The sequence below is a fragment of the Coregonus clupeaformis genome, chromosome 10, assembly GCF_020615455.1.
Source record: "Coregonus clupeaformis isolate EN_2021a chromosome 10, ASM2061545v1, whole genome shotgun sequence".
Classification (NCBI taxonomy): Eukaryota; Metazoa; Chordata; class Actinopteri; order Salmoniformes; family Salmonidae; genus Coregonus; species Coregonus clupeaformis.
Genome location: NC_059201.1, coordinates 4987444 through 5052518, shown reverse-complemented (window position 1 = coordinate 5052518; position 65075 = coordinate 4987444). Strand labels below are relative to the sequence as shown.

General features: G+C 46.4%; 1 protein-coding gene across 1 annotated transcript; it reads left to right on the top strand.

Annotated features, from left to right (window-relative positions):
• The first annotated feature begins 4734 nt into the window (after positions 1 to 4734).
• LOC121575768 (LIM and cysteine-rich domains protein 1-like) lies at positions 4735 to 48093 on the top strand. Its single transcript, XM_041889063.1, has 8 exons — positions 4735 to 4870; positions 22272 to 22366; positions 26077 to 26197; positions 29727 to 29852; positions 35562 to 35711; positions 36263 to 36496; positions 44134 to 44349; positions 47418 to 48093. The coding sequence occupies exons 1-8, from the start codon at positions 4844 to 4846 to the stop codon at positions 47529 to 47531; spliced, it is 1083 nt and encodes a 360-aa protein (XP_041744997.1). The 5' UTR covers positions 4735 to 4843; the 3' UTR covers positions 47532 to 48093.
• The last annotated feature ends 16982 nt before the right edge of the window (positions 48094 to 65075 follow it).

The window sequence follows — 65075 nt, the reverse complement described above, 5'->3', positions numbered from 1 at the left end:
ATAAATTCTATGAAAACATGTATTGAATGTATGTATTTGACCTATCTACAGTAGGTGACCCAGATGTATCTCTTCTCTCTCAGGTGCGTATGGAGAACGTGACGGTCCTGGGGGAGGATGTTATTGTGAACGATGAGCTCTACCTTAATGGTGCCAATGTACTTCCTCACAAGTGAATCACCAACTCAGTGCCTGAACCACGCATCATCATGTAGTTCTAGAACAACCAACCCTATTCCTGGAGAGCTACCCTCCTGTAGGTTTTATCTCCAACCCTGTTCCTGGAGAGCTACCCTCCTGTAGGTTTTATCTCCAACCCTATTCCTGGAGAGCTACCCTCCTGTAGGTTTTATCTCCAACCCTATTCCTGGAGAGCTACCCTCCTGTAGGTTTTATCTCCAACCCTGTTCCTGGAGAGATACCCTCCTGTAGGTTTTATCTCCAACCCTGTTCATGGAGAGATACCCTCCTGTAGGTTTTATCTCCAACCCTGTTCATGGAGAGATACCCTCTCGCTAAGTGGGGTTTTGAAGTAGGTAGTGGAGGTTTGAAGTTTAAACCAAGGGGAACTAGTGAGCTAGCCCGGTCCAGAAACAATTCATAAGCCCAAGGCACTTGAGTAGATCTGAAACAATTGGAAGGTACAAGAAATATGGCAGTAGCTCCACCCCAGTCAAAATGGTAGTAGCTCCACCCCAGTCAATATGGCAGTAGCTCCACCCTAGTCAATATGGCAGTAGCTCCACCCCAGTCAATATGGCAGTAGCTCCACCCCAGTCAATATGGTAGTAGCTCCACCCCAGTCAATATGGCAGTAGCTCCACCCTAGTCAATATGGCAGTAGCTCCACCCCAGTCAATATGGCAGTAGCTCCACCCCAGTCAATATGGCAGTAGCTCCACCCCAGTCAATATGGCAGTAGCTCCACCCCAGTCAATATGGTAGTAGCTCCACCCCAGTCAATATGGCAGTAGCTCCACCCCAGTCAATATGGCAGTAGCTCCACCCCAGTCAATATGGCAGTAGCTCCACCCCAGTCAATATGGCAGTAGCTCCACTCCAGTCAATATGGCAGTAGCTCCACTCCAGTCAATATGGCAGTAGCTCCACCCCAGTCAATATGGCAGTAGCTCCACCCCAGTCAATATGGCAGTAGCTCCACCCCAGTCAATATGGCAGTAGCTACACCCCAGTCAATATGGCAGTAGCTCCACCCCAGTCAATATGGCAGTAGCTCCACCCCAGTCAATATGGTAGTAGCTCCACCCCAGTCAATATGGCAGTAGCTCCACCCCAGTCAATATGGCAGTAGCTCCACCCCAGTCAATATGGCAGTAGCTCCACCCCAGTCAATATGGCAGTAGCTCCACCCCAGTCAATATGGCAGTAGCTCCACCCCAGTCAATATGGCAGTAGCTCCACCCCAGTCAATATGGCAGTAGCTCCACCCCAGTCAATATGGCAGTAGCTCCACCCCAGTCAATATGGTAGTAGCTCCACCCCAGTCAATATGGCAGTAGCTCCACCCCAGTCAATATGGCAGTAGCTCTACCCCAGTCAATATGGCAGTAGCTCCACCCTAGTCAATATGGTAGTAGCTCCACCCCAGTCAATATGGTAGTAGCTCCACCCTAGTCAATATGGCAGTAGCTCCACCCCAGTCAATATGGCAGTAGCTCCACCCCAGTCAATATGGCAGTAGCTCCACCCCAGTCAATATGGCAGTAGCTCCACCCTAGTCAATATGGTAGTAGCTCCACCCCAGTCAATATGGCAGTGTTTCCACCCCAGTCAATATGGCAGTAGCTCCACCCTAGTCAATATGGCAGTAGCTCCACCCCAGTCAATATGGTAGTAGCTCCAGTGGTATATTCCCTAAAAAGTACACTACTTTTGAACAGGGCCCTTAGTGGTATATTCCCTAAATAGTGCACTACTTTTGAACAGGGCCCTTAGTAGTATATTCCCTACATAGTGCACTACTTTTGAACAGGGCCCTTAGTGGTATATTCCCTAAATAGTGCACTACTTTTGAACAGGGCCCTTAGTGGTATATTCCCTAAATAGTGCACTACTTTTGAACAGGGCCCTTAGTGGTATATTCCCTAAATAGTGCACTACTTTTGAACAGGGCCCTTAGTGGTATATTCCCAAACTAAATAGTGCACTACTCAATTCCATACAACACTCCTTCAGTAGCCTCCAACTGCTCTTAAACACTAGTAAAACTAAATGCATGCTCTTCAACCGAACGCTGCTTGCACCCGCCCACCCGACTAGAATCACTACTCTAGACGGGTCTGACCTAGAGTATGTGGACAACTACAAATATCTAGGTGTCTGGTTAGACTGTAAACTCTCCTTCCAGACTCACATTAAGAATCTCCAATCCAAAGTTAAATCTAGAATCGGTTTCCTATTTCGCAACAAAGCCTCCTTCACTCATGCTGCCAAACATGCCCTCGTAAAACTGACTATCCTACCGATCCTTGACTTCGGCGATGTCATTTACAAAATAGCCTCCAACACTCTACTCAGCAAATTGGATGTTGTCTATCACAGTGCCATCCGTTTTGTCTCCAAAGCCCCATATAATACCCACCACTGTGACCTGTACGCTCTTGTTGGCTGGTCCTCACTACATATTCGTCGCCAAACCCACTGGCTCCAGGCCATCTATAAATCACTGCTAGGCAAATCCCGCCTTATCTTAGCTCATTGGTCACCATAGCAACACCCACCCGTAGTCTGCGCTCCAGCGGGTATATCTCACTGGTCATCCCCAAAGCCAACACCTCCTTTGGCCGCCATTCCTTCCAGTTCTCTGCTGCCAATGACTGGAACAAATTGCAAAAATCTCTGAAGCTGGAGACACTTATCTCCCTCACTAACTTTAAGCATCAGTTGTCAGAGCACCTTACCGATCACTGCACCTGTACACAGCCCATCTGAAATTAGCCCGCCCAACTACCTCATCCCTATATTATTATTTATTTTGCTCATTTGTACCCCAGTATCTCTATTTTGCACATCATCTCTTGCACATCATTCCAGTGTTAATACTAAATTGTAATTATTTTGCACTATAGCCTATTTTATTGCCTTACCACCATAACTTGCTACATTTGCACACACTGTATATATATTTTCTGTTGTATTTTTTGACTTTATGTTTTGTTTTACCCCATATGTAACTCTGTGTTGTTGTTTTTATCGCACTGCTTTGCTTTATCTTGGCCAGGTCGCAGTTGTAAATGAGAACTTGTTCTCAACTGGTTTACCTGGTTAAATAAAGGTGAAATAAATAAAATAAAATAAAATACTCTTTATTGATTAGGAACATCATTGGTTAATACTATAGAAGCCTGTTTATTGATTAGGAACATCATTGGTTAATACTATAGAAGCCTGTTTATTGATTAGGAACATCATTGGTTAATACTATAGAAGCCTGTTTATTGATTAGGAACATCATTGGTTAATACAATAGAAGACTGTTTATTGATTAGGAACATCATTGGTTAATACAATAGAAGACTGTTTATTGATTAGGAGCATCATTGGTTAATACAATAGAAGACTGTTTATTGATTAGGAGCATCATTGGTTAATACAATAGAAGACTGTTTATTGATTAGGAGCATCATTGGTTAATACAATAGAAGCCTGTTTATTGATTAGGAGCATCATTGGTTAATACAATAGAAGACTGTTTTGATCTTATGGATTCTGTTGAGCTGATGTTTTAGTCCAACAGTGTCTCTGAAACCATCACTTGCCATTCATTCTTGTGAGCCATTCCATTTAATTTCCTGATCAAAAGGATACATCTTAAAAGTCCTTCCTCGATTCCGTTTTCATGACTTTGTTGTGATATTGTTTGAGATTATTCACATACATTACATCATAAGCATTGGTCTCAAAGTATCAAATCAAACATTAATAAAAAATATATCTGCCGTACCTGCCTTTATGCCTGTCATATCTCTGGATAGTTTTCTGAATGAATGGGGTCATCCTGCATGAAAATATACTATAGTAGAACCGTTGTATGGCTTTGTATGGAAAGTGGGCTCAGTCACAGATGTTTAAAAACAGAACATTGGAATGCGGTTATAATAATGAATCACTTCTAGAGTTTGTATGGATGACTGACCGTCTCAGCCGGACCCCCGCAATCTAACTTCAAAGTCTGTGTGCGGGGGGGTGGGCGGGCCCCTACAATCTTAACTGCAGAGCATGTGTTTGGGTCTGTCCTCCTGTCCTCCTTCCTGTTCACCCACTTCCATAAAAAGGCAAAATAAAACTGTTGGTTTAAAAGCACAGGAAACCTAACAGTAAAGAGATCACAACTATGAATGTGTCCCAAATAGCAACCTATTCCCTACATAGTACCCTATGGGCCTTGGTCAAAAGTAGTGCACTATGTAGGGAATAGGGTGCTATTTGGGATGGGTCCTATGTGACTAGTGCATTCCTGGGGCCTGATATTGCATCCTCACTCAGCAGTGAGGTCATGTCTCTATCTGCTCCAGACAATGGGTGTTCCCAATTTGTAGGAAAGAGAGAGAGAAAAAAGTGGGAGGAGGAGGGACAATACCACTGGAATTCTATTGGTTTGTGGGGTGTTTTACTTTGCTGTGATTGGTTGGCGTAAGCGTTCAAGGGAATCCCACCGGCCAGCAGTCATTTAAGCCTTCTTTGTCAGACTCCTGTGCAGCAGAAAAACCAAAATAGTGCAGTACACCAAAGTTCTCTGAAGAGAAGAGGGCTTTCCAACACACCTTCAGATAGCCTGCCTTTCACTTTGGAACTATATCTCAGGCCCTTCAGCTTGAGGACTATGGATCTGACCTCTGGAATAGAGAAGGTGAGTGAAACACACTTGTAAAAAAACTTTAATTGCATGTCCCAGTTGTAAAAAAAAAAAAAAAACGTTTTCATAAAAAAAAAAGGTGTACAAAAATTTTTAGCAGCAACCACAAAATGTAATCTTCCATATTTCCTGTAGTGTTGTAGTGCCACTGCTGTCTGTACTAGTCTGTTGGTGCAACATGTTCACGTCCTGACCCTGTCAGTGTTTTGGTGTGATACGGTGGTTTTCTTATAGGAACGCAAACGTTGATATTCTGACCAGTAACCCTCCAAAACCCATTTTTAAATATCAGTCTGTCTCCTTACATAAAGTGCATTCGGGGGAAAGAATTCAGATCCCTTCCCTTTGTCCACATTTTGTTACGTTACAGCCTTCTTATAAAATTGATTAAATTATTTTTCCCCCTCATCAATCTACACACCATACCCCATAATGACAAAGCGAAAACCTTATTTACATCAGTACTCAGACCCTTTGCTATGAGACTCTAAATTAAGCTCAGGTGCATCCTGTTTCCATTGATCATCCTTGAGATGTTTCTACAATTTGATTGGATGAGATGTTTCTACAACTTGATTGGAGTCCACCTGTGGTAAATTATATTGATTGGACATGATTTGGCAAGGCACACATCAGTCTATATAAGGTCCCACAGTTGACAGTGCATGTCAGAACAAAGACCAAGCCATGAGGAATTCGAAGGAATTGTCCGTAGAGCTCCGAGACAGGATTGTGTCGAGTCACAGATCTGGGGAAGGGTACCAAAAAATGTCTGCAGCATTGAAGGTCCCCAAGAACACAGTGGCTTCTTTTTTTTAGGGGGTAGATCAGCTTAATATTGCAGATAGATTGTAACTTCCATGAATGTAATTGTCTGCATCACTTCCAATCCATGTTTTTTTATATATATATATATATATAAAAATATATACACTGCTTAAAAAAATTAAGGGAACACTTAAACAACACAATGTAACTCCAAGTCAATCACACTTCTGTGAAATCAAACTGTCCACTTAGGAAGCAACACTGATTGACAATACATTTCACATGCTGTTGTGCAAATGGAATAGACAACAGGTGGAAATTATAGGCAATTAGCAAGACACCCCAAATAAAGAAATGGTTCTGCAGGTGGTGACCACAGACCACTTCTCAGTTCCTATGCTTCCTGGGTGATGTTTTGGTCACTTTTGAATGCTGGCGGTGCTTTCACTCTAGTGGTAGCATGAGACGGAGTCTACAACCCACACAAGTGGCTCAGGTAGTGCAGCTCATCCAAGATGGCACATCAATGCGAGCTGTGGCAAGAAGGTTTGCTGTGTCTGTCAGCGTAGTGTCCAGAGCATGGAGGTGCTACCAGGAGACAGGCCAGTACATCAGGAGACGTGGAGGAGGCCGTAGGAGGGCAACAACCCAGCATCAGGACTGCCACCTCCGCCTTTGTGCAAGGAGGAGCAGGAGGAGCACTGCCAGAGCCCTGCAAAATGACCTCCAGCAGGCCACAAATGTGCATGTGTCTGCTCAAACGGTCAGAAACAGACTCCATGAGGGTGGTATGAGGGCCCGACGTCCACAGGTGGGGGTTGTGCTTACAGCCCAACACCGTGCAGGACGTTTGGCATTTGCCAGAGAACACCAAGATTGGCAAATTCGCCACTGGCGCCCTGTGCTCTTCACAGATGAAAGCAGCTTCACACTGAGCACGTGACAGACGTGACAGAGTCTGGAGATGCCGTGGAGAACGTTCTGCTGCCTGTAACATCCTCCAGCATGACCGGTTTGGCGGTGGGTCAGTCATGGTGTGGGGTGGCATTTCATTGGGGGGCCGCACAGCCCTCCATGTGCTCGCCAGAGGTAGCCTGACTGCCATTAGGTACCGAGATGAGATCCTCAGTCCCCTTGTGAGACCATATGCTGGTGCGGTTGGCCCTGGGTTCCTCCTAATGCAAGACAATGCTAGACCTCATGTGGCTGGAGTGTGTCAGCAGTTCCTACAAGAGGAAGGCATTAATGCTATGGACTGGCCCGCCCGTTCCCCAGACCTGAATCCAATTGAGCTCATCTGGGACATCATGTCTCGCTCCATCCTCCAACGCCACGTTGCACCACAGACTGTCCAGGAGTTGGCGGATGCTTTAGTCCAGATCTGGGAGGAGATCCCTCAGGAGACCATCCTCCACCTCATCAGGAGCATGCCCAGGCGTTGTAGGGAGGTCATACAGGCACGTGGAGGCCACACACACTACTGAGCCTAATTTTGACTTGTTTTAAGGACATTACATCAAAGTTGGATCAGCCTGTAGTGTGGTTTTCCACTTTAATTTTGAGGGTGACTCCAAATCCAGACCTCCATGGGTTGATAAATTAGATTTCTATTGATAATTTTTGTGTGATTTTGTTGTCAGCACATTCAACTATGTAAAGAAAAAAGTATTTAATAAGATTATTTCATTCATTCAGATCTAGGATGTGTTATTTTAGTGTTCCCTTTATTCTTTTGAGCAGTGTATATTTCCCTTTATTACATTCCAACCCCACCATCCCTTCCCTAATTGGAGTAAACTAGTGAACAACAACGCTTAGGCCTCTACTTCCATCTTATACATACTATATACATTTTATGGACACAGTCAATTTTACAATATTATATATATATTTTTTTTTCTCCTGAACTTCTACTCTCAACCTCTCTGATCATTTTCATGATGTCCATCCGGTTTGCTTCTATATGCCATATCTTTCTAACTGTGCTCTTTCACAAAAGCTCCCAACCAACAACCTATATACGTATTATGGACACAGTATGCTTTACATTATTAGTTATCTTGTTATTAGTTGTTGTTATTAGTCCCATCCTTCAACTCCATTCAACACCACCCATCTATCTCTTAACACTATCCATATAGGATTTCTATTTGCCATATATTTTTCAACTGTACTGTGATGTTTTACAAAAGTTCTGAACCTTTCTATTCTCACTGTTTCTACATATTGTAAATGGAAAATACATTTTTTTTCTAAAAGTATTATTATATTATTGATTAATTGACTATGACTTTTCAGATCACCCAGTAATGCTATCTGCAGGGTTAGCTCCAGGTAAATATTGCAATCCTTCAGCCATTCCTGGACCTGTGTCCAAAAACAAGCTACAAATGGACAGTACCAAAACAAATGATCTAATGATTATGTCTCTTCACAGCAAAATCCGCAGAGCTGGGAAGATTGTATCCCCCATATAAATAACATTCTATTGGTAGCAAGAATTTTATATAATAATTTAAATTGAAAAATTATAAGTTTTGAATCCGGCGCCGTTTTGCGTATCAATTCATAAACACTATGCCATGGAATCGGTACGTCAAAAATCTCTTCCCAACTATTTTGCAATCTATATGGGACGGCTGTCAATCCTTTGGTCCTTAAATGAAACTGGTATACTTTTTTATTTATCACAATTTTCTTTAACCAATTATATTCTTTAATGCAAGGCCGACAGACAAGTTCCTTACTTTTTCCCCCTTCCACTTTCCTTTTCCATTTTTGCGGTAATGCTGCAATTATTTGGTTGTAATTTTGGGTAGAGCAGACATTTCCATATATTTTTGTTAGCTGCATGTGCAACATAACTCCACCAGTCCTACCGATAATATCATTTACGAAGATTATACCTTTTTTAAACATTTTGTCAAAAAAAATAGGCTTTTTGTCAATTAGTATATTTGAGTTTAACCACAATATTTGTTTCATTATTTGTTCTGTCGTTTTTGGAGGGTTAAATTGAAATTGCAACCCCTTTCTATGGCTTGTTTTAGAATTAGTGATATTTGGGAGATTATTTCCTTTTCAAATAACTTAAAGTGAGAGGTTGTAATCTGAATAAAGGGAAAAAGGCCATTCTTGAACATTGGGTGAGACAATCTTACTAATTTGCTAGAGAACCAGTTCGGATTCAAGTATAACTTTTGTATGACTGAAGCTTTTAGTGATAGGTCTAATGCTTTAATATTTAATAATTTCATTAATATTCATTATATATAGTGGGGGGAAAAGTATTTAGTCAGCCACCAATTGTGCAAGTTCTCCCACTTAAAAAGATGAGAGAGGCCTGTAATTTTCATCATAGGTACACGTCAACTATGACAGACAAATTGAGAGAAAAAAATCCAGAAAATCACATTGTAGGATTTTTTATGAATTTATTTGCAAATTATGGTGGAAAATAAGTATTTGGTCACCTACAAACAAGCAATATTTCTGGCTCTCACAGACCTGTAACTTCTTCTTTAAGAGGCTCCGCTGTCCTCCACTCGTTACCTGTATTAATGGCACCTGTTTGAACTTGTTATCAGTATAAAAGACACCTGTCCACAACCTCAAACAGTCACACTCCAAACTCCACTATGTCCAAGACCAAAGAGCTGTCAAAGGACACCAGAAACAAAATTGTAGACCTGCACCAGGCTGGGAAGACTGTATCTGCAATAGGTAAGCAGCTTGGTTTGAAGAAATCAACTGTGGGAGCAATTATTAGGAAATGGAAGACATACAAGACCACTGATAATCTCCCTCGATCTGGGGCTCCACGCAAGATCTCACCCTGTGGGGTCAAAATGATCACAAGAACGGTGAGCAAAAATCCCAGAACCACATGGGGGGACCTAGTGAATGACCTGCAGAGAGCTGGGACCAAAGTAACAAAGACTACCATCAGTAACACACTACGCCGCCAGGGACTCAAATCCTGCAGTGCCAGACGTGTCCCCCTGCTTAAGCCAGTACATGTCCAGGCCCGTCTGAAGTTTGCTAGAGTGCATTTGGATGATCCAGAAGAGGATTGGGAGAATGTCATATGGTCAGATGAAACCAAAATATAACTTTTTGGTAAAAACTCAACTCGTCGTGTTTGGAGGACAAAGAATGCTGAGTTGCATCCAAAGAACACCATACCTACTGTGAAGCATGGGGGTGGAAACATCATGCTTTGGGGCTGTTTTTCTGCAAAGGGACCAGGACGACTGATCCGTGTAAAGGAAAGAATGAATGGGGCCATGTATCGTGAGATTTTGAGTGAAAACCTCCTTCCATCAGCAAGGGCATTGAAGATGAAACGTGGCTGGGTCTTTCAGCATGACAATGATCCCAAACACACCGCCCGGGCAACGAAGGAGTGGCTTCGTAAGAAGTATTTCAAGGTCCTGGAGTGGCCTAGCCAGTCTCCAGATCTCAACCCCATAAATCTTTGGAGGGAGTTGAAAGTCTGTGTTGTCCAGCGACAGCCCCAAAACATCACTGCTCTAGAGGAGATCTGCATGGAGGAATGGGCCAAAATACCAGCAACAGTGTGTGAAAACCTTGTGAAGACTTACAGAAAACGTTTGACGTGTGTCATTGCCAACAAAGGGTATATAACAAAGTATTGAGAAACTTTTGTTATTGACCAAATACTTATTTTCCACCATAATTTGCAAATAAATTCATTAAAAATCCTACAATGTGATTTTCTGGAATTTTTTTCTCATTTTGTAGTTGACGTGTACCTATGATGAAAGTTACAGGCCTCTCTCATCTTTTTAAGTGGGAGAACTTGCACAATTGGTGGCTGACTAAATACTTTTTTTCCCCACTGTAAATAGGCCGTTTAATTTTGTCTGGCTTGCCGTTCCAAATAAAATGGAATATTTTTTTCTCATATAATTTTAAAGAACTGTTCGCTAGGCGTAGGCAAGACCATGAGCAAATAGATCAACTGGGATAATACTAAAGAGTTAATCAGGGTGATATTTCCACAAATTGACAGGTACCTTTCCATGGTAGCAAGATCTTATCTATTTTTGCAAACTTTCTATTAAAATGTATCATTTCTTTCTTTTGGGATATGTATTCTGAGTATATCCACATCACCATCAGACCATTTTATTGGTAAACTACATGGTAATGTAAAAATTGTATTTTTTTGTGATCCAATACGTAATATAGTACATTTGTCATAATTTGGTTGTAATCCAGAGAGGTTAGAAAATGTATCTAGATCCTCTATGGGGCTGTGGAGGGATTCAAGTTGTGGATTTAAAAGAAAACATGAATCATCAGCGTACAATGACACCTTTTGTTTTTAAGCCCTGGATTTCTAATCCCTTGATATTATTGTTGGATCTGATTTGAATAGCTAACATCTCGATGGCCATAATAAATAGATAGGCCGATAGTGGACAACCTTGTTTTACTCCTCTTGACAGTTTAAAACTTTCTGAGAAATAGCCATTATTTACTATTTTACACCTAGGGTTACTATACATGATTTTGACCCATTTTATAAGAGATTCTCCAACATTGAAATGCTCCAGGCATTTATATATAAACCCCAGTCATACTTTATCAAATGCCTTTTCGAAGTGGAGATGGGAGAACCTTCCAGAAGGACAACCATCTCTGCAGCACTCCACCAATCAGGCTTTTATGGTAGAGTGGCCAGACGGAAGCCACTCCTCAGTAAAAGGCACATGACCGCCCGCTTGGAGTTTGCCAAAGGATACCTAAAGGACTCTCAGACCATGAGAAACAAGATCCTCTGGTCTGATGAAACCAAGATTGAACTCTTTGGCCTGAATATCACGTCTGGAGGAAACCTGGCACCATCCCTACGGTGAAGCATGGTGGTGGCAGCATCATGCTGTGGGGATGTTTTTCAGGGACTGGGAGACTAGTCAGGATCGAGGGAAAGATGAATGGAGCAAAGTACAGAGAGATCATTGATGAAAACCTGCTCCAGAGTGCTCAGGACCTCAGACTGGGGTGAAGGTTCACCTTCCAACAGGACAACGACCCTAAGCACCCAGCCAAGACAATTCATGAGTGGCTTCGGGACAAGTCTCTGAATGTCCTTGAGTGGCCCAGCCAGAGCCCGGACTTGAACCCGATCTAACATCTCTGGAGAGACCTGAAAATAGCTGTGCAGCTACGCTCCCCATCAAACCTGACAGAGCTTGAGGGGTTCTGCAGAGAAGAATGGGAGAAACTCCCCAAATGGTGTGCCAAGCTTGTAGCGTCATACCCAAGAAGACTCAAGGCTGTAATCGCTGCCAAAAGTGCTTCAACAAAGTACTGAGTAAAAGGTCTGAATACTTATGTAAATGTGATATCTTCGTTTTTTAAAAATTTTATTACCAAGAAATTCTAAACTTGTTATTGCTTTTACATTATGGGGAATTATGTGTAGATTGATGAGGGGGAAAAAAACTATTGAATCCATTTTAGAATAAGGCTGTAACGTAACAAAATGTGGAAAAAGTCATGGGGTCTGAATACCTTCCGAATGCACTGTAGTGCACTACTTTTGACCAAAGCTCTATGGGTGATTTCAGACGCAGCCTATCTCTTACTGGAAGGCCTACTAAAAGACTTTAAACTGGCCACGATATGCATGTGTTGAAAGGTGACATCTTGGTCTGATGTCCTCTAGCTATCACCTGTCTATGGTGAGCTGTTTCAGACCATTGAAATACCAAAACTAAGCCACAACCTTTCTAAACCATCTCTGAAATAGCTTGACCGTCTCTCTCTCTTAAGCTTACTTGACCGTCCCTGAGGATCTATCCTGAATTCACACATTGTTGTGCAGCGGAGGATCCCATCCAATAATACTCTCCCTCCCCTGTGTGTTCTAGCCTGTGTCCCAAATGGCACACGATTCCCTACTGTTGACTAGAGCCCTATGGGCCCCGGTTAAAGAAAGTAGTGCACTAGATAGGGAATAGGGTGCCATTCTCTGGTCTAAAGTAGTGCACTATATAGGGAATAGGGTACCATTCTCTGGTCTAAAGTAGTGCACTAGATAGGGAATAGGGTGCCATTCTCTGGTCTAAAGTAGTGCACTAGATAGGGAATAGGGTACCATTTGGGATGCAGTCCTGGTCTATCTCTGTGCCACAGTTATTCTTCCTGTCACACTAGAGGCCAAGACGGATCACATCAATCCAACAGGACAGGCCCATTTTAAAATACTTTCCTACATTTCAACAACATCCCCCAACCTTGTTCTTGTACTCCCACAATGTTGTCACATTTGAGGAGTGACACATTAATAAACTCTAAAAAAAAAAAAAAACGGTTCTGAACTCTACGCTAAACTCCTGAACTCTACAATAGGGAAGGAAGGGTTAATGAAAGACCTCTGTCTTGGTGTTACAGAAACAAAGTATTCAACAGATAATGTCCAATCAATAAACTTAGTTTGTTGAACAGTAAGCTATAATAAATATTGTGTTATTACAAAAGGACAGTGTGCTATTTTAGGACGGTGTCTATTTTATTGTTGATTGGATGTGTCAACGATGAAGAGTAGAGCGGCTCTTGACCCACTTCAGTTTAGATCCGTCCAAGTGTTTTCTAGAGGGAGTGGGCGCCGCTCACACACACACTTTAGTTTCTTCAGACTGAAGTGTTTTCTAGAGCTATTAGATCCTTCCGTTTCCCACCCGGCTCTGGCTGAGTTCCTAACTTCATACTTAACGTGTTTTAGAATGACAGAGCTGTTTATAACAATAAACCTCACGGCCTTTACAACGAAAAATAGATCCTCCACACTTCCTTTCCTTTGCTCATTTCATCAGCCTTACCGTCCGACTAAAGCAACATTGGTATTAAGGCAGCACACCATTTTTCTTCTTTTTACACCCTAATGTGGTTGCAATGAAAGGCTGTTAACTTTTTTTTATTTTTCATGGCAACGCTATTTACAGAGAAATATGTAGCTAACATATCTCACTATTTATGGAGAAATATGTAACTAGCATATCTCACTATTTACGGAGAAATATGTAACTAGCATATCTCACTATTTACGGAGAAATATGTAGCTAGCATATCTCACTATTTACGGAGAAATATGTAGCTAGCATATCTCACTATTTACGGAGAAATATGTAGCTAGCATATCTCACTCGTTATTTATTTATACTCCAAGCATAACGACTGGCTGGGTTATTGTGGCTCTACAAGACACACTTCATGAACACGTCTTCATTTTTTTCTGGTTAGAGATAACCTGCAGCTTGTCGTGTGCTATCGTCTGTAAATCGCGCGCGTGTGCGTGTGTGCGTGTGTGTGTGCGCGTGTGTCTCCTCTGAGTGAACAAACATTCTCATTCAGATAGTTGTTTACTTTGGCGGTCTCATTAGTGCATAACAGACAGTCTGCCAATCAGAAGTGGCTGCCTCACCCGGCCTGTGTTGACACATATTTGTATTTACCCTGACCGGAGGCCATCAGAGCTGTGGATTATGAAGGGATTTGATACCATGGTTGCACTCTAGTTTGTTTTGTTGCCTAACCTTTTCAACAGACACCTTCAGAACAGAAGGGCTGCTTAGGGTTGGCACCTCTTCTTACAGTCTGCTGTCTCTCTGTCTGTGCCCCTATGAGCTCTGGTCAAAAGTAGTGCTCTATATAGGGATTAGGGTGCCATTCTGGACAGGCCCTCTGTCCTATGTGTCCGTTTGAATCCCGTGTCTCTGTCCTATGTCTCTTCTCTGTATTCCTGTGAAGGACAGAGTGATCGATGATGGTGCTTTATACATAAAGCAGAGCTGGCTTCGGCTTCGGCGGTCTACTCTGCAGCATCATGGATTATAAATAGACCGGGACCAGAGAAAAGAGGGGTCAGACTCACGATGCTCTGCTCATTGGTCCGTATTCAGAAAAGCGTCTCAGAGTAGGAGTGCTGATCTTGGATGAGTTTTGCCTTTTTAGATCTCAATTAATAAGATTATATGGACAGGGGGGGGGGGGGGACCTGATTCTAAATCAGCACGCTTTGTGAATAAGGGCCATTGCTTGCTCCCTCAGACCAGGACCCCCCTCCCCCCTCCTCATCAGACTTTGTCCAATAGAGGGAGAGGGAAAACCTGGCTCAGGTCCCAAGTTAAAATAAACATCTTCAAGTATTTTCTGAGCCCTTCATTCATGAGCTTGCTGTTTTAGACTGAGTTGAAGCATTAAGGAAGAGTTGGCTCCGAGTCAGACCACAGTCAGACCATACACTACAGCATGTTATTGGAGGATCACACACACACACACACAGTCAGACAGCACGCTGCTGCAGGATACACAGGACAGGGCTGCATCAACACAGGGATCATCCCTGTACAAAGTGCACACACACACACACACGCACACACACACACACACACACACACACACAGTTTTCTGGATTTTTTTTATCTTTCTCCAAATGGTTATAGGTTACTGTTGGATATAATTGTCTCAACAGTGATGTCATTAATAGTTTTTTTTTTTTTTTCAGTCGCAATGACATCATTCTAGTCGTGGGAGAGTTTCAGTGTATCTGTAATCAGTGACATCATCACTCTGCTCAGCCTGTCTAATGTTTAGGAGTCTGAAATTATGTGTCACTGTCTCATGTCTGTCATGAAATTGTGTAGAAGTCTAGAATTAAGTGGGTCTGAAATTGTGTGTGTGTGTGTGTGTGTGTGTGTGTGAGTCAGTGCATCTGTGTGAGATAAGACAGATCAAGTTTTAAGGTCACATCCACAAGTACAGTGAAATGCCTTCACTGCAAACTCAAAACCCAACAATGCAATAATCAATAACAATGTAATACTAGAAAAAACACAGGATAAATAAGAAAAAATATTTAGAACACAATAAGCAAGCAAGCAAGCATATTATATACAGGGTCAGTTCCAATACCATACTATATACAGGGTCAGTTCAATACCGTACTATATACAGGGTCAGTTCCAATACCATACTATATACAGGGTCAGTTCAATACCATACTATATACAGGGTCAGTTCCATACCATACTATATACAGGGTCAGTTCAATACCATACTATATACAGGGTCAGTTCCAATACCATACTATATACAGGGTCAGTTCCAATACCATACTATATACAGGGTCAGTTCCAATACCATACTATATACAGGGTCAGTTCCAATACCATACTATATACAGGGTCAGTTCCAATACCATACTATATACAGGGTCAGTTCCAATACCATACTATATACAGGGTCAGTTCAATACCATACTATATACAGGGTCAGTTCAATACCATACTATATACAGGGTCAGTTCCAGGGTCAGTTCCAATACCATACTATATACAGGGTCAGTTCCATACCATACTATATACAGGGTCAGTTCAATACCATACTATATACAGGGTCAGTTCCAATACCATACTATATACAGGGTCAGTTCCAATACCATACTATATACAGGGTCAGTTCCAATACCATACTATATACAGGGTCAGTTCCAATACCATACTATATACAGGGTCAGTTCCAATACCATACTATATACAGGGTCAGTTCCAATACCATATTAACAATGTGCAGGGATACTGGAGTGATGGAGGTAGATATGTATAGGGGTCAGGTGACTATATACAGGGTCAGTTCTATACCATATTAACAATGTGCAGGGATACTGGAGTGATGGAGGTAGATATGTATAGGGGTAAGGTGACTATATACAGGGTCAGTTCTATACCATATTAACCATGTGCAGGGATACTGGAGTGATGGAGGTAGATATGTATAGGGGTCAGGTGACTAGTCAACAGGATATAAGATAAACAGAGTAGCAGCAGCTTGTATGTGAGTGGGTGTGTGGAGTCACTATAAATGTATGTGCATATTATGTGTGAGTGATCAGATGATGGAGTGTGTGTGTGTGTGTGTGCGAGTGTGTACGGCCCTGTGAGTGTGCATTCGATCAGAGTCTTCAGTGTGTTTCTATATGATGTGATTCAATGACCTGCCACTGGCATTAAAGAAAGCATGTGTGTCCATGTATGCTGATGATTCAACCATATACACATCAGCAACCACAGCTAATGAAGTCACTGAAACCCTTAACAAGGAGTTGCTGTCAGTTTTGGAATGGGTGGCCAGTAATAAACTGGTCCTGAACATCTCTAAAGAGCATTGTATTTGGTACAAATCATTCCCTAAGTTCTAGACCTCAGCTGAATCTGGTAATGAATGGTGTGGCTGTTGAACAAGTTGAGGAGACTAAATTACTTGGTGTTACCTTAGATTGTAAACTGTCATGGTCAAAACATATAGATTCAATGGTTGTAAAGATGGGGAGAGACTCTGCTTTTTTGACACCACACTCCACAAAGCAAGTTCTGCAGTTTCTAGTTTTATTTTATCTTGATTATTGTCCAGTCATATGGTCAAATGCTGCAAAGAAAGACCTAGTTAAGCTGCAGCTGGCTCCAGAACAAATTCAAGAAAACGTAGAGTATTATACAGAGCCATGAGTGCATGGAACTCCCTTCCATCTTATATAGCGCAAGTGAACAGCAAACCTGGTTTCAAAAGACAGGTTTAAATAAATAAATAAAGCAACACCTCACGGCAGAACGCCTCTCCCCCATGTGACCTACTTGTTGTGTGTATGTACTGACATGTATGTGGAACTGATTGTCACGAACAGAAGAGGACCCAAGAGCGCAAGTTCAAATTCAGAGTTCTTTATTCAAGGTTACAGGCGGGAAGAGGAGTCCCAGGGGTGTCAGGGGTCTTTCAGGGTCCTCCTGTGGGTACCTGTGCTCCGGGGGTCACCAAATGTCCGGGGGTGTCCAGTCCAAGTGCTTAGTGTGTGTGTTCCCCAGTGATGGAGCGGCGTATCGGGCTGAGGGTGGTGAAACGTCTGGGCACGCTCATCTGGTGGTCGGAGACCTGGGGGAACACACACACACAACAGCAATATGAATGGCAGGCAGAAGTACAGATCAGGGCTGGGCAAATATCGTGGTGAGAGACAGAAGGCAGAAACGAGTTACCGGAGGGGCTGAAGATCGGAGAGTAGTCGAGGTCCAGAAGGCAGGTTGGGATAGACGGGGCAGTAGAACAAGGAGGCAGTCAAGAAAGGATCGGTATCACAAACAGGAGTCAGAGCGCAGACAGGCAGGTTACTGGTCCGGGTTTGAAGACGATCTGACAGGGCTTGGCTGAAAAACAGGGCTTGATATACTGGGAGAGGTAGTGGGAAATGCAGTTCAGCTGGCAGAGTAATTAGAACAGAGTGAGGCAAGGTGAGGATGGTGAGTGGGAAATGCAGTGCAGCTGGCCAGGTAACAAGAGCAGAGCAGGGCAGGTGGAGCTAGTTAGGCTGAGTAGAGAGAGGGAGGTGAGCAGAGTGGAAGATAATTGAATGCAATTAATGTTGCTACCAGGGAGAGAGAGTGCTCATGACAGGACCCCCCTCCAAGGGACGGCCCCAGAAGTCCCAAGAACAACATCATGCCGGGAGGGTGGAGGGGAGCAGGCGGCGGGTCAGAACTCCTCCGAGCGGTCCGAGTGAATCTCCTCATCCTCAGAAGGAGCTGGAGGGTCACGGTCGGGGAGACAGGACAGGCACTGAGACAGGAGCAGGGCGGGCCGGACGGCTAGGAACCCCTCTTGGACGGCCCCTACGGATTGCAGGCTGATCAGGATGTAGTCGGTGGAAGTCAGTGATAAGGGTCCGGTCCACTATCCTCCTGGCCGGGATCCAGGTCCTCTCCTCTGGACCATATCCCTCCCAATCAACGAGGTACTGAGACCCCTACCCCTTCGCCTAGAGCGGAGCAGCCGCCGGACGGTGAAGACAGGACCGCCATCTACGAGGCGCGGAGGAGGTGGCGCCGGAGCTGCAGGGACCAGGGGACTTTCATGGACCGGCTTGACCTTGGAGACGTGGAAGGTGGGGTGGACCCGCATGGAAGCGGGCAACTGAAGTCGGACCGCCGTTGGACTGATGACTTTCTGCACAGGAAAAGGACCAATGAAGCGAGGGGCCAGCTTTCGTGATACAACCCGCAGCGGCAGATCCCGGGCAGACAGCCAGACCTTCTGACCAACCCGGTAAGTAGGTGCTGGGGTCCTCCGTCGGTTGGCACCGACGGCGTAGCTGGTTCCAGACTTCAGGGAGCACAGTGCGAGCCTGGGCCCAAGTGCAGCGGCAGCGGCGGGCATACGCAAGAGCAGACGGACAGGTGGCATCCGCCTCCTGGCTGGCAAACAGTGGAGGTTGATACCCGTGAGACACACTGAAAGGGGGAGAGCCCGGTGGAGGAACTGGTGAGTGAATTATGGGCATATTCCACCCAGAGCAGGTGTTGAGCCCAGGCCCGGGGGATTTTGGGAAGCCACACACCTCAGTGCCTTCTCCAGCTCCTGGTTCATGCGTTCAGTCTGGCCGTTTGACTGCGGGTGGAATCCAGACGATAGGCTGGCGGTGGCTCAAGGAGATGACAGAACTCCTTCCAAAAGGTTGCTGAGAATTGCGGGCCCCGGTCCGACACTATATCCTGGGGTAGGCCATGGATACGAAACACATGTTCCAGGACCACCTGGGAGGTCTCTTTAGCAGAGGGTAGTTTGGGAAGGGGCACGAAGTGGGTCATCTTACTAAAGCGGTCAACAATGGTAAGGAGACCTCCCAGGTGGTCCTGGAACATGTGTTTCGTATCCATGGCCTACCCCAGGATATAGTGTCAGACCGGGGCCCGCAATTCTCAGCAACCTTTTGGAAGGAGTTCTGTCATCTCCTTGGGGCCACCGCCAGCCTATCGTCTGGATTCCACCCGCAGTCAAACGGCCAGACTGAACGCATGAACCAGAGCTGGAGAAGGCACTGAGGTGTGTGGCTTCCCAAAATCCCCGGGCCTGGGCTCAACACCTGCTCTGGGTGGAATATGCCCATAATTCACTCACCAGTTCCTCCACCGGGCTCTCCCCCTTTCAGTGTGTCTACGGGTATCAACCTCCACTGTTTGCCAGCCAGGAGGCGGATGCCACCTGTCCGTCTGCTCTTGCGTATGCCCGCCGCTGCCGCCGCACTTGGGCCCAGGCTCGCACTGTGCTCCTGAAGTCTGGAACCAGCTACGCCGTCGGTGCCAACCGACGGAGGACCCCAGCACCTACTTACCGGGTTGGTCAGAAGGTCTGGCTGTCTGCCCGGGATCTGCCGCTGCGGGTTGTATCACGAAAGCTGGCCCTCGCTCATTGGTCCCTTTTCCTGTGCAGAAAGTCATCAGTCCAACGGCGGTCCGACTTCAGTTGCCCGGCTCCATGCGGGTCCACCCCACCTTCCACGTCTCCAAGGTCAAGCCGGTCCCATGAAAGTCCCCTGGTCCCTGCAGCCCGGCGCCACCTCCTCCGCGCCTCGTAGATGGCGGTCCTGTCTTCACCGTTCGGCGGCTGCTCCGCTCAGGCGAAGGGGTAGGTCTCCAGTACCTCGTTGATTGGGAGGATATGGTCCAGAGGAGAGGACCTGGATCCCGGCCAGGAGGATAGTGGACCGGACCCTTATCACTGACTTCCACCGACTACATCCTGATCAGCCTGCAATCCGTAGGGGGCGCCCAAGAGGGGTTCCTAGCCGTCCGGCCCGCCCTGCTCCTGTCTCAGTGCCTGTCCTGTCTCCCGACCGTGACCCTCCAGCTCCTTCTGAGGATGAGGAGATTCACTCGGACCGCCGGAGGAGTTCTGACCCGCCGCCTGCTCCCTCCACCTCCCGGCATGATGTTGTTCTTGGGACTTCTGGGGCCGCCCCGAGGGGGTCCTGTCATGAGCACTCTCTCTCTGGTAGCAACATTACTGCATTCATATCTTCCACTCTGCTTCTCCTCTCTACTCAGCTAACAGCTCCACCTGCCTGCTCTGCTTTGTTACCTGGCCAGCTGCACCGCATTCTCACTCACCATCTCCCCTGCTCACTCGTTCTAATACTCTGCCAGCTGAACTGCATTTCACTACCTCTCCCGGCATATCAAGCCCTGTTTTCAGCCAGAGCCCTGTCAGATCGTCTTCAAACTGATCATAACCTGCCTGTCTGCGCTCGACTCCTGTTTGTGATACCGATCTTTCTGACTGCCCTTGCACTGCCCTCGTCTATCCCAACCTGCTCGACCTCGACTCTCGATCTTCGCCTCGGTAACTCGTTCTGCCTTCTGTCACCACGAATTTGCCCAGCCCTGATCTGCACTCTGCCTGCCATTCATACCTGCTGTGTGTGTGTTCTCCCGGACCTCCAGATGAGCGTGCAGACGTTTCACCACCCTCAGCCCGATACGCCGCTCCATCGCTGGGAACACACACACTTGCTGGACTGGACATTTGTGACCGAGCACGGTACCACAGGAGGCCTGAAGACGACACCCCTGGGACTCCTCTTTCCGCCTGTAACCTTGAATAAAGAACTCTGAATTTGAACTTGCGCTCTTGGGTCCTCTTGGATATGGTCCAGAGAAGAGGACCCAAGAGCGCAAGTTCAAATTCAGAGTTCTTTATTCAAGGTTACAGGCGGGAAGAGGAGTCCCAGGGGTGTCAGGGGTCTTTCAGGGTCCTCCTGTGGGTACCTGTGCTCCGGGGGTCACCAAATGTCCGGGGGTGTCCAGTCCAAGTGCTTAGTGTGTGTGTTCCCCAGTGATGGAGCGGCGTATCGGGCTGAGGGTGGTGAAACGTCTGGGCACGCTCATCTGGTGGTCGGAGACCTGGGGGAACACACACACACACAACAGCAATATGAATGGCAGGCAGAAGTACAGATCAGGGCTGGGCAAATATCGTGGTGAGAGACAGAAGGCAGAAACGAGTTACCGGAGGGGCTGAAGATCGGAGAGTAGTCGAGGTCCAGAAGGCAGGTTGGGATAGACGGGGCAGTAGAACAAGGAGGCAGTCAAGAAAGGATCGGTATCACAAACAGGAGTCAGAGCGCAGACAGGCAGGTTACTGGTCCGGGTTTGAAGACGATCTGACAGGGCTTGGCTGAAAAACAGGGCTTGATATACTGGGAGAGGTAGTGGGGAAATGCAGTTCAGCTGGCAGAGTAATTAGAACAGAGTGAGGCAAGGTGAGGATGGTGAGTGGGAAATGCAGTGCAGCTGGCCAGGTAACAAGAGCAGAGCAGGGCAGGTGGAGCTAGTTAGGCTGAGTAGAGAGAGGGAGGTGAGCAGAGTGGAAGATAATTGAATGCAATTAATGTTGCTACCAGGGAGAGAGAGTGCTCATGACACTGATAGATGCACACACACTACATGTTAATGTTTTGAAATGTATGTAAATTGTAAAGTATTTTGTCTGTAATGTCTTTTTCATTATGTGTCAGTAAGTGACCCCAGTAAGACTAGCTGTCTCCATTGGCGTTGGCTAATGGGGATCCTAATAAATCAAATGTGTTTCTATAGGATGCGTTTCTATATATTTCTATATGATGCATTTCTATATGATGCGTTTCTAATATGATGTGTTTCTATATGCTTATTAGTTCAGGATACAGGCTCTGAGGCTCAGGTCTGTGTCCATTGAGTGTTTCCCTCCTTGTATTCCTTGTCTAATCATTGTCCTCCTTCTCTCTCTCCAGATGGAACAGCAGTGGTCTGCAGCTCTAGTGGTGAAGGGTGCAGCGTGTCTGTCATGTAAAGGGATCTGCTCTGGATTCCTCCCACATTCCTGGAGGTAATTTATCCCCAACGTTAAACACACAATGCATGCACATACATGCGCGCGCGCACACACACACACACACACACACAAAAACACACACAACGGTGGCGTAAAGCAGGATGGTTTCCTTAGTTTTCCTAGTTCCCCTTCTTCCTTAGTTTTCCTAGTTCCCCTTCTTCCTTAGTTTTCCTAGTTCCCCTTCTTCCTTAGTTTTCCTAGTTCCCCTTCTTCCTTAGTTTTCCTAGTTCCCCTTCTTCCTTAGTTTTCCTAGTTCCCCTTCTTCCTTAGTTTTCCTAGTTCCCCTTCTTCCTTAGTTTTCCTAGTTCCCCTTCTTCCTTAGTTTTCCTAGTTCCCCTTCTTCCTTAGTTTTCCTAGTTCCCCTTCTTCCTTAGTTTTCCTAGTTCCCCTTCTTCCTTCGTTTTCCTAGTTCCCCTTCTTCCTTCTTTTTCCTAGTTCCCCTTCTTCCTTCGTTTTCCTAGTTCCCCTTAGTTTTCCCCTGACGATTCTGGAATGTTTTGCTCCTTTTGCATGAATCAGTTTATTTTCCAAAGCTTGTGAATATGACTTGTCCTAACCTATGTCTTCAACCTAGGCCAGGGGTATTGAAATCCTACCCTACGAGGTCCGGAGCACTGCTGGTTTTCTGTTGTACCTGATAATTAATTGCAGCCACCTGGTGTCCCAGGTCTAAATCAGTCCCTGATTTAGAGAGGAACAATGAACAGAAACAGATTTTAAATTGGAGGGATCAAGTATATCCTTAAGTTGCTGGTTCTGATCAAATGACCAATCAGGACCAACACAGAACAGAGCACACACACCCATCACAAAGAGTGGAAGTGTTTTGTACAAGAATATAGAAGAATATATGTCAGCTGTTCTGCCCTGCCCTGATCTGATCTGTTCTGTTCTGCCCTGCTCTGTCCTGCTCTGCCCTGCTCTGCCCTATTCTGTCCTGTTCTGTTCTGCTCTGTCCTGCCCTGCCCTGCTCTGTCCTGTCCTGCCCTGTCCTGTCCTGTTCTGCCCTGTTCTGTTCTGTTCTGCCCTGTCCTGTCCTGCCCTGTTCTGTCCTGTCCTGCCCTGTCCTGTTCTGCCCTGTCCTGTCCTGTTCTGCCCTGTTCTGCCCTGCCCTGCTCTGCCCTGTTCTGTCCTGTTCTGTTCTGCCCTGCCCTGCCCAGTCCTGTCCTGCCCTGTCCTGCTCTGTCCTGTTCTGTCCTGCCCTGCCCTGCTCTGTCCTGCTCTGCTCTGTTCTGTCCTGCTCTGTCCTGCCCTGCCCTGCTCTGTCCTGCTCTGCCCTGTCCTGCTCTGTCCTGTTCTGCCCTGCTCTGTCCTGTTCTGCCCTGTTCTGCCCTGTTCTGCCCTGCTCTGCTCTGTTCTGCCCTGCCCTGCTCTGTCCTGTTCTGCCCTGTCCTGCTCTGTCCTGTTCTGTCCTGCCCTGCCCTGCTCTGTCCTGCTCTGCCCTGCTCTGCCCTATTCTGCCCTGCTCTGTCCTGTTCTGTTCTGCTCTGTCCTGCCCTGCCCTGCTCTGTCCTGTCCTGCCCTGCCCTGCCCTGCCCTGTCCTGTTCTGCCCTGTCCTGTCCTGTTCTGCCCTGTTCTGTTCTGCCCTGTTCTGACCTGCTCTGTCCTGTCCTGCTCTGTCCTGCCCTGTCCTGCCCTGTCCTGTCCTGTTCTGTTCTGCCCTGTTCTGACCTGCTCTGTCCTGTCCTGCCCTGTTCTGTCCTGTCCTGCCCTGTCCTGTCCTGTTCTGCCCTGTCCTGTCCTGTTCTGCCCTGTTCTGTTCTGTTCTGCCCTGCCCTGCTCTGCCCTGTTCTGTTCTGTTCTGCCCTGCCCTGCCCTGTCCTGCCCTGTCCTGCTCTGTCCTGTTCTGTCCTGCCCTGCCCTGCTCTGTCCTGTTCTGCCCTGTCCTGTTCTGTCCTGCCCTGCCCTGCCCTGCTCTGTCCTGTTCTGCCCTGTTCTGCCCTGTTCTGCCCTGCTCTGCTCTGTTCTGTCCTGCTCTGTCCTGCCCTGCCCTGCTCTGTCCTGTTCTGCCCTGTCCTGCTCTGTCCTGTTCTGTCCTGCCCTGCCCTGCCCTGCCCTGCCCTGCCCTGCTCTGTCCTGTTCTGCCCTGTTCTGCCCTGCTCTGCTCTGTTCTGTCCTGCTCTGTCCTGCCCTGCCCTGTTCTGCCCTGTCCTGCTCTGTCCTGTTCTGTCCTTCCCTGCCCTGCTCTGTCCTGCTCTGTCCTGCTCTGCCCTGCTCTGCCCTGCTCTGCCCTATTCTGCCCTGCTCTGTCCTGTTCTGTTCTGCTCTGTCCTGCCCTGCCCTGCTCTGTCCTGTCCTGCCCTGTCCTGTCCTGTTCTGCCCTGTCCTGTCCTGTTCTGCCCTGTTCTGTTCTGTTCTGCCCTGTTCTGACCTGCTCTGTCCTGTCCTGCCCTGTTCTGTCCTGTCCTGCCCTGTTCTGCCCTGTTCTGTTCTGCCCTGCCCTGCTCTGCCCTGTTCTGTTCTGCCCTGCCCTGCCCTGCCCTGCCCTGCCCTGTCCTGCCCTGTCCTGCTCTGTCCTGTTCTGTCCTGCCCTGTCCTGCTCTGTCCTGTTCTGCCCTGTTCTGCCCTGCTCTGCTCTGTTCTGTCCTGCTCTGTCCTGCCCTGCCCTGCTCTGTCCTGTTCTGCCCTGTCCTGCTCTGTCCTGTTCTGTCCTGCCCTGCCCTGTTCTGCCCTGTTCTGCCCTGTTCTGCCCTGTTCTGCCCTGCTCTGCTCTGTTCTGTCCTACCCTGCCCTGCTCTGTCCTGTTCTGCCCTGTCCTGCTCTGTCCTGTTCTGTCCTGCCCTGCCCTGCTCTGTCCTGTTCTGCCCTGCTCTGTCCTGTTCTGCCCTGTTCTGCCCTGTTCTGCCCTGCTCTGCTCTGTTCTGTCCTGCTCTGTCCTGCCCTGCCCTGCTCTGTCCTGTTCTGTCCTGTTCTGTCCTGCCCTGTCCTGTTCTGTTCTGCCCTGTTCTGCCCTGTTCTGCCCTGCTCTGTCCTGTCCTGTTCTGCCCTGTTCTGCCCTGCTCTGCCCTGTTCTGTCCTGTTCTGCCCTGCTCTGCCCTGTTCTGCCCTGCTCTGCCCTGTTCTGCCCTGTTCTGCCCTGTTCTGTCCTGTTCTGCCCTGCTCTGTCCTGTTCTGCCCTGCCCTGATCTGCTCTGTCCTGTTCTGCCCTGCCCTGATCTGTTCTGCCCTGCTCTGCTCTGTTCTGCCCTGCTCTGTCCTGTTCTGCCCTGCTCTGTCCTGTTCTGCCCTGCCCTGATCTGTTCTGCCCTTCTCTGCTCTGTTCTGCCCTTCTCTGCTCTGTTCTGTCCTGCCCTGGTCTGTTCTGTCCTGTTCTGCCCTTCTTTGCTCTGTTCTGCCCTGATCTGTTCTGCCCTGCTCTGTCCTGTTCTGCCCTGCCCTGATCTCTTCTGTCCTGTTCTGCCCTTCTCTGCTCTGTTCTGCCCTGATCTGTTCTGCCTTGCCCTGCTCTGCCCTCTTCTGCCCTGCTCTGTTCTGCTCTGCTCTCTGCCTTGCTCTGTTCTGCCTTGCCCTACTCTGTTCTCTTCCGCTCTGTTCTGTTCTGCCCCCCACCCCAATCAGGAAAGCATGCAGGGTGTCCAGACCTGGAGGACCGCTCTGCCGTGCTCCGCTCTGCCGTGCTCCGCTCTGCCGTGCTCCGCTCTGCCGTGCTCCGCTCTGCCGTGCTCCGCTCTGCCTTTATATGAAACTACTTATCTGCCTCCAGGAAAGCCTGTACCCAGTGTGGCTGCAGTGTGGAGGATCACGGTCCCAGCTCAGACCTAGAGGACGATCACAAGATGGGTCGTCTCCTCGCCGACTCCAAATACGTCCACCTGACAGCCAAGGTGATCTTTAATTTGATGCATTTGCCCATCAAAAATAAATTCAGCCATTTCAAGTTGATACACTGCATTTCAAATCTTTACATTTTAGTCATTTAGCAGACGCTCTTATCAAGAGCGACTTAGTTAGTGAGTGCATACATTTTCATACTGGCCCCCCGTGGGAATCGAACCCACAACCCTGGCGTTGCAAACGCCATGCTCTACCAACTGAGCTACACAGGTATTTCAAGGATATTTCAAGTTATTTGGCCAGGCAGGTATCCCTCGTAAAAGAGGTCTTCTGATGCCAATGGGACTAAATCAAGGATAGATAAATAAATAAATAAATAAATAAATAAATATATTGTATTGGATAAAATAGAGAGACACGAAAGATAGGAGAGAGTTGCTGAAATACAGTGGCTTGCGAAAGTATTCACCCCCCTTGGTATTTTTCCTATTTTGTTGCCTTACAACTTGGAATTAAAATAGATTTTTGGGAGGTTTGTACCATTTGATTTGCACAACATGCCTACCACTTTGAAGGTGCAAAATATTATTTATTGTGAAACAAAAAAGAAATAAGACAAAAAAACAGACCTTGAGCATGCATAACTATTCTCCCCCCAAAGTCAATACTTTGTAGAGCCACCTTTTGCAGCAATTACAGCTGAAAGTCTCTTGGGGTATGTCTCTATAAGCTTAGCACATTTAGCCACTGGGATTTATGCCCATTCTTCAAGGCAAAACTGCTCCAGCTCCTTCAAGTTGGATGGGTTCTGGGTTCTGACTAGGCCATTCCAAGACATTTAAATGTTTCCCCTTAAACTATTTGAGTGTTGCTTTAGCAGTATGCTTAGGATCATTGTCCTGCTGAAAGGTGAACCTCCGTCCCAGTCTCAAATCTCTGGGAGACTGAAACAGGTTTCCCTCAAGAATTACCCTATATTTAGTGCCATCCATCATTCCTTCAATTCTGACCAGTTTCCCAGTCCCTGCCGATGGAAAAACATCCCAACAGCATGATGCTGCCACCACCATGCTTCAATGTGGGGATGGTGTTCTCGGGGTGATGAGAGGTGTTGGGTTTGAGCCAGACATAGCGTTTTCCTTGATGGCCAAAAAGCTAAATGTTTGTCTCATCTGACCAGAGTACCTTCTTCCATATGTTTGGGGAGTCTCCCACATGCCTTTTGGTGAACACCAAACGTGTTTGTTTATTTTTTTCTTTAAGCAATTACTTTTTTCTGCCCACTCTTCCGTAAAGCCCAGCTCTGTGGAGTGTACGGCTTAAAGTGGTCCTATGGACAGATACTCCAATCTCCGCTGTGGAGCTTTGTAGCTCCTTCAGGGTTATCGTTGGTCTCTTTGTTGCCTCTCTGATTAATGCCCTCCTTGCCTGGTCCGTGAGTTTTGGTGGGCAGCTCTCTCTTGGCAGGTTTGTTGTGGTGTCATATTCTTTCCATTTTTTTATAATAGATTAAATGGTGCTCCGTGGGATGTTCAAAGTTTCAGATATTATTTTATAACCCAACCCTGATCTGTACTTCTCCACAACTTTGTCCCTGACCTGTTTGGAGAGCTCCTTGGTCTTCATGGTGCCACTTGCTTGGTGTTGCCCCTTGCTTAGTGGTGTTGCAGACTCCTTTCAGAACAGGTGAATATATACTCAGATCAAGTGACAGTTAGATTGCACACATGTGGACTTTATTTAACTACAGTGGGGAGAACAAGTATTTGATAAACTGCCGATTTTGCAGGTTTTCCTACTTACAAAGCATGTAGAGGTCTGTAATTTTTATCATAGGTACACTTCAACTGTGAGAGACTGAATCTAAAACAAAAATGCAGAAAATCACATTGTATGATTTTTAAGTAATTAATTTGCATTTTACTGCATGACCTAAGTATTTGATACATCAGAAAAGCAGAACTTAATGTTTGGTACAGAAACCTTTGTTTGCAATTACAGAGATCATACATTTCCTGTAGGTCTTGACCAGGTTTGCACACACTGCAGCAGGGATTTTGGCCCACTCCTCCATACAGACCTTCTCCAGATCCTTCAGGTTTCGGGGCTGTCGCTGGGCAATACGGACTTTCAGCTCCCTCCAAAGATTTTCTATTGGGTTCAGGTCTGGAGACTGGCTAGGCCACTCCAGGACCTTGAGATGCTTCTTACGGAGCCACTCCTTAGTTGCCCTGGCTGTGTGTTTCGGGTCGTTGTCATGCTGGAAGACCCAGCCACGACCCATCTTCAATGCTCTCACTGAGGGAAGGAGGTTGTTGGCCAAGATCTCGCGATACATGGCCCCATCCATCCTCCCCTCAATACGGTGCAGTCGTCCTGCAGAAAAGCATCCCCAAAGAATGATGTTTCCACCTCCATGAGTCACGGTTGGGATGGTGTTCTTGGGGTTGTACTCATCCTTATTCTTCCTCCAAACACGGCGAGTGGAGTTTAGACCAAAAAGCTAAATTTTTGTCTCATCAGACCACATGGCCTTCTCCCATTCCTCCTCTGGATCATCCAGATGGTCATTGGCAAACTTCAGACGGGCCTGGACATGCGCTGGCTTGTTCTGGGCTGATCCCTCACCTTCCTCATGATCATTAATGCCCCACGCGGTGAGATCTTGCATGGAGCCCCAGACCGAGGGTGATTGACCGTCATCTTGAACTTCTTCCATTTTCTAATAATTGTGCCAACAGTTGTTGCCTTCTCACCAAGCTGCTTGCCTATTGTCCTGTAGCCCATCCCAGCCTTGTGCAGGTCTACAATTTTATCCCTGATGTCCTTACACAGCTCTCTGGTCTTGGCCATTGTGGAGAGGTTGGAGTCTGTTTGATTGAGTGTGTGGACAGGTCTTTTATACAGGTAACAAGTTCAAACAGGTGCAGTTAATACAGGTAATGAGTGGAGAACAGGAGGGCTTCTTAAAGAAAAACTAACAGGTGAGTGAGAGCCGGAATTCTTACTGGTTGGTAGGTGATCAAATACTTATGTCATGCAATAAAATGCAAATTATTTACTTAAAAATCATACATTATGATTTTCTGGATTTTTGTTTTAGATTCCGTCTCTCACAGTGTACCTATGATAAAAAGTACAGACCTCTACATGCTTTGTAAGTAGGAAAACCTGCAAAATTTGGCAGTGTATCAAATACTTGTTCTCCCCACTGTAAATATGTGACTTCTGAAGGTAATTGGTTGCACCAGATCTTATTTCGGGGCTTCATAACAAAGGGGGTGAATACATATGCACGCACCACTTTTCCGTAATAGTTTTTTTTTTGAATTTTTTGAAACAAGTTATTGTTTTTATTTCACTTCACCAAGTTGGACTAGTTTGTGTATGTTCATTACATGAAATCCAAATAAAAATCCATTTAAAATACAGGTTGTAATGCAACAAAATAGGAAAAACGCCAAGAGGGATGAATACTTCTGCAAGGCACTTTAGCAGCGTTGAACCTGCAGCATCAGCTTAGACTGTTTGACCACCCTAGGCCATAAACACTGTAAATACATTTCCATTGTGTTACAGGTGAAGGGCGTCCGGGTGTACAAACGTAACCGCATGGTCATCACCAACCCTGTCGTCTCCAGGAAGGACCCTACCTTCAACACCATCACCTACGACTGGGCCCCGCCAGGACTCACACAGAAACTGGTAAAGGGAAGGGAAGGGAAGGGAAGGGAAGGGAAGGGAAGGGAAGGGAAGGGAAGGGGAGGGGAGGGAAGGGAAGGGGAGGGAAGGGAAGGGAAGGGAAGGGAAGGGAAGGGGAAATGTTTCCCTCTGACACACAGTGGGCACACTTCCTGCCTGTCAGCCAATGGAAGAACCATGAGGTTTATTTCCAGACCTTCTGTCCGACTGTCCTCCTAACGCGCTCCACTCTGCTCTGCCACGAGACCTCTAGGGTCCCTGTGGACAAAAGGCCTGGTCGGACCTGGTCCAGCTCCTACATTAAAGAGCTCCGTTTAAAGATTTGCTCTCTTCCAGAGTAGGACCTGACCGTAACGGCACAGCGAGCCTCAGCCAGAGGCAGCATTGGGGTGTGATGTAGTAGAGATCGACATAGTTCCATGCTTGGCATTTCCCACCTTAGTCAGTCAGAACTGATGGTCCGTCCACGGGCCACAGCCACCATCACCACAGAGACATATATTTAGAGAGTTCGGCCAACTTTTATATATATATATATTATTCTAGATATTCAGTTACATAGCATTTTCTAAAAATATTTCTCATTTAATGTTAATGGGGCACTCTGTGGTGGGAAAAAGTACCCAAATGTTATACTTGAGTAAAAGTAAAGATGCCAGAAAATGACTCAAGTAAAAGTCTAAAATGTACTTAAGTATCAAAAGTAAAAGCAAATGCTATATCAAAATGCCATCTCGAATTCCTTATATTATATAATTATATTAGGCAAATGAGACGGCACGATTTTCTTGTGTTTTATTTCGTTTACAGACAGACTGGGGCACACTCCAACACTCAGACTATATACGAACCCAATAACACACTCCAACACTCAGACTATATACAAACCCAATATGTGTGTTTAGCGAGTCCGCCAGATCAGAGGCAGTAGGGATGACTGCGCATTCTCTTGATAAGTTCGTGAATTGGACCAATATCTGCTGTCATGCCTGAGCATTCGAAATGTAACGAGTACTTTTGGGTGCCAGGGGAAAATGTATGGAGTAAAAAGTGTATTATTTTATTTAGGAATGTAGTGAAGTAAAAGTAGTTGAAAAATATAAATAGTAAAGTACAGATACTACAAAAAACGACTTAAATAAAAATACTTTGAAGTACTACTTATGTACTTTATACCACTGGGGGAGCTAACACGGCTGCCATAGACTTTATACCACTGGGGGAGCTAACACGGCTGCCATAGACTTTATACCACTGGGGGAGCTAACACGGCTGCCATAGACTTTATACCACTGGGGGAGCTAACACGGCTGCCATAGACTTTATACCACTGGGGGAGCTAACACGGCTGCCATAGACTTTATACCACTGGGGGAGCTAACACGGCTGCCATAGACTTTATACCACTGGGGGAGCTAACACGGCTGCCATAGACTTTATACCACTGGGGGAGCTAACACGGCTGCCATAGACTTTATACCACTGGGGGAGCTAACACGGCTGCCATAGACTTTATACCACTGGGGGAGCTAACACGGCTGCCATAGACTTTATACCACTGGGGGAGCTAACACGGCTGCCATAGACTTTATACCACTGGGGGAGCTAACACGGCTGCCATAGACTTTATACCACTGGGGGAGCTAACACGGCTGCCATAGACTTTATACCACTGGGGGAGCTAACACGGCTGCCATAGACTTTATACCACTGGGGGAGCTAACACGGCTGCCATAGACTTTATACCACTGGGGGAGCTAACACGGCTGCCATAGAACGTTGTAGCGCGTCGTCTAGTCTTACCTATACGACAGAAAACTACATCAGATTGTGACAAATTGATCAAAATATTTTTATATTGGATTGAGAGTTTCATTCATCTTTTTAAATACGATCTCAGTGTAGTCTTTGCTATGCATTTTGTTGACACACGGTACAGTTACTGTATCTTCTGTTAGTGGTACAGTACATATTAGTGATCTCTCTCTAAGAATACCTCAGAGTTTTATGATTCACTGAGGAGCATGATGCAGCCTGTCTGTGGTGCAGCCTGCATGCTAAAGCCTGCCTGTGCGGAGTGTGTGTGTGTGTGTGTGTGTGTGTGTGTGTGTGTTTGTGTGTAAGCCTCCCTCATGCTCTTAAGGCCAGGGCCGGCCTTCCAGGAAACCTTCATCAGGACACACTAATGACAGGCAGGATTGTGGAGTGGTGAGATTTACCCCAGGATTGTGGAGTGGTGGAGTGGTGAGATTTACCCCAGGATTGTGGAGTGGTGGAGTGGTGAGATTTACCCCAGGATTGTAGAGTGGTGGAGTGGTGAGCGGTGAGCTTTACCCCAGGATTGTTGAGTGGTGGAGTAGTGAGTGGTGAGCTTTACCCCAGGATTGTTGAGTGGTGGAGTGGTGAGCGGTGAGCTTTACCCCAGGATTGTAGAGTGGTGAGCTTTACCCCAGGATTGTAGAGTGGTGAGCGGTGAGCTTTACCCCAGGATTGTAGAGTGGTGAGCGGTGAGCTTTACCCCAGGATTGTAGAGTGGTGAGCGGTGAGCTTTACCCCAGGATTGTGGAGTGGTGAGTGGTGAGCTTTACCCCAGGATTGTAGAATGGTGAGTGGTGAGCTTTACCCCAGGATTGTAGAATGGAACAGCCAGGCAGAGAGTGGGGAGCAGAGTTTACCACTAAAAGAGCGCTGTAGCCCACCCTTACAAAGAAAACCCAATGTGACTGATGTGTCCTCTTCCAAGAGGTTTTGTGACTGAAGTTTACTATTTACTGAGGCTGTTTGGAATGTGTTTGATGACCTCTGTTATTAGGGGAGAGATGAAGGATGATTGGCTGTTTTGAGTGGCTAGCTAGTGGCCAGCTAACTAGATACGTTTTGTTAGAGATGGAGAAAAGAGGAATAGAGTGGTGTTCTAGGCCACAGAGGGCTGACAGTAGAAGAGGCTGACAGTAGAATAGATGGAGGGTTGTGATAGGCCACAGAGGGCTGACAGTAGAAGAGGCTGACAGTAGAATAGATGGAGGGTTGTGATAGGCCACAGAGGGCTGACAGTAGAATAGATGGAGGGTTGTGATAGGCCACAGAGGGCTGACAGTAGAATAGATGGAGGGTTGTGATAGGCCACAGAGGGCTGACAGTAGAAGAGGAGGAGGGCTGGAGGAATGAAGACACGGGATGGAGAGAAGGAAGGATGGAGAGACTAGAAGAAAGGAGAGAAGGAGTGCTTTGCTAGCGAGGCCACACTGTGCTGACAGCAACCTGGAGGCTGTAGGAGAGAGTGATGGTCCCTCAGCGCTGTGAGGGTTAGCTGCTTGTTCCACTGTGGAACCGATCTGGAATGTGTTGAATGTGTGCGTGTGCGTGTGCGTGTGCGTGTGCGTGTGCGTGTGCGTGTGCGTGTGCGTGTGCGTGTGCGTGTGCGTGTGCGTGTGCGTGTGCGTGTGCGTGTGCGTGTGTGTGCTCTAACAAATACAAAAATATAAACATCTGCCAAGAAGGTTTTTTGTCATATAACGTTACTTATAAAGTGGTGATGTTGAACACCATCATATAAAGGCTGTTCTGTTAATAACAAAGAGGCAGTGTTGCAGCGTGGGTAACGCAGTCCGCTGCGGTGTGGCTGTGTATGGGGCAGCACAGGGAGAAGGGCCTCAGGGAACTACAGTGTGAATGGACCTCTCTGTGCTCTGTTCCCTAACAGGGACCCTGTAGATTAGAGCAGTGGTTCCAAACCAGGGGTAATAGGACCTAAGTCTATCCACAGGGGGGGTACTTGAGAAGACTCATGAGACCATAGGCCTACTGGTAAAATGCACAAGAGGGGGTACTTCAGGGGTACTCCGGGCAGAGGAAAATTCAGTTGGTGGTACAGTAACCGAAAAAAGGTTGGGAACCACTGGAGTAGAGGTTCTGTTTCTCCGCTACTGGGAAGGTAAACACGCCACGGCTGCCTACCGTAGGGCTCTGGTCTAAAGTAGTGCACTACATAGGGGATAGGGTGCCATTCTCTGGTCTAAAGTAGTGCACCACATAGGGGATAGGGTGCCATTCTCTGGTCTAAAGTAGTGCACCACATAGGGGATAGGGTGCCATTTGGGAAGCAGCCGTTGGGTATAGCTCAGTGTTAAAGGAACCAATCTCAGGTTCCAAAGCCAGCTATAGCTGCTGCTGACTACAGTGGAGTCAGTCACATAAAGAACTAGTCAAAGACAAACCGTACCGTTTAGATCAAGACCAACTGTACCGTTTAGATCAAGACCAACTGTACCGTTTAGATCAAGACCAACTAGCGTTTAGATCAAGACCAACTGTACCGTTTAGATCAAGACCAACTGTACCGTTTAGATCAAGACCAACTGTACCGTTTAGATCAAGACCAACTAGCGTTTAGATCAAGACCAACTGTACCGTTTAGATCAAGACCAACTGTACCGTTTAGATCAAGACCAACTGTACCGTTTAGATCAAGACCAACTGTACCGTTTAGATCAAGACCAACTGTACCGTTTAGATCAAGACCAACTGTACCGTTTAGATCAAGACCAACTAGCGTTTAGATCAAGACCAACTGTACCGTTTAGATCAAGACCAACTGTACCGCTTTAGATCAAGACCAACTGTACCGTTTAGATCAAGACCAACTGTACCGTTTAGATCAAGACCAACTGTACCGTTTAGATCAAGACCAACTGTACCGTTTAGATCAAGACCAACTGTACCGTTTAGATCAAGACCAACTGTACCGCTTAGATCAAGACCAACTGTACCGTTTAGATCAAGACCAACTGTACCGTTTAGATCAAGACCAACTGTACCGTTTAGATCAAGACCAACTAGCGTTTAGATCAAGACCAACTACTGTTTAGATCAAGACCAACTACCGTTTAGATCAAGACCAACTACCGTTTAGATCAAGACCAACTGTACCGTTTAGATCAAGACCAACTGTACCGTTTAGATCAAGACCAACTGTACCGTTTAGATCAAGACCAACTGTACCGTTTAGATCAAGACCAACTGTACCGTTTAGATCAAGACCAACTAGCGTTTAGATCAAGACCAACTAGCGTTTAGATCAAGACCAACTGTACCGTTTAGATCAAGACCAACTGTACCGTTTAGATCAAGACCAACTGTACCGTTTAGATCAAGACCAACTGTACCGTTTAGATCAAGACAAACTAGCGTTTAGATCAAGACCAACTGTACCGTTTAGATCAAGACCAACTAGCGTTTAGATCAAGCATACTCTCGATTGTATTACAGGAACCAGCTCCTAAAAGTGACAGTTAAAAAAAATACTTGTCTGAACACATTAGATTTGATTCTATTGTTGCTGTTGTAACTCAATATTAGGAAGGTGTTCCTAATGTTTGGTATACTCAGTGTATATCTTGTAAAATGACAGGGGGGATTTGTTCATTTGAGTTTCATGCTTGTTTTATTATTTAAAAGTGGAACATTAATTGCATCATTCAAGTCCGAAGTTGATGGGTTTATGGAGCCCCTCACCACTCTCTGGAAGTCTCCCTCAGAGTTTTGTCAGCAACACGTGACAACGGAGGGCCCTCAGCGCGAGTTGATATGGGCGAGGGGGTGGTTTGGGATTCACTGTCTCTCTCTCCTCTATCTCTCTCCTTTATCTCTCTCTCTCCTCTCTCCTCTCTCCTCTCTCCTCTATCTCTCTCGCTCTGCCCCTCCCCTTTCCAGGCCATGCTGTACATGGAGTTGCTCCCGGAGGAAAAGCGTCCTGTAGCAGGGACTGAGGGAGCGATGTACCGGCGCAGGCAGCTGATGAGGCAGCTACCTGTCTACGATCAGGACCCCTCCCAGTGCCACAGGCCTCTGTCAGAGGACCAGGTTAGATTTTGATTTGATATGCTTCTTGTCCAAATAAATTATAAATAAATCCTCTATATTTTAGCATTTAAGCCTCCATTTTTTTGGATTTGTCCACATTTTTGATAGTGTGCTCCACCTGGGCGGCAGGTAGCTTAGTGGTTAAGAGCGTTGTGCCAGTAACCGAAAGGTCGCTGGTTCTAATCCCCGAGCCGACTAGGTGAAAAATCTGTCGATGTGCCCTTGAGCAAGGCACTTAACTCTAATTGCTCCTGTAAGTCGCTCTGGATTAGAGCGTCTGCTAAATGACTAAAATCTTAAAAAATGTATCTCATCGGTCAGATTATTTTCAAACCCACACACCTGTAACAGACACTATTTGATATAAAGGATATTTAAAGAGCGCAGATGGATACCCATCATTTCTTTTGACACGATTTGATATTTATTAATACATATTAAGCTGCACCTGCAGTAATAAACATTACATTCATTAAACATAGTTGAGGATGGACTATACATCATATAGCCTGAAAGGTTATTTCCATTGTCGGTCTTTGTTCCCCCACCAGCTCCAAACCATGTCTGTCTTCATGAAGACCTACAAGGAAGAGGCTCTTGGGGTGGGGGAGGTGGCGCTGCCTGGGGAGGGAGGAGCTCACCCTCCGCCCACCGTGATCAAAGGAGATAAGCAGAAGAACGGAACTGGGACTGGGACTGGGAATGGGCAGGCCACCATTATCCAGCCAGACCCTATTTATACTCCCACCACCAATGGGACTGACGGCTGTAGGAAAAGTGAATATGTAAGTCTCATTGGTACACTATTTACAGGAGCGTTTGCTTTAGCTTGCCTGAAGTGCCAGATGGGCGGGGTTTGTGTTTTTGGAACTTTTCTATTGGTTCCATTTAAGCCAGGCAAGCTCAATCAAGCACAGATAAAGTATTTGAAATGATTTCTAATAGTACTTGAATACAGGTCTATTTTGACCCTGTCTCTCACCTATCCTCTCCATCTAGCAGCCTCCTCCTGCTCTAGAGAGGGGACCTCCCACTCCACTCCAAGCCTTTCAATCTGCTCTAGAGAGAGGGGGCCTCCCACTCCACTCCAAGCCTTTCAATCAGCTCTAGAGAGAGGACCTCCCACTCCACTCCAAGCCTTTCAATCTGCTCTAGAGAGGGGACCTCCCACTCCACTCCAAGCCTTTCAATCAGCTCTAGAGAGAGGGGGCCTCCCACTCCACTCCAAGCCTTTCAATCTGCTCTAGAGAGGGGACCTCCCACTCCACTCCAAGCCTTTCAATCTGCTCTAGAGAGAGGGGGCCTCCCACTCCACTCCAAGCCTTTCAATCCTTAGGCTATTTTATTTTTCTCTTTCATTACTCCATTCCTTACTTTTCTTTCATCACCCCTGCACTTTTAATTTTCCTACAAGAATAATTTGAGTTTTTAAAAACGAATAATTATTTGTTTTGACATGCATAACACAAAGGCTTTTAATTATGTTGAACCATAAAGTTCACATATAGGAGTTAAGATCAGAATGAATGGTGGTGATTGGTCGCTGTGGGGAAAATCCAACACTTGAAGAAAGACATACCCCAAGAGACTTGCAGCTGTAATTGCAGCAAAAGGTGGCTCTACAAAGTATTGACTTTGGGGGGGGGGGGTGAATAGTTATGCACACTCAAGTTTTCTTTCTTTTTTTGTCTTATTTCTTGTTTGTTTCACAATCAAAAAATATTTTGCATCTTCAAAGTGGTAGGCATGTTGTGTAAATCAAATGATACAAACCCCCCCAAAATCCATTTTAATTCCAGGTTGTCCAGGCAACAAAATAGGAACAATGCCAAAGGGGGGGGTGAATACTTTTGCAAGCCACTATATATCATTCTCCTGACTGCTATGTGAGCTCAACCTGGGGAACTAGACATTTTCCCTGGTCAGATTCTGTCACTGTTACTGCACATAGAGCTAGCAGTTTCCTATTGGCTAGGTAGTAAGGCATGCTTAGGTGAAGTGGAGAACACAGGCACTATAGTGTCCTGGGGGTTGGTAGGACAGAAATACACTGTAGTCAGGATAGGTTGTTTTTCCTGAACACATTACCTAGCATGACAGAGTCAGGGTAAGTTATAAGTACAGTCATCTTCTGGTATACATCTTTTTAACTCATCATACAGCATTGACGTTTTCAGAACTCTAAATATCTATCATTCTCCTGTGTTACTAGTTTTCAGAACTCTGAACTTTGACGTGCAAGGACTTTTCATGTGAGTTCTGTTGGCCCAACAGTGTCCTCAATGAGCTTCAACTAACGTCGTCAGTCTGATCGGTGACCTGTGAAGTAGTAATGATCTCCTTCTGTTACCCCCGGCTCAGACTGACGATGCGTCCCAAATGGCACCCTATTCCTACATAGTGCACTACTTTTGGGCTCTGGCCAGGGAATACGGTGCTATTTGGGACGCAGCCTGAGACTATTTATTCTTTCCTCGACTCCTCTAGTTCGCGCTCCGTGCCTCCTTTTCAAAAACGCATTGGAGAAGGTCAATACGGAGGTGAGGAAAGAGGCAAACAATTGCGGAAAGACGAAGAGAGAGAGAGAGAGCTGCCAGAGAGAGAGAGAGAGAGAGAGAGAGAGCTGCCAGAGAGAGAGAGCGAGAGAGCTGCCAGAGAGAGAGCGAGAGAGCTGCCGGAGAGAGAGAGAGAGAGCTGCCGGAGAGAGAGAGAGAGAGCTGCCGGAGAGAGAGAGAGAGAGAGAGCTGCCAGAGAGAGAGTGCTGCCAGAGAGAGAGAGAGAGAGAGCGCTGCCAGAGAGAGAGAGAGAGAGAGAGAGAGAGAGAGAGAGCGCTGCCAGAGAGAGAGAGAGAGAGAGAGAGCGCTGCCAGAGAGAGAGAGAGAGAGCGCTGCCAGAGAGAGAGAGAGAGAGAGCGCTGCCAGAGAGAGAGAGCGCTGCCAGAGAGAAAGAGAGCGCTGCCAGAGAGAAAGAGAGAGCTGCCAGAGAGAGGGAGCCAAGCCAAGCCAAAAAGAGAGCCAAGCCAAAACCAAGCTTCTCTTTATCAGGAAACAGTTGTAATTCTTCTTCTGCTGCTCAGGGAAATATGCAATGGTCTCCACCTAATCAATAGACACTCAAGTAATTACAGGGCCACAGCATCATCTAGTACACGTGACTTCCTGTTGAATGCGGAATGAGGGAGAGCTCGGTTTGTTGTTTTGAAAGTCTATTGAAAAAGTTTGGTTACTATTTAGCTAACTTTTGAGTTTGGATCCCGCGAGGTGGTTGGCATCAGTTGCTGGGACCGCTACTATCTGACCAGGGTCTGAGGAGCAGCTTGGCGTAGCAGCTAGCCCAGCTGCTAGCTAGCTGCCTATCAAGCTAGCTGAGTTTTCATGAGGGCTTAAACACAGCGCCGCGACGCGGTTAGCCATTGTGGTTGGGACCGCGGATTGTCCTGGGCTTGTGGCTGATTTAGATCCCTGCTGTTTGTTTTCAATCTTCCCTGTGACCTACCCTGTCTGTAACTGTGAGGAGTATCAGCGTAGCCTACATTGCTACCATGACAAAGACCAAAGCCGGTGGGAGTACCGTTGAGGACAGTGGTGTCTCTCTATCACAGGAGAAGGATCTTTTAAACAAACCAAAAAAAAATTGTTTTACAAGCAGTTGTTACAACAACAAGAAAATTGCTTCAAGTGTTTTGTCCAAATACTGGTGGAGTCAACTAATAAAAGAATGGACGACCTGACCAGAGAGGTCCAGGACCTGAAGAAGATGACAATCTGTAAATCATTGAGAGAGGACATCAGTTCTGTATGTGAATTCATGATAACAATGACGGAGAAATCAGATTATCTCGTGTGCATATCAATGAGGAACAACATGGTTGTGGAAGGAATTGCAGAGTCTCCACACGAGACCTGGACGGAGCCTGAGGACAACGTGAGAAAAATGATCTCGGAGAAACTGAAGATGGACCACAGGAAGATTGAGGTGCTGAAACTGAACTGAAAAACCCAGGGCCTCCCGAGGGGCGCAGCGGTCTAAGGCACTGACACTGCATCGCAGTGCTAGAGGCGTCACTACAGACCCTGGTTCGATCCCAGCCTCGATCCCACGACCGGGAGACCTATGAGACGGTGCACAATTGGCCCAGCGTCGTCCGGGTTAGGGGAAAGTTTGTCCGTCCCGGGATGTCCTTGTCCCATTGCGCTCTAGCGACTCCTTGTGGCGGGCCGGGCGCCTGCACGCTGACTTCAGGTCACCAGCTGTACGGGGTTTCCTCCGACACGTTGGTGCGGCTGGCTTCCGGGTTAAGCAGGCAGTGTGTCAAGAAGCAGTGCGGCTGGGCAGGGTTATGTTTCAGAGGACACATGGCTCTTGACCTTCGCCTCTCCCGAGTCTGTACGGGAGTTGCAGCGATGGGACAAGACTGTAACTACCAATTTGGATATCATGAAATTGGGGAGAAAAAGGGGTGAAAAACCCCCCCACTGGCCCAGGTGACATGCCCAGGCCGTTAGTGGTCAAGTTCCTGAGGTTCAAGAAAAAGGTAGCTGTTCTGTAAAGAGCCAAGAACTTGAGAGGAACGTATATCTTCCTTAATGAGGACTATCCTGAAGCTGTGTGCCAGAAGATAAAATAACTTATCCCAGTCATGAAAGCTGCCAGAGCACGTGGGACATTGCTTACATCCGCTATGACAGGCTCATTGTCCACCCTCCCTCCCAAAAGCCTGGAAGGGACGAGACAGCCAAGCCTATGGGTTCGTAGCTTTAACCCCGCAGCACACACACACCAACTGATTAATGGACTGCTGAATGTATATATTTTTCTCTTGCTTGGTTTGCTCTTTTCCATATTATGTTCATCTCTGTTAAGCTGCCCAGGAAAGGGCTGAAAATAGCCCATGTTAATATATGTATCCTTATAAATAAGGTTCATGAAATCAATAACTTGCAAACATCAGATAACATTAATATATTAGCCATTTCTGAGACTCACTTAAATAATTCATTTGATGATACAGCAGTAGCAATACCAGAATATAACATCTATAGAAGAGACAGGAATGCTTATCGAGGAGGTGTTGCTGTATATATTCCGAGCCATATCCCTGTAATGCTTAGAGAGGATCTTATGTGATGTGTTATTGAAGTGTTGTGGTTACAGGTTCACCTGGCACATCTAAAGCCTTTTCTTTTGGGGTGTTGCTGTAGGTCACCAAGTGTGAATAGTCAGTATCTAAATAATATGTGTGAAATGCTTGATAGTGTATGTGATGTAAACAGAGAGGTCTACTTTCTTGGGGACCTGAATATTGACTGGTTTTCATCGAGCTGTCCACTCAAGAGGAAGATTCTCACTGTAACCAGTGCCTGTAATCTGGTTCAGGTTATTAATCAACCTACCAGGGTGTTTACAAACACTACAGGAACAAGATCATCCACATGTATTGATCACATTTTTACTAATACTGATGAACTTTGTTCTAAAGCTGTATCCGTACCCATTACTGTAGATGCAGTGGCTATATCCAGGAAAGCCAAAGTTCCAAAAGCTGGGCCTAAAATAGTGTATAAGAGATCATCCAAAAGATGTTGCTGTGACTCTTATGTGGATGATGTTACAGATATTTGTTGGTCTGATGTGATTAATAAGGAGCATCCAGATGCTGCACTTTATGAATTTATGAAATTGCTTCTTCCAGTTATTGATAAAATGCACCTGTTAAGAAACTGACTGTTAGAACTGTTAAGGCTCCATGGATTGATGAGGAATTGAAAAACTGTCTGGTTGAAAGAGATGGGGCAAAAGGAGTGGCTAATAAGTCTGGCTGCACATCTGACTGGTTGACTTATTGCAAATTGAGAATTTATGTGACTAAACTCACCAAAAAGAAGAAGAAACTGTATTATGAAGCTAAGATCAATGATATAAAGAATGATGGAAAAAAAATATGTTACAAAGGACAAATTCAACTCCATCTTTTATCGAATCAAATGGTTTATTCATCACAAAACCATTTGATGTCACACATATACAGTTGAAGTCGGAGGTTTACATACACTTAGGTTGGAGTCATTAAAACTTGTTTTTCAACCACTCCACAAATGTCTTGTTAACAAACTATCGTTTTGGCAAGTCGGTGCATGACACAAGTACTTTTTCCAATAATTGTTTACAGACAGATTATTTAACTTATAGCTGTAGCTCAGCTGGTAGAGCACGGCGCTTGTAACGCTAAGGTAGTGGGTTCGATCCCCGGGACCACCCATACACACAAAAAAAAATTATGCACGCATGACTGTAAGTCGCTTTGGATAAAAGCGTCTGCTAAATGGCATATTATATTATATTATTATATTAACTGTATCGCAATTCCAGTGGGTCAGAAGTTTACATACACTAAGTTGACTGTGCCTTTAAACAGCTTGGAAATTCCAGAAAATGATGTCATGGCTTTAGAAGCTTCTGATAGGCTAATTGACATCATTTGAGTCAATTGGAGGTGTACCTGTGGATGTATTTCAAGGCCTACCTTCAAACTCAGTGTCTCTTTGCTTGACATCATGGGAAAATCAAAAGAAATCAGCCAAGACCTCAAAAAAATAATGTAGACCTCCACAAGTCTGGTTCATCCTTGGGAGCAATTTCCAAATGCCTGAAGGTACCACGTTCATCTGTACAAACAATAGTACGCAAGTATAAACACCATGGGACCACGCAGCCGACATACCACTCAGGAAGGAGACATGTTCTGTCTCCTAGAGATGAACATACTTTGGTGCGAAAAGCGCAAATCAATCCCAGAACAACAGCAAAGGTCCTTGCTGGAGGAAACAGGTACAAAAGTATCTATATCCATAGTAAAACGAGTCCTATATCGACATAACCTGAAAGGCCGCTCAGCAAGGAAGAAGCCACTGCTCCAAAATCGCCATAAAAAAGCCAGACTACGGTTTGCAACTGCACATGGGGACAAAGATCGTGCTTTTTGGAGAAATGTCCTCTGGTCTGATGAAACAAAAATATAACTGTTTGGCCATAATGACCATCGTTATGTTTGGAGGAAAAAGGGGTATGCTTGCAAGCCGAAGAACACCATCCCAACCGTGAAGCACGGGGGTGGCAGCATCATGCTGTGGGTGTGCTTTGCTGCAGGAGGAACTGGTGCACTTCACAAAATAGATGGCATCATGAGGAAGGAAGATTATGTGGATATATTGAAGCAACATCTCAAGACATCAGTAAGGAAGTTAAAGCTTGGTCACAAATGGGTCTTCCAAATGGACAATGACCACAAGCATACTTCCAAAGTTGTGGCAAAATGGCTTAAGGACAACAAAGCCAAGGTATTGGAGTGGCCATCACAAAGCCCTGACCTCAATCCTATAGAAAATGTGTCGGCTGAACTGAAAAAGCGTGTGCAAGCAAGGAGGCCTACAAACCTGACTCAGTTACACCAGCTCTGTCAGGAAGAATGGGCCAAAATTCACCCAACTTATTGTGGGACGCTTCTGGAAGGCTACCCGAAACGTTTGACCCAAGTTAAACAATTTAAAGGCAATGCTACCAAATACTAATTGAGTGTATGTTAACTTCTGACCCACTGGGAATGTGATGAAAGAAATAAAAGCTGAAATAAATCATTCTCTCTACTATTATTCTGACACATACTAGGATTAAATGTCAGGAATTGTGAAAAACTGAGTTTAAATGCATTTGGCTAAGGTGTATGTAAACTTCCGACTTCAACTGTATATCCACATTTTGTTAAGGTACAGCCTTATTCTAGAAGTGTTGATGTCTTCACCATTATTCTGCAATTTAGAAAATAGTTAAAATGAAGAAAAACCCTGGAATGAGTAGGTGTGTCCAAACGTTTGACTGGTACTGTATATATTATTTAAAAATCTTATATACAGCACATACAGGCCATCATTACGAGAGAGGGAGGGAGAGGGCGACAGATAGATAGATACTAGACAGACAGACAGACAGACAGATAGAAAGCAGTATGAAAACAAACTCTGACTAAACATCTGACTGTGATTGCTTATATCATAACAGGAAATGCACCATGTTTCGGGCTTGGCCTTGGTGCTGTTGCTATAGTGATGTGGGCTTTGAGAGAGGCCGATGCACTATCATCATGTTGTGTGGATAGGACCATATACCGGCTAGTGGGTTACACCCAACCCCCTCCCAATTCCTGTGGTGTCAGTGTCTCTCTCTCTTGGACTGGGCTAGCGTTGCTCCATCTGGATCGTGACTGCCATGTTCATCTTTTCATGGTGCTCAGATTTTCATTGTTCCACAAAATGCTCAGTGGTATTGTTTTTGTCTCCCTCTGTTCCCTCTTATTCCCCATCTCCCTTTCACTTTTGCTCCCCCCCCCCCCCTCCCCTCACCCCCCTTCCACTCGCCCCTCCTACAGCATTGCAGTGGTTGCGGGGAGCTCGCCCCCCTGGACAGTCCTGTGGTGTATGCAGAGTGGGCAGGCTACGACAAGCAGTGGCACGCGACCTGCTTCGTGTGTTCAGAGTGTGGAGAGGCTCTGGTGGATCTAGTGTACTACTGGAGGGAGGGAGAGCTGCTCTGTGGAAGACACTACTGCCAGAGGACCAGACCACGCTGTTCAGGGTGTGATGAGGTGAGGGGAGGAACCAGACCACGCTGTTCAGGGTGTGACGAGGTGAGGGGAGGTGAGGGGAGGGACCAGACCACGCTGTTCAGGGTGTGACGAGGTGAGGGGAGGGACCAGACCACGCTGTTCAGGGTGTGACGAGGTGAGGGGAGGGACCAGACCACGCTGTTCAGGGTGTGACGAGGTGAGGGGAGGGACCAGACCACGCTGTTCAGGGTGTGACGAGGTCAAGGGGAGGGACCAGACCACGCTGTTCAGGGTGTGACGAGGTCAAGGGACCAGACCACGCTGTTCAGGGTGTGACGAGGTGAGGGGAGGGACCAGACCACGCTGTTCAGGGTGTGACGAGGTGAAGGGACCAGACCACGCTGTTCAGGGTGTGACGAGGTGAGGTGAGGGGAGGGACCAGACCACGCTGTTCAGGGTGTGACGAGGTGAGGGGGAGGGACCAGACCACGCTGTTCAGGGTGTGACGAGGTGAGGGGGAGGGACCAGACCACGCTGTTCAGGGTGTGACGAGGTGAGGGGAGGGACCAGACCACGCTGTTCAGGGTGTGACGAGGTGAGGGGAGGGACCAGACCACGCTTTTCAGGGTGTGACGAGGTGAGGGGGAGGGACCAGACCACGCTGTTCAGGGTGTGATGAGGTGAGGGGAGGGACCAGACCACGCTGTTCAGGGTGTGACGAGGTGAGGGGTGAGGGACCAGACCACGCTGTTCAGGGTGTGATGAGGTGAAGGGGAGGGACCAGACCACGCTGTTCAGGGTGTGACGAGGTGAGGGGAGGGACCAGACCACGATGTTCAGGGTGTGACGAGGTGAGGGGAGGGGAGGGACCAGACCACGCTGTTCAGGGTGTGACGAGGTGAAGGGACCAGACCACGCTGTTCAGGGTGTGACGAGGTGAGGGGAGGAACCAGACCACGCTGTTCAGGGTGTGACGAGGTGAAGGGGAGGGACCAGACCACGCTGTTCAGGGTGTGACGAGGTGAAGGGGAGGGACCAGACCACGCTGTTCAGGGTGTGACGAGGTGAGGGGAGGAACCAGACCACGCTGTTCAGGGTGTGACGAGGTGAGGTGAGGGGAGGGACCAGACCACGCTGTTCAGGGTGTGACGAGGTGAAGGGACCAGACCACACTGTTCAGGGTGTGACGAGGTGAGGTGAGGGGAGGGACCAGACCACGCTGTTCAGGGTGTGACGAGGTGAAGGGAGGGACCAGACCACGCTGTTCAGGGTGTGATGAGGTGAGGGAGGGGTGGGACCAGACCACGCTGTTCAGGGTGTGACGAGGTGAGGGGAGGAACCAGACCACGCTGTTCAGGGTGTGACGAGGTGAGGGAGGAACCAGACCACGCTGTTCAGGGTGTGATGAGGTGAGGGGAGGGGTGGGACCAGACCACGCTGTTCAGGGTGTGACGAGGTGAGGGAGGAACCAGACCACGCTGTTCAGGGTGTGACGAGGTGAGGGAGGAACCAGACCACGCTGTTCAGGGTGTGATGAGGTGAGGTGAGGGAGGAACCAGACCACGCTGTTCAGGGTGTGACGAGGTGAGGGGGGACCAGACCACGCTGTTCAGGGTGTGACGAGGTGAGGGGAGGGACCAGACCACGCGTTTCAGGGTGTGATGAGGTGAGGGGAGGGTGGGACCAGACCACGCTGTTCAGGGTGTGACGAGGTGAGGGGAGGAACCAGACCACGCTGTTCAGGGTGTGACGAGGTGAGGGGAGGAACCAGACCACGCTGTTCAGGGTGTGACGAGGTGAGGGGAGGGGAGGGACCAGACCACGCTGTTCAGGGTGTGACGAGGTGAGGGGAGGAACCAGACCACGCTGTTCAGGGTGTGACGAGGTGAGGGGAGGGGAGGGACCAGACCACGCTGTTCAGGGTGTGACGAGGTGAAGGGACCAGACCACACTGTTCAGGGTGTGACGAGGTGAGGTGAGGGGAGGGACCAGACCACGCTGTTCAGGGTGTGACGAGGTGAAGGGAGGGACCAGACCACGCTGTTCAGGGTGTGATGAGGTGAGGGGAGGGGTGGGACCAGACCACGCTGTTCAGGGTGTGACGAGGTGAGGGGAGGAACCAGACCACGCTGTTCAGGGTGTGACGAGGTGAGGGGAGGAACCAGACCACGCTGTTCAGGGTGTGATGAGGTGAGGGGAGGGGTGGGACCAGACCACGCTGTTCAGGGTGTGACGAGGTGAGTGGAGGAACCAGACCACGCTGTTCAGGGTGTGACGAGGTGAGGGGAGGAACCAGACCACGCTGTTCAGGGTGTGATGAGGTGAGGTGAGGGGAGGAACCAGACCACGCTGTTCAGGGTGTGACGAGGTGAGGGGAGGGACCAGACCACGCTGTTCAGGGTGTGACGAGGTGAGGGGAGGGACCAGACCACGCGTTTCAGGGTGTGATGAGGTGAGGGGAGGGGTGGGACCAGACCACGCTGTTCAGGGTGTGACGAGGTGAGGGGAGGAACCAGACCACGCTGTTCAGGGTGTGACGAGGTGAGGGGAGGAACCAGACCACGCTGTTCAGGGTGTGACGAGGTGAGGGGAGGGGAGGGACCAGACCACGCTGTTCAGGGTGTGACGAGGTGAGGGGAGGAACCAGACCACGCTGTTCAGGGTGTGACGAGGTGAGGGGAGGGGAGGGACCAGACCACGCTGTTCAGGATGTGACGAGGTGAGGGGAGGGGAGGTGAGGGGCCAGACCACGCTGTTCAGGGTGTGACGTGGTCAAGAGGGACTCAGAAATAGAATAGGAGAGGATGAACTTTAATGTCCCAAGGGAAAAATTGTCTTTGACACACAGTACTGCTGTATACAAAATACACACTAGACATAATACATTTAATTATTATTATTAATTGAATGAGGGACGCCACTTCTATTCATTCTAATTCTAAGGGGCGACAACCGCAGATACAGTATCTCTAAAGTCAGATACAGTATCTCTAAAGTCAGTTTAGTATTTTGATTTGTGTCTAAGGGTGACTTTTCCGGCTCCATAGAGAAACCTTTTACCCAACGAAGAACCCTTAAACTTTAATCTTTTCTCCTCCTGTTTGCAGCTGATCTTCTGTGAGGACTACAAGAAGGGGGCAGATGGCCGGGCGTGGCACCACGACCATTACTGCTGCTGGCGGTGTGGCCAGAGTCTTGACAGCCCCTGTTCCTGTCCCTAAACACCCAGCCCCAAGCCTGTTAGGCCCTCCACCACCCAGCCCCAAGCCTGTTAGGCCCTCCACCACCCAGCCCTAAGCCTGTTAGGCCCTCCACCACCCAGCCCCAAGCCTGTTAGGCCCTCCACCACCCAGCCCTAAGCCTGTTAGGCCCTCCACCACCCAGCCCCAAGCCTGTTAGGCCCTCTACCACCCAGCCCCAAGCCTGTTAGGCCCTCCACCACCCAGCCCCAAGCCTGTTAGGCCCTCTACCACCCAGCCCCAAGCCTGTTAGGCCCTCTACCACCCAGCCCTAAGCCTGTTAGGCCCTCTACCACCCAGCCCTAAGCCTGTTAGGCCCTCTACCACCCAGCCCCAAGCCTGTTAGGCCCTCTACCACCCAGCCCTAAGCCTGTTAGGCCCTCCACCACCCAGCCCTAAGCCTGTTAGGCCCTCTACCACCCAGCCCTAACCATGTTTAAGACAGCTTCTGACAGTTCCTGCCCCTAAACACCAAGACGGGGCGGCAGGTAGCTTAGTGGTTAAGAGCGTTGTGCCAGTAACCGAAAGGTCGCAGGTTCTAATCCCCGAGCCAACTAGGTGAAAAATCTGTCGATGTGCCCTTGAGCAAGGCACTTAACCCTAATTGCTCCTGTAAGTCGCTCTGGATAAGAGCGTCTGCTAAATGACCAAAAAATAAAATAAATAAAATAAAAAATAAGACCAGTTTAAGACAGGCTTGTGCTCTTTACGCCAATCACCAAGACTGGTTTAGGCCCCCCCCCACCCCATCCACCAGCAAACCCATTACACCAGGGTCGGCCATTTTCTAGAGATAGAATGACATAATATGTATATAATAATGATTTATTTTACATAACATATCATTCTATGTCACTGGGCCAACCCTTCTCTCTGGGACCTACCCCCATGCAGGATTTCCATTCATTTCCACTGCATATAAACTGTTAATAAAGTCCTCAGTGATTGGTTGTAAACTAAGGGCTCTTTCATGAGAGGCTGAAACACATACATTAATAGTCATGGGTGCCATGATAGAATGCAGTAACTAGCTTACATTGGCTGAGTATCAGATATCAGGTAGTCATTAGGAAGGGCCATCTAGGGAGGTCCAACACTACAAATGATCCAGAAATACACTATATATACAAAAGGTATGTGGACACCCCTTCAAGTTAGTGGATTCGGCTATTTCAGCCACACCCGTTGCTGAAAGGTCTATAAAAATCGAGCACACAGCCATGCGATCTCCATAGACAAACATTGGCAGTAGAGTGGCCTTACTGAAGAGCTCAGTGACTTTCAACGTGGCACCGTCATAAGATGCCACCTTTCCAACAAGTCAGTTCGTAAAGTTTCTGCTCTGCTAGAACTGCCCCGGTCAACTGTAAGTGCTGTTATTGTGAAGTGGAAACGTCTAGGAGAAACAACGGCTCAGCCGCAAAGTGGTAGGCCATACAAGCTCACAGAACGGGGCCCCCGAGTGCTGAAGTGTGTAGCATGTAAAGATTGTCTGCCCTCGGTTGCTACACTCACTACTGAGTTCCTAACTGCCTCTGGAAGCAACGTCAGCACAATAATTGTTCGTCGGGAGCTTCATGAAATGGGTTTCAATGGCCGAGCAGCCGCACACAAGCCTAAAATCACCATGTGCAATGCCAAGCATTGGCTGGAGTGGTGTAAAGCTTGCTGCCATTGGACTCTGGAGCAGTGGAAACGCGTTCTCTGGAGTGATGAATCACGCTTCATCATCTGGCAGTCAGACGGACGAATCTGGGTTTGGCGGATGCCAAACTTGACTGGCCTTCACAGAGCCCTGACCTCAACCCCGTCGAACACCTTTGTCGCCCAACATCAGTGCCCAACCTCACTAATGCTCTTGTGGCTTAATGGAAGCAAGTCCCCGCAGCAATGTTCCACCATCTAGCGGAAAGCCTTCCCAGAAGAGTGGAGGCTGTTATAGCAGCAAAGGGGGGGACCGACTCCATATTAATGCCCATGATTTTGGAATGAGATGTTTGACGAGCAGGTGTCCACGTACTTTTGGTCATGCAGTGTACCTTGTTTTGCTGTGTGCTCTTTTCAGTGAGCCTCAATCTATTGCACTGTAGTACTGCATACAATGACTCAGTGATCATCATCAACAGTGTCTCCCTCCCTACCATGTTGTAGCAGCACGCCCTGATGTGTTGACTGCCTGCAACTTAATGCTCCTCCATACAATCCCTCAGAAGTCCTGTTCTGAAGTTCTGTTCTGAAGGCCTGTTCTGTTCTGAAATCCTGTTCTGTTCTGAAATCCTGTTCTGTTCTGAAATCCTGTTCTGAAGGCCTGTTCTGTTCTGAAGGCCTGTCCTGTTCTGAAGTTCTGTTCTGAAATCCTGTTCTGTTCTGAAGGCCAGTTCTGTTCTGAAGGCCTGCCCTGTTCTGAAGTTCTGTTCTGAAGGCCTGTTCTGTTCTGAAGTCCTGTTCTGTTCTGAAGTCCTGTTCTGTTCTGAAATCCTGTTCTGTTCTGAAGTCCTGTTCTGTTCTGAAGTCCTGTTCTGTTCTGAAATCCTGTTCTGTTCTGAAGGCCTGTTCTGTTCTGAAATCCTGTCCTGTTCTGAAGTCCTGTTCTGAAATCCTGTTCTGTCCTGTCCTGTTCTGAAATCCTGTCCTGTTCTGAAGGCCTGTCCTGTTCTGAAGGCCTGTCCTGTTCTGAAGGCCTGTTCTGTTCTGAAGTCCTGTCCTGTTCTGAAGGCCTGTCCTGTCCTGTTCTGAAGTCCTGTCCTGTTCTGAAGTCCTGTTCTGAAGTTCTGTTCTGACGGCCTGTTCTGTTCTGAAGGCCTGTCCTGTTCTGAAATCCTGTCCTGTTCTGAAATCCTGTCCTGTTCTGAAGTCCTGTTCTGAAGTCCTGTCCTGTTCTGAAGTCCTGTTCTGAAGGCCTGTTCTGTTCTGAAGGCCTGTTCTGTTCTGAAGGCCTGTTCTCTTCTGAAGGCCTGTTCTGTTCTGAAATCCTGTCCTGTTCTGATGTTCTGTCCTGTTCTGAAATCCTGTTCTGTTCTGAAATCCTGTCCTGTTCTGATGTTCTGTCCTGTTCTGAAATCCTGTTCTGTTCTGAAATCCTGTCCTGTTCTGATGTTCTGTCCTGTTCTGAAATCCTGTTCTGTTCTGAAATCCTGTTCTGAAGGCCTGTCCTGTTCTGAAGTTCTGTTCTGTTCTGAAATCCTGTTCTGTTCTGAAATCCTGTTCTGTTCTGAAATCCTGTTCTGAAGGTCTGTTCTGTTCTGAAATCCTGTTCTGTTTTTAAATCCTGTTCTGAAGTTCTGTTCTGAAGGCCTATTCTGTTCTGAAATCCTGTTCTGTTCTGAAGTTCTTACTTTATAGGATTACTTTATACTATCCCAGGTATTCCTTAAAGAGGTAGTGTTTCAAGTGTCTCCGGAAGGTGGTCAGTGACTCCGCTGCCCTGGCGTCGTGAGGGAGCTTGTTCCACCATTGGGGTGCCAGAGCAGCGAATAGCTTTGACTGGGCTGAGCGGGGAACTGTGCTTCCGTAGAGGTAGGGGGGCTAGCAAGCCAGAGGTGGATGAACGTAGTGCCCTCGTTTGGGAGTAGGGTCTGATCAGAGCCTGAAGGTGAGGAGGTGGCGTTCCCCTCACAGCTCCGTAGGCAAGCACCATGGTCTTGTAGTAGATGCGAGCCTCAACTGGAAGCCAGTGGAGTGTGCGGAGGAGCGGGGTGACATGAGGGAACTTGGGAAGGTCGAACACCAGACGGGCTGCGGCGTTCTGGATAAGTTGTAGGGGTTTAATTGCACAGGCAGGGAGCCCAGCCAACAGCGAGTTGCAGTAATTCAGACGGGAGATGACAAGTGCCTGGATTAGACATGGATTGTGTATGTGTGCCATTCAGAGGGTGAATGGGAAAGACAAAATATTTAAGTGTCTTTGAACGTGGTACGGTCGTAGGTGCCAGGCACACCGGTTTGAGTGTGTCAAGAACTGCAATGCTGCTGGGTTTTTCACGCTCAACAGTTTTCCATGTGTATCAAGAATGGTCCACCACCCAAAGGATATCCAGCCAACTTGACAACTGTGGGAAACATTAGCGTCAACATGGGCATCCATCCCTGTGGAACACTTTCGACACCTTGTAGAGTCCATGCCTCGACAAATTGAGGCTGTTCTGAGGGCAAAAGGGGGGAATTGTACAGGGAATTGGGTGCCATTTGGGACTCAGCCAGAGTCAAAAGACAGCTCTCAGTCTGCCAAGAGAGCAGAGCAGGAAGGGAGGAGTTAGTCTTAGCATAGGGTTAGCCTTAGCATAGGGTTAGCCTTAGCACAGGGTTAGTCTTAGCATAGGGTTAGCCTTAGCATAGAGTTAGCCTTAGCATAGGGTTAGCCTTAGCATAGGGTTAGTCTTAGCATAGGGTTAGTCTTAGCATAGGGTTAGCCTTAGCATAGGGTTAGCCTTAGCATAGGGTTAGCCTTAGCATAGGGTTAGTCTTAGCATAGGGTTAGTCTTAGCATAGGGTTAGCCTTAGCATAGGGTTAGCCTTAGCATAGGGTTAGCCTTAGCATAGGGTTAGTCTTAGCATAGGGTTAGTCTTAGCATAGGGTTAGTCATAGCATATGTTTTGTCTTAGCATAGCGTTAGTCTTAGCATTCATTTTGGGAAGCAGAAAGCACTCAGGCCTGCTGTCTGTCTGTCTCCTATTCATATCGGGTTTGTCTGTCAAAGTTGTAGATTAACTGTATTTCTGCCTCTCAGTCATGAGGTTGTCATTGTGTATCTTATGATATGATGAAACAATTTAAGAAGATATATATTAATGTTCGTCAGAGAAATAAAAACGTTATTTTTGTAGTACCCTCCACCCTTCCTCCTCCTTTTGGTCATGTATAGTTGTATCCTCCCTTTTAGAACGGTCATAATGATCATTCCAGTCCAGAGAGGAAGGAAGAGGATTATCCTGATGTGAATGTATTTAAAAGATCAAAAGACACTTCCTCTCTGGTATAGTGGTTAGTAAGTCCTGCCACAGATGGTCTGTAACGTTGCAACAGGCTTTGTCTCCCTTTGCCCTCTCATCCACAGCGGCTGTGGGTAGAGAACACAGAGAAAGGTGTCCCAAATGGCAGCCCTATTCCCTATAGTGGGCTGTAAAGTAGTGCACTATATAGTTAATAGGGTGCCATTTGGGACTGAACCTTGCTTTCGTAAAACTGGAATTACATGGTAGACACCTGGAATCCTCCAAAGCAGAACATTATTTTGAAAGAAGGTATTTAATAAGTGACATAAATCAATTTTATTTTCTAGATTCATGTTTTTATTTCTTTGTGATTGATTGACTGTGCTTAAATTGTTTCATAAGATACACAATGACAACCTCATGACTGAGAGGCAGAAATACAGTTAATCTACAACTTTGACAGACAAACCCGATATGAATAGGAGACAGACAGACAGCAGGCCTGAGTGCTTTCTGCTTCCCAAAATGAATGCTAAGACTAACGCTATGCTAAGACAAAACATATGCTATGACTAACCCTATGCTAAGACTAACCCTATGCTAAGACTAACCCTATGCTAAGGCTAACCCTATGCTAAGGCTAACCCTATGCTAAGGCTAACCCTATGCTAAGACTAACCCTATGCTAAGACTAACCCTATGCTAAGGCTAACCCTATGCTAAGGCTAACCCTATGCTAAGGCTAACCCTATGCTAAGACTAACCCTATGCTAAGACTAACCCTATGCTAAGGCTAACCCTATGCTAAGGCTAACTCTATGCTAAGGCTAACCCTATGCTAAGACTAACCCATGTTTTAGGATCATAATATGTTCTGATGATTTTTACTCCAGGAGTGTTCGTGTGGACAGGCACTAAAACTAACCCCCTCTGTGTCTTGGATTGGCTTCTGCTTTCAGATAAGTCTTCTAATACGTAGTAATAGTACAATTAAAGTCATCTAAAGCTATTTTTGTTGAAACGTAGTTCCATGGCTAGTTATCTTGTTAGATAATATAATAAAGGTGTGTTGTTTGTTTTAAAACAGCAGTTGACTGTGAGCTCTTTTGTAATTTGACAACGAGTACTTTTACATGCACACAAATAATTTTGATTATTAAACCGATTATGGCAGAAGGCTGAGGTATGGCATTAGTCATGTGAACTCCTTACTCTGCTTATCTTAAAACGGCGCAAGGTCATAATTGAAGTAAGCGCACACCGGTTAAAACACCTGGTTTTCTGAGCAATCTTTTGAAATGATTAGGACCTGTAAACGGCTTAATCGGCGTTCCAGCGGTGTGATTAGGACCTGTAAACGGCTTAATCGGCGTTCCAGCGGTGTGATTAGGACCTGTAAACGGCTTAATCGGCGTTCCAGCGGTGTGATTAGGACCTGTAAACGGCTTAATCGGCGTTCCAGCGGTGTGATTAGGACCTGTAAACGGCTTAATCGGCGTTCCAGCGGTGTGTTTGATCTGCACATGCGGCAGCACCAGCAGCGCAAGCCTCCCTCTTATGCGCGACTGAAGTGAGTTCGGGAAAACTGAAAGTATGCATCTTATAAATAGTTTTTTTTTTTTTACATACAAACTTTATATGTTCGACCTCAGAATAAAAATAGTCTTCGCAAAAATAAACATGGTCGATGTGGCAGCACGTTTATTTGATTGGCAATTTTCTGCATTTATCAAAAGGCCAATCAGCAGCCTGATTTCAGATGTCGTTCTTCTTGCAAAACATGTAAACGTTTTAAACAGACTATTATAATAACCTGATTATCCCTAATAATATCATTATTGTGTGCATGTAACCGTGCTCAACATCTGCCTTGTTTAAGTAGATGATTTGGTTTTTAAAAAAAAATCTACTAATTCATGTACTTCCTTATTGCCTCTATACATACAGTAAGGATATTGCCTCTTGGGTTGTGTTTTTCTTATAGATATGTTATAAAACTATTTTGATCCCATCCTTATGTTTGATTTGATGTTCTTGGTGTTATAAACGTCAGTATGTCAGAATACAGTCTTATTGGTCAGAGTTTTTATTCGTTTTTCCACAAATGTTTATTGTTCTCACACTCTCTCACTCACACTCAAATGGAATCAAACATCAATCCCTAGAGCTATAAAGTTATTGGTTAAATATATTATATTTCATCAGAGCTGGTTTAGAACCAAACAATCTACGTTGTGCAAAGGATAGGGAATAAATCCATGGAGTAGTCCAGTAGGCAGTAGCTCATCTCTTCAGTCTCCTGGGGGGGAGAGAGAGGCTTTTCAGTCTCCTGGGGGAGAGAGAGAGGCTTATCAGTCTCCTGGGGAGAGAGAGAGAGGCTTATCAGTCTCCTGGGGGAGAGAGAGAGGCTCCTGGGGGGGAGAGAGAGGCTTTATCAGTCTCCTGGGGAGAGAGAGAGGGGCTCTATCAGTCTCCTGGGGGGGAGAGAGAGGCTTATCAGTCTCCTGGGGGGGAGAGAGAGGCTTATCAGTCTCCTGGGGGGGAGAGAGAGGCTTATCAGTCTCCTGGGGGGGAGAGAGAGAGGGGCTCTTCAGTCTCCTGGGGGGGAGAGAGAGGCTTATCAGTCTCCTGGGGGGGAGAGAGAGGCTTATCAGTCTCCTGGGGGGAGAGAGAGAGAGGCTTATCAGTCTCCTGGGGGGAGAGAGAGGCTTATCAGTCTCCTGGGGGAGAGAGAGGGGCTCTTCAGTCTCCTGGGGGAGAGAGAGGCTTATCAGTCTCCTGGGGGGAGAGAGAGGCTTATCAGTCTCCTGGGGGAGAGAGAGGAGTCTCCTGGGGGGAGAGAGAGGCTTTTCAGTCTCCTGGGGGAGAGAGAGAGGGTTCAGTCTCCTGGGGGGAGAGAGAGGCTTATCAGTCTCCTGGGGGGAGAGAGAGGCTATCAGTCTCCTGGGGGGGAGAGAGAGGCTCTATCAGTCTCCTGGGGGAGAGAGAGGGCTCCCTCCTGGGGGGAGAGAGAGGCTTATCAGTCTCCTGGGGGGAGAGAGAGGCTTATCAGTCTCCTGGGGGAGAGAGAGGGTATCAGTCTCCTGGGGGGGAGAGAGAGGCTTTTCAGTCTCCTGGGGGAGAGAGAGAGGCTCCTGGGGGGGAGAGAGAGGCTTTTCAGTCTCCGGGGGGAGAGAGAGAGGCTCCTGGGGGGGAGAGAGAGGCTCTTCAGTCTCCTGGGGGAGAGAGAGGCTCCTGGGGGGGAGAGAGAGGCTCTTCAGTCTCCTGGGGGGAGAGAGGGGCTCTTCAGTCTCCTGGGGGAGAGAGAGAGGCTCCTGGGGGGGAGAGAGAGGCTTTTCAGTCTCCTGGGGGAGAGAGAGAGGCTCCTGGGGGGGAGAGAGAGGCTTTTCAGTCTCCTGGGGGAGAGAGAGAGGCTCCTGGGGGGAGAGAGAGGCTTTTCAGTCTCCTGGGGGGAGAGAGAGGCTCCTGGGGGGAGAGAGAGGCTTTTCAGTCTCCTGGGGGAGAGAGAGGCTTTTCAGTCTCCTGGGGGAGAGAGAGAGGCTCTTCAGTCTCCTGGGGGAGAGAGAGAGGCTCCTGGGGGGGAGAGAGAGGCTTTTCAGTCTCCTGGGGGAGAGAGAGGCTCCTGGGGGGAGAGAGAGGCTTTTCAGTCTCCTGGGGGAGAGAGAGAGGCTCCTGGGGGGGAGAGAGAGGCTTATCAGTCTCCTGGGGGAGAGAGAGGCTTATCAGTCTCCTGGGGGGAGAGAGAGAGGCTTATCAGTCTCCTGGGGGAGAGAGAGGGGCTCTTCAGTCTCCTGGGGAGAGAGAGGGGCTTTCAGTCTCCTGGGGGAGAGAGAGAGGCTCCTGGGGGAGAGAGAGGCTCCTGGGGGAGAGAGAGGCTCTTCAGTCTCCTGGGGGAGAGAGAGAGAGGCTCCTGGGGGGGAGAGAGGCTTTTCAGTCTCCTGGGGGGAGAGAGAGAGGCTCCTGGGGGGGAGAGAGAGGCTTTTCAGTCTCCTGGGAGAGAGAGAGGCTTATCAGTCTCCTGGGGGGGAGAGAGAGGCTTATCAGTCTCCTGGGGGAGAGAGAGAGAGGCTCCTGGGGGGGAGAGAGAGGCTTATCAGTCTCCTGGGGGGAGAGGGGCTCTTCAGTCTCCTGGGGGAGAGAGAGGCTTATCAGTCTCCTGGGGGGGATAGTGGCTCCTCAGTCTCTTCGGCTCTTCAGGTTTTGGTATATCATACACTACAGTTGAGGAACAATGGGAAAGTAATTCTGCTTTGAAAGTTGATAAACTTGTAACCTCACTTTTGAGAAAATGGCCCTTGAATGTTTTGGTAAACCTACTGGAGAGCTCTTCTTTGTCTACACCCATTCAGCATCGTTCACACCCCCTAAAGCCTTAGCCCCACCCATCTCTTTAAGGATTCACATGTGAGGCCATGTGCTAAACAGAGTGAGTACGGTAGTGGACTAAACAACCAAAGATTTCAAGACTCAAGGCTGGTTTATACTACATCTATGGACATGTCTGTAGACAGTTGTCGCAGTGACATCATGAACATTCTATTGTCGTAACACATCAAACTTGTTGTTGTCGTTATGAAAAAGTATAAACACAAAAACGACATGCTGCATGACATCAGCAGCCTGGTGGTCCAAAATAGCATAACTGGTGTATTTTAACACCAATAAACCCACCCGTTTAAAAATGAATTTAGTATATGTTAATCTAGCAAACCAGGCAACTAAAAGCAACTTTCTAAACAATGTTTTGGTTCGTTTCTAGCTTGTTAGCTAGCTGGCTAGCCAGTTCAAATAATGACCATATCATATAGCTGACAACGTCTTCACTTTAGCTCATTTGTCTTCATTATTACAGGAAAATAAACTCACAACCAGATAATTATTTACCAGTTAATGGTGAGCCACTTAGAGAAAATAGCTTACGCTTGTGAGTGTCACAAAATAAAAGCAGGGCATTCTACCGGAGAATTTTAGAATGTGTCTCGTTGGCCTAACGTTATATCCTAATTTGACTTTGGTGCAGGTCATGTTCTTCACATTATCGTCTCTGGTAAACACATACTATATCAAATAAAATAAAAGTTGATTTGTCACATGCACAGGATACAGAAGGTGTAGTGAAATGGTTACTTGCATAGTAGAGTATTTAGTTTAGACATGTAGCTAGCTAGCTAACTAAACAATGAACCATAATCCCAACTCATAACGTTACTACCCTGCATGAATCTGCAGGTAGCTAACCAACCAGGTTAAATGTTAGCTAGCTAGCTAACATTAGGCTATAACTAGCAATGCAAATGGCTCTGAGATACGAATAATATTACTACACAGATCATACACATAATTTTAGCTAGCGAGCCAGCCAGCTTAAATGAAAGCGACTTTCTGACAAAATTAGAAACGTATAATATTTGAAAATGTAGTTAGCTAGGCTATCTTACCCGTATACATGGATGGACGCTTCTCCCTCTCTGTCACGGATGCCATGGTTGCCCTTAGTTTGAAGATGTAATCCGGAGACAGATGTTTTATACAACAGCCTTCTGTGTGTTCTCTTTTCGACTCCGTCTGCATATTTGCAATCAAATGCCAGAATTTTCTTCATCTCCTTAGCTATCATACTCTAATTCCACTGATTTCAAAACTCTGTCCTCCAGAAAGAGGAGAACAACACTTTTGCAGGTCTACTACGTGATATCTTTAAAAAAAAAGCTGGGTTAGAAAGGATTACCTACACATACTGACCAGCCCATGTTATAGACAGAAGCGTGCTACATGGCAGACCAATCCCAACTCATCTCTCGGCATGTCCAGCCCATCCATTATCTCAGCCAATCATGGCTATCGGGAAGGTTCCTGTCTTTTTATGTGGCTAAACCAACTAGGCTCGTACTTTAACCATTTTATTTGTATTTACAGATGTCATACAAGTTTGTTATTAAGGCACATTAAAGTTCACATGTTCCAGAAGGCATTCCTGCCAAAAAATGCATTTTGATTTTTAAAATAATGTTTACGTTCAAATGCCTCTCCTGTGAAGTAGTGATGCGCGACACACGCCTAGTTTCCGGAAACGAGTCACATTTGGTTACAGAATGGACAGAAAGACCTCTTTAACCCCAAAAACTGTTCCTACTTTCTTGGTCTGGTTTGTCGTCATGTCTTGTCTGAGAGTTGTTGATGAATTTCTTAAACAATCTTATCTGCCATTGAGGCACCAGGACTCCAGAACATTATGACATAACATTTTGACTAACTGACTATATCTGGATACATAATATTTTGACATTTGATCTCTGGATGGCTTCCCAACACCAACACTGAGCCTTGACATAGAGAAATAGGTCCGTGTGCCTGTGGCCATACCAAAATAACGTATTTCCTTGAAACTAATGAAAAACTAAAAACAGCTGAATTTCGTTGAGTGAAATTTGTTTCATAAACTCTTCGGTGCTTGATAATTTAACGAATTGCCATCTGCTGTAAAAACTTAAAACATTTACTGAACCAACAACAGTTGTTGAAACATTTCTCACTGCAGTCCCAGACCCCCAAAAACACATTTGAACAATGTGCAGTTGTGCATATATACAGCGAGATCACACCAGATAGGCTTCAGTATTCTACGTTTTGCCCAAACCTTACCCCTTACTTTAACCAATCAGAATGAATGCCTAAATTTAACCGTTAAAAAACATCTGTTTTACATCCTTAACCCTTACCTACTTTCACTTCACCAATATACATTTATCCCCCCCTGGACAAATGTTGAATACTGAAGTGAGAGTGTGAGATCTTGTTGGCATGTTACAATACATTCATATATCCAAGTCATATGAGGGACATAAAACTTAAACCGAGTGGAATTTCAGACTCTGGTTTAGCTTTATTTGTACAGACCGGAGTCTGTACCCTGTGTCCCAAATGGCACCCTATTCCCTATATAGTGCACTACTTTGGACCGGAGACCTATGGGTCCTAAAGTCATCAGGGCACTAAATATGGAGTAAGGTTGCAATTTGGGACGCAGCCCGTGCTGTTGGTTTTGACATTCACTCAAGTCATATTTGGGGCTTTGGAAGGGAGTGTTGGTTTAATTCTCCGCAAACCTCCTAAACTCCTGGCACTGGTCAGCGATAGGATATCTGCTTTGATCCTCAGCCACAATAATGTCCTGCATGAGCCCCCGTAGTCTAAATATCCACATCACTCTGTGGCTACGGTGGCCAAGACAGAAAAAAGGTGCTACTTGATTGCTGCATGAGATCAACTGGTACCTGTCAGCAAACTGTGTGTATATGCGTGTGTGTGTGTGTGTGTGTGTGTGTGTGTGTGTGTGTGTGTGTGTGTGCGTGTGTGTGTGTGTGTGTTGCTGGTTTGGAACATGAACCATTTTTACTATGCACCACTGCCCTGAGCAACTAGCTAAGCATAAACATGCAGGAATCTTTCTTCCGATTTCACAGTTCTTGGATTCCAGTCCCTTGGCAAGTGATAAGATACCTCAGACCCTAACCTATCTCTCTCTCACACACACACACACACACACACACACACACACACACACACACACACACACACACACACAGCTGGCAAGCGATAAGATAATCTAGGATCTAACCTCATGCTCCTTTATTTGATGACTGACTGTGGGGCTAACAATAACCAGTGTGTGTTGACACAGCCCCAGTAAGAATCCCAGAAATGCACCCTTCTAGAACTCATTCTACATTGTCAGGTCCTTACGCCATCCACAATTACCAGACCTAGCTATTTCCTTCCTGAAAAAAAGACAATAAAATGAACGGTCATTGCATTTCATATGAAATGGAGCTATGCTGGCTGCTATTTTGGGTGACCTGCATGGCATAATGGAGATGGAATGTTCTTTATTCAGGTTGATTATCTATTTCTAGCTCAGATGAGAAGAGTGCCAATGCCATATTCTATAATATTATTCTACTGACGTTGCATAAGTATGATCGCCAGGGCTCTTTCAGCCACTTTAGTGGTTTGATGAACCGTGCTCGCACGATGAGACGATTTGCCTGAGACCTGAAGACTTGCGTTAGCTCTCCAAACCAATGACTACAGGCTTTAGCTCAGGGTGCCAACACAGCCTGGGTGCAAACCCAGACAAACGGCTACATCTGTAGTTTTCAAACGGTATGATAGTTATAACGGTATGGTAGTTATAACGGTATGGTAGTTATAACGGTATGGTCGTTATAACGGTATGGTAGTTATAACGGTATGGTCGTTATAACGGTATGGTGGTTATAACGGTATGGTCGTTATAACGGTATGGTGGTTATAACGGTATGGTGGTTATAACGGTATGGTAGTTATAACGGTATGGTGGTTATAACGGTATGGTAGTTATAACGGTATGGTGGTTATAACGGTATGGCCGTTATAACGGTATGGTAGTTATAACGGTATGGTGGTTATAACGGTATGGTGGTTATAACGGTATGGTGGTTATAACGGTATGGTTGTTATAACGGTATGGTAGTTAGAACGGTATGGTGGTTATAACGGTATGGTAGTTATAACGGTATGGTGGTTATAACGGTATGATAGTTATAACGGTATGGTAGTTATAACGGTATGGTCGTTATAACGGTGTGGTAGTTATAACGGTATGGTAGTTATAACGGTATGGTCGTTATAACGGTATGGTAGTTATAACGGTATGGTCGTTATAACGGTATGGTAGTTATAACGGTATGGTAGTTATAACGGTATGGTGGTTATAACGGTATGGTAGTTATAACGGTATGGTGGTTATAACGGTATGGTGGTTATAACGGTATGGTGGTTATAACGGTATGGTAGTTATAACGGTATGGTGGTTATAACGGTATGGTGGTTATAACGGTATGGTAGTTATATTATAACGGTATGGTGGTTATAACGGTGTGGTCGTTATAACGGTATGGTAGTTATAACGGTATGGTAGTTATAACGGTGTGGTCGTTATAACGGTATGGTAGTTATAACGGTATGGTAGTTATATTATAACGGTATGGTGGTTATAACGGTGTGGTCGTTATAACGGTATGGTAGTTATAACGGTATGGTAGTTATAACGGTGTGGTCGTTATAACGGTATGGTAGTTATAACGGTATGGTAGTTATATTATAATGGTGTGGTAGTTATAACGGTATGGTAGTTATAACGGTATGGTAGTTATAACAGTGTGGTGGTTATAACGGGATGGTAGTTATAACGGTATGGTAGTTATAACGGGATGGTAGTTATAACGGTATGGTAGTTATAACGGTATGGTAGTTATAACGGTATGGTGGTTATAACGGTATGGTGGTTATAACGGTATGGTAGTTATAACGGTGTGGTAGTTATAACGGTATGGTAGTTATAACGGTATGGTAGTTATAACGGTATGGTAGTTATAACGGTATGGTAGTTATAACGGTAGGGTAGTTATAACGGTATGGTAGTTATAACGGTATGGTAGTTATAACGGTGTGGTAGTTATAACGGTATGGTGGTTATAACGGTATGGTAGTTATAACGGTGTGGTAGTTATAACGGTGTGGTAGTTATAACGGTATGGTAGTTATAACGGTATGGTAGTTATAACGGTATGGTAGTTATAACGGTATGGTAGTTATAACGGTATGGTAGTTATAACGGTATGGTGGTTATAACGGTATGGTGGTTATAACGGTATGGTAGTTATAACGGTATGGTGGTTGGTGTGGTAGTTATAACGGTATGGTAGTTATAACGGTATGGTGGTTATAACGGTATGGTAGTTATAACGGTATGGTGGTTATAACGGTATGGTAGTTATAACGGTATGGTGGTTATAACGGTATGGTAGTTATAACGGTATGGTGGTTATAAAGGTATGGTCGTTATATTATAACGGTGTGGTCGTTATAACGGTATGGTAGTTATAACGGTATGGTAGTTATAACGGTATGGTGGTTATAACGGTATGGTAGTTATAACGGTATGGTAGTTATAACGGTATGGTAGTTATAACGGTGTGGTAGTTATAACGGTATGGTGGTTATAACGGTGTGGTAGTTATAACGGTATGGTGGTTATAACGGTATGGTGGTTATAACGGTATGGTGGTTATAACGGTATGGTGGTTATAACGGTATGGTGGTTATAACGGTATGGTGGTTATAACGGTATGGTGGTTATAACGGTGTGGTAGTTATAACGGTGTGGTGGTTATAACGGTATGGTGGTTATAACGGTATGGTGGTTATAACGGTATGGTGGTTATAACGGTATGGTGGTTATAACGGTATGGTAGTTATAACGGTATGGTGGTTATAACGGTGTGGTAGTTATAACGGTATGGTGGTTATAACGGTATGGTAGTTATTGAAGAGGTCTATATGACTGGCCTATGCAGCCAGACAGGGGAACCCAGGGGAGACAGTCACAGACCCAGAAATCAGACCACACCAACAAACAGTAACATGCCACTAACCCACAGTACAGCCAACAGTAAACATGCCTCAGCCCCACAGTCCAGCCCACAGTAACATGCCTCAGCCCCACAGTAACATACCTCAGCCCCACAGTCCAGCCCACAGTAACATACCTCAGCCCCACAGTCCAGCCAACAGTAACATGCCTCAGCCCCACAGTACAGTTCAATTAATTTGTATACAATTGAAGCAAAAACAAGAAAAATGTTCTCCATCTTTTATAACCTTGTTGTTGTAGCTTCATTCACCTCAGTCAATAGGGGACTTAACATTCTACAAACACATGTCATACAATAATTAACTTCCTGCTAAACACTAGTTCAGCACCGGGATTACACCTCTAGTTTAGTTTCATGCCAAGTCAAACAGCAGTTACCTTGCCAAAGCTTAGGCACTGTTTTGAGAAAAGGTTGTGCTGTTCCCTGCAGCTGCATCGATGCCCTCTCCATGAAGCCAGCCAGCCATACAAACAGCCTTCCCTTCACATGGTGCTAAAGTCAGCCCGGTAATTAGGCTAAACTGCATTTGCCTTTTAATCGGGATTAGAATGATTTAAGTAGCCTATTCTAAATTGTTGGTGTTGAGCTAAGGTATGGCACATACCCAGATATATATATATATATATATATATATATATATTATTTATTATTTGTCAAAAATAAATAAATAAGTGTTTCTGTTTTTTGCTTCCTCCTGGGTCCAGGGCTTCAGCCCCGGTAAGCCCCGGTAAGCCCCGGCAAGCCGGCCCTGTTTATCTTCCTCTATTTTTTTTTACTACAAAACATAGAAATGCTCCATTTTCACATATATGTTGATGTTGGGGTGGTGCTGGAAATGATGAATATTGTTGTGACTTTTGGCTAATTAAGAGTCAAGATAATTTACTGATTTGATTACTGTAATAATTACTTGATCTGATTTATTTAATTAATTTCGTTATCCTATCCAAGTTAATCTAAGAGGGGCACCATTAAGGGTGGATATAGAGAAACCCTAGAATTAACTATCAGTAGTTATCATTATCCGTGTACCATTAATCCTATATCAACAATAGTCTTAATCAACAGTCAGTTACTATGTTCTCATTCTGAGTAGCCGTCAGCTCTGGAACTGTAAAAACCCAGTCGCTCACAAATGACTTTGAATGTCACAAACAATTCATTCAAGGTTTTATTTACTAGACTAAATAAGTTGGAAAATTAGGTAGTTAAAATAAACGATATATATGGGATACAACACAGTTTATTGAGGTGAGTCTGCACAGGTCAACGTGAATGGCTTCCGCAACTCAACTCAGGCAAATACAACAACCCATTCACAGAAAACGTTTGACAATGATATGATCTTATTCATTGAAAGAGAAAATGTGTGAGGGCTACGTCAACATAGATATCACCAACCAGGAACAGACATGAACTGGGCTACCAATTAGCATCTGATGTGGTTTTGTAAATTAGACCTGCGGTCTAATGACACTCAATGACTTCCACAGCTTTACACACAACGCCACTTTCAGAGGAAATGAAGAATGCAACAAGGTACATTACCTACCCAGTTGGATTCCGTTAGGACGGGATGGAGCCAGGCAAAAGTCTTCCGCCGCCTACCTGCCGTCAACCAATCATGTCAATGCGGAGCTATACGGAGCCTCGTTGACATGATTGGTTGACGGTAGGTAGGGGCGGGAGGTCCTGTATAAACACAAACTCACTTCCTTCACAACAGCTCTGCTCAACAGCTCTGCACTGCTCTGCGAAGAGCAAGAAGTACGAATGCCTTGACTTCGGCAGAGGGCCGTATCAACGTAAATGCTGCACGGCAAATGCAGATGGCCGATTTGACCAAGCAGCGTTCCGCAGGATCACCTCTGGGATGATTGCTTCTGTCTGAGTAGGATAAGTCTCATCGATAGGTGTTCGGTTTCCGAGTAGATCATGTCAACTGGCGTGAGGAAACTTGATCTACTAGTCTGTTAGCAAAGTCCTGTAATTATAGAAACACTTAAACACATGGACATGTCTGTGAAAAACAGCTTGTATGATTCCCCTTGAAGTTCTAGTCATTATTTCCAACCTCCTCTATTTTTGATTACAGGTTCAGGGGAAGAAGGCCTCTCTC

Bases quoted from the DNA above. Each gene is read 5' to 3' on its own strand.
- LOC121575768 (XM_041889063.1), top strand. From the start codon at position 4,844: ATGGATCTGACCTCTGGAATAGAGAAG. The intron at 22,367-26,076 runs GTAATTTATCCC...ATCTGCCTCCAG, and splicing joins TTCCTCCCACATTCCTGGAG to GAAAGCCTGTACCCAGTGTG. The intron at 35,712-36,262 runs GTTAGATTTTGA...TTCCCCCACCAG, and splicing joins GGCCTCTGTCAGAGGACCAG to CTCCAAACCATGTCTGTCTT.